The 72,089-nt window shown below is 43.4% G+C and overlaps 3 protein-coding genes across 5 annotated transcripts; all 3 read right to left on the reverse strand.

The window, feature by feature from the left end:
* Positions 1 to 4,495: 4,495 nt before the first annotated feature.
* Positions 4,496 to 12,904, reverse strand: LOC101526962 (interferon-induced protein with tetratricopeptide repeats 1B). Its single transcript, XM_036495694.2, has 2 exons — positions 12,811 to 12,904; positions 4,496 to 6,526 (listed from the first exon to the last, which is right to left on the reverse strand). The coding sequence occupies exons 1-2, from the start codon at positions 12,813 to 12,815 to the stop codon at positions 5,107 to 5,109; spliced, it is 1,425 nt and encodes a 474-aa protein (XP_036351587.2). The 5' UTR covers positions 12,816 to 12,904; the 3' UTR covers positions 4,496 to 5,106.
* A 9,872-nt stretch (positions 12,905 to 22,776) lies between these two features.
* Positions 22,777 to 43,546, reverse strand: LOC101527209 (interferon-induced protein with tetratricopeptide repeats 1-like). 2 transcript variants are annotated; one of them, XM_058671104.1, is made up of 2 exons: positions 43,462 to 43,546; positions 22,777 to 24,217 (listed from the first exon to the last, which is right to left on the reverse strand). In XM_058671104.1, exons 1-2 carry the CDS (start codon positions 43,464 to 43,466, stop codon positions 22,792 to 22,794), a joined length of 1,431 nt encoding a protein of 476 aa, XP_058527087.1. In that variant the 5' UTR covers positions 43,467 to 43,546; the 3' UTR covers positions 22,777 to 22,791. The 2 variants fall into 2 exon arrangements, with proteins under 2 accessions (XP_058527087.1, XP_058527086.1); XM_058671103.1 differs by lacking the exon at positions 43,462 to 43,546 and adding an exon at positions 29,675 to 29,804.
* On the reverse strand, positions 37,640 to 43,548 carry LOC101527457 (interferon-induced protein with tetratricopeptide repeats 1B-like). Of its 2 annotated transcripts, none has more exons than XM_058671106.1 (2): positions 43,462 to 43,548; positions 37,640 to 39,847 (listed from the first exon to the last, which is right to left on the reverse strand). In XM_058671106.1, exons 1-2 carry the CDS (start codon positions 43,464 to 43,466, stop codon positions 38,431 to 38,433), a joined length of 1,422 nt encoding a protein of 473 aa, XP_058527089.1. In that variant the 5' UTR covers positions 43,467 to 43,548; the 3' UTR covers positions 37,640 to 38,430. The 2 variants fall into 2 exon arrangements, with proteins under 2 accessions (XP_058527089.1, XP_058527088.1); XM_058671105.1 differs by lacking the exon at positions 43,462 to 43,548 and adding an exon at positions 42,841 to 42,866.
* Between the last annotated feature and the right edge of the window lie 28,541 nt (positions 43,549 to 72,089).

Consider the following 72,089-nt stretch of genomic DNA (forward strand, 5'->3'; position numbering starts at 1 on the left):
TGTTTCACATGCTGGCCAGCAGGTGTTGTAGCCCTGCCCGGCCTAGTCTGTTGTGGGGTATCCTCCACAGATTCCTCTAGTACCCCGTTGTTGCAGGGGGTAAGCCTGTTGCCTACCATTGAACCTCCCAGCATGTGAGAGACACACAGATGTGACAGGGATTCCATCTAAACAGTTCTTCTTTATTTGGGAATTACAAATTCTTACAAAGAGTAGTGAATAGCCTCAGGCCAGGAATTCCAGGAGGGAAGAAACTAGGAGCCAGTTGTCATCAGCAGGACTGCAGAAGCCACCTCCCACAGGCCAGGGGCAGGTGAACAAAATGGCCCTGGATAATTAGTTTTTCTTTGAAATAACTTGACCCCCACCCTGATTCTCACCAAGGGCTCCTTCCTTGGCTGCCTTGCCTTGTCACGTGTAACCCAGTGACCTTGAGTGTTAGTCACCATCTTGTTGACTTAGTGACCTCTTCGTCCTTTGAGCCCCACAGTCTGCCCCTGATCCCAGCTCTCACACTCCCCAGCAGGAGTAGTGATCCAGCAGGGGAGTCCCCACAGCTCCCCTAATGAGCTTGCACTGCCACCCCATCTGCTCATGTCATGTGTATACAAGTGGGTGCTGTGGCCCAGTCTGGTATGGCCCAGCCTGCCCTGGCTTGGTCTGCCCCCAGGTCCAGCTCATGCTGGTGGGTGCTGCTGCCCAATCTGGCCTAGTCAGCCCCCAGTCCTAGCCCTAATATGAACTAGCTGGTACTGTGGTTTGACTCAGCCTGTCCTGTGGTCTGTCCTTGTTCTCAGGTCTTCCAGTGGGTGTTATGAACTGGCCTAGCCTGGCCTGCCCCCAGACCTGAGCCACAAGTATGCTGGTGGGTACTGTAACCTGACCTGGTTCTTCTTTTTGTGCTAACCTGCAGGGATTGCATCCTGGCAAAGTAGTTCCTCAGGCTCCTCTATTAGGCAAAGAACAACACTTTCAAGGATGCATGTGGAGATGGCTTCTTCAAGTCTGATTTTGGCTTTAGAATTAGGGAAAATACTACTTGGTGCCTATACAAGCAGGACTCCAGCTTCTGCTGTCCCATTCTTTTTCATAGATTTGTTGTCATTTTAAGTTAAGCAGGTCAATGTGCATTTTATGTACTTTCTGATTTTCCTCTGTATTCCTGTGATCCCTGTGCTGTATGTAGGAACCACGCACAGGATCAGTACTTCCCAGACATTCAGCAACCACCCTGGGATTTCTATAATCCCTCTTGAGTTTGCAGGGTGAGGAGAGTTGTGGTTTGAAATTGCTTGTTTAGGACTTCGCTTGTGCTCACTCACCAATGCAGACTTGCACACTGATATGCACACTCACACAGAAGCTCCTACACTCAAGGAACTAGACCTATAAGGAGAAAGCACTTTTGTTCCAGTACCTGGAGTACTGGAAGTGTTTACATAGTCATCTAATTTTCCTTAAAATGAAACTGAATTTCCTGACAATTTACCACCTGAGATACCTAGTTGCATTTGTCATGATTCCAGTCGGGAGTCAATAATTGTGTTTGCCAAGAGCATCTGTGTCTGCATTTTACCAACAGTCACTGTGAGCTCTTTTCGGCATTCTCTTTTTGGTGTTAGCTCTTTTCAGTTTGTTGCCACAAACCCGAATACTAGACCTGGGAGTCCCTCAGGAGGTTTTTGTTGTTGTTGTTTGTTTGTAAAAGATTTATTTATTATTTTTATCGGAAATGCAGATATATAGAGGAGAAGAAACAGGAAGATGTTCCGTCTGCTGATTTACTCCCTAAGCAGCACAACGGCTGGAACTGAACCAATCCGAAGCCAGGAGCCCGGAGTCTCTTCTGGGTCTCCCACATGGATGCAGGGTCCCAAGGCTTTGGGCCGTCCTCGACTGCTTTCCCAGGCCACAGGCAGGAGCTGGACTGGAAGCAGGGCCGCCCCAAATAGAACCAGTGCCCATATGGGATTCCAGTGTGTTTAAGGCAAGCACTTTAGAAATTACACTGTTGGGACGCCACCCCCAGCACCCCACCCACTGCCTCCCCTCCCCCCTATATTTTAATCCAGCAGGGAAGATGGCTGCAGGGACAGAAGCAGAGGTAGAGAGAGCACACCCAGGAACCTATGCTTATGAACAGAGGGCGGTATTGGGAGCAGGCTGCCCTGAGTGATTGGTGGATAGGGCCATTGGCAGGCCATGAGGGATTGGTCCATAGAACTGTTGGCGCTTCAGAGGATTGGCAGGTGCACTGGTAGACAAGGACTAGGGGGAGGGGCCCCAAGAGATTGGTGGATAGGGCCATCAGGTATGGTGACACAAGGTTACAGTGGATTGGTGGGAACATGGTTACCAGATTACAGCAGATTGGTGGGCAACTAATTTTGAACCTAATGGGCATGAAGTTTGCAGACTTGAACAGTGGAAGGCAGATGAGATGTAGAGGAAGAGGTATTCAAAATGGTGCTAGGTCCAAAATGGCTGGTTTTGTCAGTCTTTGGGCTGATAATTCAAGTCGCTCCTCACCGTTACAATATTAAGCCATACCAAAAGCTTCCAGTTGTGTTGCATGAGAACTGGAAGAATGTTGTGTGTCTTCCTGTTAGCAGAGCTGTATTCTGAGATTGCTCCCTTCACTTTCTACCATGAGAGGAGGCAAACATTCCCCGACAAGGGGTCTGTTGTAATCATAGGTGGGGAAGGTATTCAAGGAGTGGTAGGTAAACCTCAAGTCACACATTTTCAAAGGACAAAGACAACATTCTTATAGTAGTATTTCTCTTCATTCCAAGTTAATAATACTCCACTCTTAATATCTGCAAAATTGGAAATTCCTGTTCTCAGGGATCAAGGTGACAAGAATCAATCTTCCTTGGCTTGTAGAAATAAATCATTACCTACCAGATACTTTTTGAAATTCTATGTAGGCTTTGAAATGTCATAGTCTTCTGTTTATTCTCTTCCCTAGGACCACATACATTGTTTAAGGCTTTTGCTATTTCCATCCAAACATAGAATGTGGATGATCCCTCTGAGGAGACTAGGACCCGAGGTGTGGCAAATGTGCCTAGAAAGATTGGGACATAGGGGATACAAGGGGAGTGAAGCAATGCATACTTCATTGAACTCAACAGGGTATATTTATATACTAGGCAGGTTATTTAGGCAACCACAGAAAGCCCCTCTAATAATAGCTAATACCGAAATGGCATAACAATCACTATAGCTAAGGAAGTAAACATGTTTTTCAGGAATCAAACCAATTAACTGAGGAAGGGGATACGCTGGGCTACAAGCAACTATTGGGGAAGGAGGCATATGGAGGCAATGCTCTTTCCCAGTGATGATTGGCCATTGAGGCAGCCACAGTCCATTGCAGAAAGTCTGCTTCTTGCTAGCACTCTCAGTCTTAAATCTCACCCCAAAATGCACTCATGCTGGGTATATTTGTGTAGATAGAAAAAAGAGGCCTATCCCTCGTCACCCTGCAAAAGCAGCTAGTGTTGAGCTGTGAATATATCATTTTCAGCTTGCACATCCAAAATGTTTTCCCTTATACATTGCCTTTCCTTATATTGAGGAAACCTAGATGAACACAAATGTCTGGATCGTGAAGCATGCTGGTGACTGCCCGCAGCTGAAATGACAAAAGGTAATGTTACTGGCTTGGCTCACTCATCAGCAAGTGGAAGCTTCTATAGATGCTTGTCAAGGGCAACTCTAGGCTAGGGTGCTGTAGTGGACTCCTCAAATCTTCTGTAACTGTAATCTTTGCTGAATTTTTTGCTCTTTGTACTGACCTTGCTGCAGTTCAGGGCCCCTGGCCACATGAAAAACAAGCTCTGCTTGGTTAAGTCTCCTCTGTGTGGATTATGACCTAATGTGTAGATGGAAGGTCTTCATTCCTTGGGCAGAACCAGATGGCACATATTTCTTGTTGATCTGAAATGACTGGTGCCACAAACCACATTAACCCTCTTGGCCAAAGAATGTAAGAGTGCAAAGTAGAAAAATAGATGGAATAGACGCCTCCATCAGAGGCACATGGAGTGAGGGTAAAGAAAGAGCAACAGAAAAAATGCCCAAAACATGTATTTACTTATTTATTTGGTGGTGGTGGGGGGGAGGTAGAAGAGACAGAGGCAGGCAGACAGACGAACATTCCCACTGCTTCATGCTCAAATGCCTGTAACATCCAGTTCTGGCCCAGAAGCCAGGACTTCAAATCAAGTCTCTCATAGGGATGGTGGAGACACAAGCTTTTGCAGTCAGCTCTGGCCCTGAGGCTGTGACATAGCAAGAAGCTGGTGTTGGGAATGCAGCTGGGATTTCAGCACAGCACCTGTTGAAGAATGCAGTCTTACTAAGTGTCATGTTCTCAGGAGTTATTGATCATCAGGCCCCTGCAACCACTAAGGGGGTGAGGCAACTGTGGTCTTCAGCAGAAAAAACCACTGGAGACAGTCTGATTGAACATGACTGTTTATTGTAATGCAAACACAAACTTATATAGACTAAGAAAGGAGGAAGGCAGAAGGTAGTCTCCTGACAGTCCTCACCCAACAATGACACTGTAATTGGCTAGAAGTCATGCCTATTTCTCTGAACTCTCCAATCTCATAACAGGTCACATACAACATGCATAGCTGGCAGACAGACATATGCCACAGGTCAAGTTCACCATGTGTGGCTGCAGGTCAGCTGAAGGTCACGCACACCACATGTGGCTATTAGGCAACATGGGACCACAGCTACTTCTCAGAGTTGCTTGTCAGGGAAATCCCAGCATAGCTCATCCAAGGACAAAGAAGAGAAACTGGGGTGCAATCTACCGCTCTCACCTGTATAGCCAATGAACAGGCTAGGATGAGGTCTTTGTTAGTTAAAACAATAGTTTGGGGTTCCTCCAGGGACACATTGTGCTGTGTGCCTATGACCTCCCACATAGGTCAAGCAATCAGAGATCTAGTAGAAATCTCTCACATCATGTCAAGTGCTACACCAAAAGCCCATCTCAGTTCTACCCTTCAGATGGCAGAGATTAGGAAAAATTACTTTATGATTTGTTAGGAATACATTAATTAGAAAGTGGTGATCCCCATTTCAGAACATGGCATTGAGGTCAGTAGCCAGTCTCAGAGCCTCCTCATAACACAGCAAGGCCTCCTTCAGCTCCCCTCTCAATTTGTGAATGAGCCCAAGGAGGCTTTTGGCTTCCACAACTCGTATCTCCTGGCAATCCCATCTTTCTGCCACTCTCTGTAAAGCCTTGAGGAGTTTTTCCCTGGCATAGGACATCTTTTCTATTTTTAAGCCTGTTAAATACTGAGTGATTGCTTTGTCTTCAGATTTCCTATGATACTGTTGGAATTGGCCATAGTGGTAATGAATGTCTTGCAGGATTTGATCCTCGATGTTTCTGATGCTTAGTGCTTTGTGAAAATGTTTCTCAGCCTCTCCGCACTGCCCTATTTCTGCATACATCTGAGCGAGGTCAACATAAGCCATTTCAAATGTGGGTTTTAGTGTTGTAGCCTTTTGAAATTTGTCTATAGCTAGCTTAATCAATCTGTCCACTTCTCTTTTACTCTGACCTCGAGGCTGCCAGTTGGTAGACTTCTTTATTTGCATCATTTGCTTCCTGTAACAAAGTCCCATCTGGTGATGAAGAGAAGCAGACTTGGGTGTTGCCTTCAAGGCCTCTTCTAAATACCCCAGAGCCTTATCTGGATGACCCTGTCTGCGGTAAAACTTGGCTGCGTACCAGAACACGTAGGTCTGTGAGGACCCATGGCTCAGAGCTTCTTCAAGGTGCTTTTCTCCTTCTGCTTCCTCTCCCACATTCTGCAGCTTCAGAGCAAGGAGAGCTTTCAGGTACCCATCTTGTGGGTTGAGGCTGATGGCCTTTCTGAGGGGAGGAAGAGAGAAGGCTTCGCTGATATCGTTTAGCCCTTTGGCTGAGTAGTCCAGGCGGTAGGTGACAATTGCATAGCCGGTGTTGAATTCCGGGTTTTCAGGGTTCACTTCCAGAGCCTTTTCAAAGCAGGCCTTGGCCCGTTCATTGTGCTTTCCTCCACACTTCAGCAAGGCCCATCCTTCCTCACAGTCCATCTCAGGACACTCCACTCTATAGCAGGAAGAATCTTCAAACTTCTTGCAAATCTCCTGCACCTTGTCCAGGTACTTCTGTGTGTCTTCCCATCTGCCCATGTGGTAATACACCCAGGCATAGTTGCCCCAGGTCACCAGGCTTCTCACATCCAATTGGTTAATGTGCTCTCTTTGGTGTGACTCTCTAGCCTTGTTCAAACTATCCAGGGCATCATCATTCTTGCCCTGTAGATGTTGCATGTAGCCCAGTAGGTTGTGTAGTCCCACACTGTATTTGTCTTGCAATTCAGCTTCTTCTGTGATGCTGCTTTCTAACTCAGATATTTCAGCATCATCAATGAACAGCCCCCATGTAAAGTGACATCTCAGCTGCTCCAGGGCATCTTTGATCAGATGATCATCAGCATTCTTACTGCAAGAACAAGAGTGGAATGTGGTTGTTTGGGGAGGAAGATAGCCCAAAGCAAACTGATTGATAAAGCACCATACAAAATTTTAGTGCCTGTCCTGGAAAAGAGCATAATTGTACAGAATTATTGTTTCGAGTGCAGCTATTTTTCAGATATGCTTGTGCTGTGAATAGATCTTGCTCTTCTCTGTTTGCTGGCTGCAGTATCTTTAAGCCTTGCCACTCTGTGTTTCAGGCTCTATTTGTCCATGTACAGTGGGGATAACAATAAAGCTGATTTAATTGGGTTTGAGAATTATAAAGCAAATTTATGCAAAGCATTAATAGAATCTAATATTCTAAATGAGTTTCCTATCTTGTGGTGGACAGAATTAGGGTACACTCCAGCCACACATGCTAAACCTTCGGAAACATAACTGACTTTAATATCTTAGTCTGAATATAAGAACTCCAAAAAGAGATGCTATACTAAGATATGTTTTTTTTCGATTCTTAGAAATAAGTATAGCTTCCTTCGGGGTGAGTTCACCGAGGGGGAGGTCTCCGTGACTGGGTAGGTCTGGGGCCCACCCACTGCCCTCATTGGGCAATGAACAGGATTGGGGAGGGGCACGACCTTGGGACTGAGGGTTTAAACTTCCAGCAGCTTCCCAGCTGCTGGTGGGCCTCAGGATGGGGCGTCTCATGCCTGGATCCCGACTCCAGCCACCATGTGCACGTGAGCTGTCCCTGGGCAGCCAGGGTGCCATTTGGTGCCAGGCTCTGCCTGCTGGCCGCCCAGCCAGGGAGCTCTGGGATTTTGGTTCTTTGAATCACTGCTTAGGTCGCTCCAGGTTGATCCCACTGTGATTCTGGGATGTGAATCAATCCTAAAGATTCCCAATGACAGTAACTCTTCCTTTGAAGAACTTGTAATCACTTAATACTGCTGAGCACTGAACACCAGTTCATGCAAAAGCTAAGGCTTGGGACTTGTCCAGCAGGATACCCTATTACCTGACATGATGATGGATCAGCAGACAGGTCACATTAGGCAGGGCCATAACATTAACTAGCACTCAAGAACCATATCCGGGGGTAGATACTGTGGGGGATGTGTGGGCCAAACCCTGTGGAAATTCTAGCCCCACTGGTTAATTCAAGAGTTGGGGTGGTGATGGACTAAGCTAGGTGTGACCAAGGAGCTTGAAATGAACCACAGGTAAAGGAAACTGCAACAGTCCGGACTGATCAAGGCAGCAGTACCCAAATGTGCATCCTGAATAGGGTGTGGGGTGGGCCGGGTTGCAACATTCACCAGCTCATATATGGCCAAATGGAAGGCCAGACTGCGCTGGGCACTGGCCTAAAACCCATTGGCATGTATGAGAACTGGGTCTGGGAGTGGATCAAGTGGAGGAACTTGGGAAACTCCCCTGGTGAGTCATAGCTCCTGCTGGTGAACATGTGGTCCAGACCTGGGGGTCAGACAAGCTGGGCAAAGTAGCTCCAACAGTTGGCTAATGTGTAAATTGGTAATGGAACAGGATGTACTGGGCAGGACTGAGTAAACCTTAGCCCACAAGCAAAACTACAAACCAGGATGGAGCACAGATCATGCTGAGTTAAGCTCTTGCACCTACTGGCCTGTGTAAGTCAAGGATGCTAAGCCACAATGTCTAAGACAGAGGCCAGGACAAGTGAGGGGCTGAGCCAAGCTGAGTCAGAGCAACCACTGGCATGTGCGTGATCTATGGCTGGGAACAAGCCTGGTTGGGAGCTCAGGGGACACCCTAACTGTGTTGAGGTTCCTGCCAAGGGGTGCGTGGGCTGGAATGGGGGCTGTGTTCTAACCAGGAAACAGTTGTAGTCTCCCTTGGCACAAGTGTGGCCTGGGACTGGATGCACCAAGCCAGGCCAGATCCGAACACCCTCTGGTGTCCTGGAGGACCAGGGTAGATGTGGGATGGACTAGGCTAGGTCTCAACTCCTACTGAGCCATGTGTGAGCTGTATGTGGGTATGGATGAGCCATGACTGGGCTGAAACATCCAACAGCAAGAACCAGAATGGGGTGAAAGCCAGCCAAGAAAAGCCACTGTTCCTGCTAGGACAGGAGGTGAACTGAGTAGGGCTGGCTCATGGACCCCCTGGTATGTGCAAAATCTGACACTGGGAGGGGTTCTGATGGAGGAGCCTGGGCAACTCCTCTGGCAGGACACAGACCCAGCAGGTAAGCGCAAGAAGCATGATAGGAAACAGCCCAGAACAGGCCATGGAGTTTCCCACAGGCATACATTTGGCATGGGTCGGGGGCAGACCAGGCTGAATCAGTTCATGTCATCCACTGGCAAATCCAAGCACCAGAACAGAATGTGGGTTGAGCCAGGTTCGGTTGCAACAAAAACCAGTGCACAATATGGAATGCCAGGGTGAGGTTGCCTGTACTGGATGTGACTTCAGCACCCCACCAGCACACGTGAGAACCAGGAAGGAAGGGGGCAGAGCCGGCAGGGGGACTAAGGTGGTGGTCTCCTCGCTGGACAGCTACTCCCACTGGAGAGTGTGAGCTGGGATGGGGACAGACCAGACTAAGCAGGGCTACAACACCTGTGCACCTCATGTGGACTAGTTCAGGGAAAAGCCAGGCTGGGCTGATTATTCCTACTGGTGCAAGTGCAAATTAGAGTGGGTGAGGGTTGTTTGTGCTTAGCTGCAGCATCAGCTGGTAGAAGCTGGCACTGGGGGCTAATTCTGTTAAGTCAAACCACAGAACCACCCGAAGAGTGCATAAACCGGGATTGAGAGAGACCTGGGAGGGAAATAGTGGCCTCCTCCCTCTGGGGTTACCACTCCCACAGGAGGGCATGAAAACTAGGACGGGGGCTGGGGTGGCTAGACAGAGAGGCACTCAACAGCATCCGTGAGGGCTGGATAGTTGGGCTGGTTAGAGGGAACAAAGCTTAAATACCCATTGACATGTATGAGAGCCAAATGGGATGTGGGACAGACTGGACTAGTTTGCTACATATATTGGCAAACCAGGGTAGGGGGTGGGGCTGGCGGGGGTTATTGTGGGTCACTCCAACTAGGCTGCAGCTCCCACTGGTTTATGTGAGGGCTGAGCATGTGCTGGGCAGAAGCAGGCTGGACTGCAACACCCATTGGTTCCAGTGGAAGTCGGGACTGAAAACAGAACCAACCCAGCAATTGCAACCACCAGCTGATCGTGGTGATGCTCTGTGCCGGGTCCTGTGCTTGCTAGAACATACAAGAATCTGGTCTGGGGATAACTCAAAGTTTCTTTGGGGATCTCCCCAATCAAAATGGCGGACTCAGAACCCTAACCAAGAAAAGAAAGATGAAAGAACAAGTTAATCAACCACCTCAGCTATATGTTGGCAGCGAAACACTGGGCAAAGACTCTATGATGGACTGTGTCCGTCAGTGGATTCTTCAACGACCTCATCGTGCTTGGAGTGGTGAGACTGGCAGCAATTCATAACTGGTGAACTATCAAAACCACTTGAGCAAGTATCTCAGAGCATGCCCCACATCCTGGACTTGGGGTGGGTGGGAAACTGGGTGGGGCCTCTCCCTCAATAACCCCTTTTACCTCAGATACATGAAGGAAACAATATGGAAATAATAGTGTTACCCACTTCCCTATAGCCCTTGAACCTTTTTACCGTAATTAACTATATAAAGATTGTAAAAAATATAATAATCAAAACAATAAATAAAAAAGAACTAAGCATAATAGGAAAAAATGAGAGACAATGCAGAGAGTTAGTCTTTCCTTCACTGTTTTCTCTTGAAGATTATAACTTACACACCTATCCTAAGATGTCAACATAGGTAACAGACATTAGTAGAGTAATGTGTCTTTGTGATTCCTTGTTTTTTTTCATACAAATTAACTGATTGAGTTCCTACTTCAATTGATACACAAACTACCTCATCACCATATCTCCTTTGGTGTACCCTTTCATGGTTAACCCATATGATTTCCTCCCCTTCCACTCCCACTGTCATCTAGTGTTTAGAAATCACTGATATATTCTTCATCTGTTTCATTTTATCATTTCAAGATTTTCATGTGAATGGAAAATTCATCCAAAAGGATTGGTCCTGTGTCTGAAAACTCCATGTAATATATCAGACGCAGAAGGTAAGGAAAACTACTGTGATCACATGTGCTCATATGGTCAAGTGTTTGACAGAATTTAACATCCTTTCATGATTTGGGGAAAAGGTTTAATCAAATTACAGTAACTAAAGGTGGGGGACTGGTAGGTATTGTTTGGTTGCATTAGGCTGGTTGGTAGAGCCTCATGAGCCAAGCATGATGGCTTTTTATGGAGAAAGCACATGGAGATAAGCTTAGGTTTTTGTGTTTCTCTGCTTCCTGGTTGGTCAAGTGACCGCTCCTCCACCTTCTCTGGAATCTGACTTTGCTGGCAGCGTTCCCAGAACCTACTGCATTTTGACTCAAGCTAGTCACCATATGTCTCGGATTAGTGGCAGACCTTGACCTTGTCTCTGATGCTGGTTTTGGCAGCATTAAGAATGTGGGTTGCAGTGTCATGGCAGCTTGTGTTGAGATTCCAGAGCAAAGTACTCGGAAGGCCAGGCAAATTGATGTTACAGGTTTGGAACTGTTATAGCGCGTTGTGAAATCAGGAGGCTTTAAACCTCACTAAGTGCCAGGGCTGTGCAGCCTAGTGATGATACAAGCAAGTCATTTCTGTGCTGTCAGGACAGAGATCTGCCTTGGATGTGAGGATGATCTAGATACCCTGTCTGTGGGCCCTCAGCTGATAGGAAAAGTCTCTGGGTTTTATCAGTCTCATAGTGGCAGGCCTATCTCTAAATTTCAAAGTTCTAGACTGACTTTCCCACTTGACTCCCATGTGGGTGAAGTCTTGTTCCACTGTGCACTGGCAGAGGCATGAGAGTAATGGTGGTTGCCATCCCTTGGCATCTTGACTAAGGAGAGTTTAAAGTCTCAGTTGTCATGTATTGATCTGTGGGGTGGGCCTGAGATGGTCCTGTGAGCCTGGGTTGTACACTCGCAGGTCTGTTCCTTAGTTCCTTTTTCCTCTGCTGTTAGTTGAGGTGTCTGTCTTCCCATGGCTGTGCCTGGGATGGAGTTGGGGCTGATGTGGGTGATGCTATCCTCCTTCAACATATCCTTTCTTACTCTAGTACCTCAGATTAAAGCTCTGCTCTCCTGTTGGACTTCCTTGACTCTTGTCAAAGCTTGGTTCATGCATAGCTGTTGTAATCACAGTCTCAGGGAAGAAAATGTCAGGAGGATGCCAAACAGTACCCAAGCTGCTGTTTCCTGAGAGAGTGCTTGCCTTGCTTTGCTGAATCTTCGAGAATCAAGGCTGGCATTTGATAAGCATTCAGGAAATGACAGTTAATTTTTATAACAGTTGATTGCTTTCATCACCAGTGAGTGCTCTAGGTATGGAGCTGAGCTGGTCCAGGTTGGTAATCAGCTGAACACTTACCAAAACATGTGCTTCTTCCCAGTGTCTGTCACTGGCACACTGGAGGGAATTGTCAAATGAATCCCGCCTACTGTTTTTTAAGCTCCTTGACAGCAAGACTGAATAGAGTCAAGCTCAGTTGGGAACAGATAGAAATTCTCACACCCAGCTCCCTAGAGTCAAAAAGATGCACGTGTTCCCAAGCACAGAACTCCAACTAAGAATCGTGCTGAGCAGGATGTCAATGGTCCCAGATGGCCTGAGGTGCCCTGGGAAGAAATACCTGGGAATCTAGAAGGCATTCACAGTGACCCAGGGTCCCAGTTGGGCACCAAGTGAGAGCAGACGCCTGCCATGCCTGGGGACATTCACACAGCACTTCCCACAGTGTATATCCCACAGCCCCAAGGGTTCTGTGCTTCCTCCTTGGTGGGAAACCAGCAGAAAGAATGTGTCCTCACACGAGCTGCCCAGCCCTCCACAGAGAGGACACAAAACACGTAGAACAGAATCCCTGAGCCTGGGATCATTTGCTACTCTCTTGCAAAACTTCCTTGGCCGTTTCCCTCCCCTCTTGGTAGCTCCAGTATGAGCTAAACTTCAAATGCACGTGTGTGAAGAAAATCCTTTGTATTTATGACAGTGTCTCCTGAGGTCCACACACATGCCAACATATTCAGCCTGTAAACAAGTTTTTGAAAAGAGTCTTGAGCAAACTTGACCTTATGGAGACCGACTGGTAAGACAGCATTTGCTAACATTTCCTTGAATGCCCCTGTGTACCTTCTGCAGAGAAGCTGAAGCTCCTTACCTCATGGCTGCTGTGAGAGGGTGCAGGGGTTCTGCAGGGATCCCAGGGCTGGATGGCGACCTCAGAGATCTGACTCGTGTGCGCTGTGGATCTGTCGGAGCTGAACCCCGACAGGCCTATAAATGGAGAGAGAAGCCAGAGCTCAGCACATGTTTTAAGGTGTGGCTGTGCTCTTGCCATTGCAACTTGGACCTGAACCTCGGAAACGAAACTACAACATGTAGTTTTCCTGATTCTGGAAACTGAAACTTAACTTGAGACTGCTTTTCTATTTTCTTGTGCAAAGTCGAGAGTGTGAAGCAGCTGTACTGATGTACCATTGCTTCTGTCTTGTCCTTGCAGAGGATGGGAGCTGGCAGATGTAGGTTTGGGCAGAGGTCATGAAGTCTGGGGCCTGGCAAACTTGAAAAAGAGTTCCCTGTCTGCTTTTGTTGGCTTATTGGATATAAGATGTTTATGTTCTACCATACAAGATGGCATGAATGTCTACATGGAAGTCTTCACACACATTTGTAACCGCTTTGAGAGATCACGTAATAGTGATTATACAAGGACTTTGTGTATCAAGCAATGAGTGCTTTTTCTCATTGTTATCGGAACCGAGTGAATGTGTATAGCAGCAGTTTAGTCAAAACATGTTAGGCCTGGGACTGGAGGGGTGGCATAGTAGGCTAAGCTTCTGCCTGTGGGGGATGGTATTCCATCTGGGTGCCCATTTGTGTCACGGCTACATTACATCTGATCCAGCTCCCTTCTTGTGATCTGGGAAGGCAGTGAAGGATGGTCCAAGTCCTTGGGACCTTGCACCCATGTGGACCATATGGAAGAAGCTCCAAGCTCCTGGCTTCAATTCAGCTCAGCTCCGACCATTGTGGCCATTTTGGGAGTGAATTAGTAGATGGAAGTTCTTCCTCTCTGTCTTACCTTCTTCCTCTAATTGTACCATTTGGATAAAAATAAAAATAAAAAAAATCTTAAACATTTTAGGCCTTAATGAGTTTCTTTTTTGTTCTCAGTGAAGAGAGCACTTTGTCGCTGTGTAAGTAGACCAGACTCCTCAGAAATGACTCTCATGGCTGTGCCCGATGGCACCGCTATGCCCTGGCACCTGGCTTGGCTCACCCCAACCTGTCCCATGTAGTCTTCCGTGTTCATGAGAGGTTGGGGAGAAGAAGCCTATGAGAGATTGGGAGCCTGGGTGGGGGCTTGGCTCTTTTCAAAACGAAATATGGTTTTTTGTTTCAAAAATTTAATTGGATTTTAATAGATGCAGTGTAGTTTATAGGTACAATTCTAAAATATATTATTTATTTATTCATTTCTGTCGGTGTCCCTCTAACTCCCACAACCTCACTTTCTTTGGTGTGTTATTTTTTGACTTTCTTCATTCCTTCCTTTCTTTTCTTTGCTTGCTTGCTTGCTTTCCTTCCTTCCTTCCTTATCTTTATTATTTTATGATAGAGTTCCATAATCTCTGGGATTTCCCTTCCCCTCTACTGCCACTGATTTCCCCTATACTATCACAACAGTACATTCCTTCATCAACAGTCATACGTCCATCCTTCTCTTATTTAAGTGAACCCTGACCTTGTAGGTACAGACAATGGCAGAGAGTCCAACATCCTATTATCAAGATATACTTAGTAGTTTCATTAGGAGTCCTTCTTTGATCTGGAAGTAGAGATGTGTACTGCATTGTATCTTCACATCTGCATATGATAGTTACTGAACAGTTTCTATATAGCCCCTTAAATGAAAAGTCATACAACAAAATCAGTAACAGGAAGAAAAATAATTGACAGTAACATGAAGTTAAATGACATGCTACTGAATGACCAGTGTGTCACTGGAGCAATGAAAAAAATCAAAAACCTTTTTAAAAAAATGATCCTACTGTATGACCTATGTATCACTGAATAAATTAATAAGAAAGGGCCCGGCGGCGTGGCCTAGTGGCTAAAGTCCTCGCCTTGAACGCCCCAGGACCCCATATGGGTGCCAGTTCTAATCCTGGCAGCTCTACTTCCCATCCAGCTCCCTGCTTGTGGCCTGGGAAAGCAGTCGAGGATGGCCCAAAAAAGCTTTGGGACCCTGCACCCGCGTGGGAGACCACTAAGAGGTTCCTGGTTCCCAGCTTCGGATCGGCGCGTACTGGCCCGTTGCGGCTCACTTGGGGAGTGAATCATCGGAATGGAAGATCTTCCTCTCTGTCTCTCCTCCTCTCTGTATATCTGGCTTTCCAATAATAATAAAATCTTTAAAAAAAAAAGAAATTAATAAGAAAAAAGCTTTTTGGAAGCAAGAAAATACAAGCAAAAATATGAAAATCTATGTGATGTAGCAAATACAATATTGAAAGTGACATTTATAACAGGTGCTTATAAGCAATCAATTTCTGGAATAAATGATCTAATCATGCATCTGCAGGACTTATTAAAGTAAAATGAAAAGAAAGCAAGAAATGATAAATTCACAGCAAAAATGGAATTGAAACTAAAAAATTAAAAATTGCAACCTGAAGAATCCATTTTTTAAAGATTTATTTATTTCTTATTGGAAAGTCAGGTTTATACAAAGAATGAAAGACAGAGAGAAAGATCTTCCATCTATTGGTTTATTCCCTTAAGTGGCCAAAACAAGCCAGAGCTCAGCAGATCTGAAACCAGGAGCCAGGAGCTGCTTTTGGGTTTCCCATGCACATTCAGGGTCCCAATGCTTTGGGCTGTCTACAGCTTTCCCAGGCCACAACAGGGAGCTGGAAAGGAAGTGGAGCCACATGGATACAAACCGGCACCCTTATGGGAGCCTGTAACATAAAAGGCACGGACTGTAGCCATTTGGCCTCCATGCTGGGCCCAAGAAAGAGCCATTTTTAAGAAGATGAGCAAAACAAACTTTTAGCCTGACCAGTAAAGAAAAGCACAAGAAAAATCAAGCAAAATTATAGATGAAAAAGAAAACATCCTAGGAAACTAGTAAGGTGATCTCTTCTCTCTGAATGGATTTATTGATTGCTCTTTGGTGTCAGCTTTCATTGCTTTTGATATTTTTCACATCAATGTTTATATTATCTGATACAAAAATGGCTTCTCCAGCTTGTCTTTCTTTTTCATTCATCTGGAATATCTTTTTCTATTCTTTTACTTTCAGCTTCCATGTATCTTTATTGGTGAGATGTGTCTTGTAGGCAACAGATAGATGGGTTTTGTGTCTGTATCACATCCACTAACATGACACTTGATTGATGAGTTTAGGCCATTTACATTCAGGGTTGATATCGAGAGGCAGTAATTTTTTCCTGTCCTTTTAGCAATGGATTGTTTCTTGTTTGATTTAATCGTCTTTTGTTGTTTTATTGGGATGGTCTTCAGGTTTGCCTTTGGTTTTGGTAGATGCTCTACCTTTTCTCTGTTGATAGAACATCTTTAAGTATGATTTGTGGGGCAGGTCTGGAAGAGGCAAATTTGTGGAGCTTTTCTTTACTCTGGAGAATTTTCTTTCGTTTTCGAAGACAAAGGAAAGATTTGCTGGGTAAGTTATTCTGGGCTGACAATTTTTTTCCTTTTAGAATCTGGGATATGTGACTCCATTCTCTTCTGGCCTGTAGAGTTTCCTCTAAGAGGTCAGAAGTAAGTCTGATTAGGATCATTCTGTATGTTAATCGATTTTTTTTAAAGATTTATTCATTTTATTACAGCCAGATATACACAGAGGAGGAGAGACAGAGAGGAAGATCTTCCGTCCAATGTTTCACTCCCCAAGTGAGCCGCAACGGGCCGATGCTGCGCCGATCCGATGCCGAGAACCAGGAACCTCTTAGTGGTCTCCCACGCGGGTGCAGGGTCCCAAAGCTTTTTTGGGCCATCCTCGACTGCTTTCCCAGGCCACAAGCAGGGAGCTGGATGGGAAGTGGAGCTGCCGGGATTAGAACTGGCGCCCATACGGGATCCCGGGGCTTTCAAGGTGAGGACTTTAGCTGTTAGGCCACGCCGCTGGGCCCGTTAATCGATTTTTTCATATGCATTTTTAAGGATCTTTTCCCTTTGTTTAACTGAAGAGCACCTGATTATGATGTGTTGTGGCAAAGATCTATTTGGCCAGCCCTATTGGAAGGTCTGGCCTTTTCCTGTATTTTGTTTTCTAATTCTTTCTCCAAATCAGGGATGTTTTCCTTTGTTATTTCATTGAATAACACTTTTTTTAAGGATAGGGCACACCCACTGATTGGAGTGGAGTTTTTTTTTTTTTTTTTGGAAAGTCAGACATACAGAGAGGAGGAGAGACAGAGAGGAAGGTCTTCCATCCGCTGGATCACTTCCCAAGTGGCCACAATGTCTGGAGCTGAGCCAATCTGAAGCCAGGAGCTAGGAGCTTCTTCTTTCCCATGAGGGTGCAGGGTCCCAAGGCTTTGGGCCGTCCTCAACTGCTTTCCCAGGCCAAAAGCAGGGAGCTGAATGAAAAGCAGGGCCACAGGAGTAGAACTGGTGCCCATTTGGTATCCTGGCACATTCAAGGTGAGGACTTAAACATCTACGCTACTGCGCTGGGCCCTCATTGAATACATTTTAAATCCCAGCTTTCTTTTCTGTGCCTTAGGGAACTCACATAACTGTTATATTTGTCCTTTTCAGTTGCACTTCCAGCTTTTTGAATTTCTACCCATTATTGAACTAAATGTCTTTCAATTCTGAGATTCTTCTGCCTCCCTCATTCTATTATTGAGACTTCTCACGGAATTATTAATTTACTCCATTGTGTTTTTCCTTTCTAATATTTTGGCTTAGTTTGGTTTCAGTGCTTTTATTTCCTGTGCAACATATTCCTACAGCAAGTTTTTTTTTTTTTTTCCCAATTCCTTATCTGCCATTTCCTTGATGTCTTCCTCAGTGAACTCTGAAGTTGGCAATGGTCTTTGCTTATTTGTGCGAGAAACATCAGTACTATTCATTGCTGCTAGGTGCCTTCTTTTGCTCTTCGTCATTGTACTTCTGGTTAGCAGATTCTTCTCCTTGGGGCAGGTTTCTAAGCTGTGTCACCCACAGGTCTACAGTTTGATTTTTCCTTATTGCAGTTGCTACATGGTTCTTTATTTGCAGTCACTTGTACCACTCTCTGCAGCTAGTTCCAGTTCTGGTTTCTTATGTTAGAGTTCCACCATGGTCTCCGTAACCCCAGGTCCTGGCTTGCCACTTTCCACCTCCTATGATACCGTGCTGAGTCTGTACCTTTCTCCCATTTCAGGTTCAAGCAGTTTGCAAGATTAGAGAGACACCAGATGTCCTATACAGCTAGGTTGTTGATGGTGCTGATCTTGCTGGAACCTGTTGGCAGTTAGGTCTGGGACCACACAAGCCTATTTTTATCCATATGATGCCATAGTCAGTATTATTTTCCCTATGGGACCAATTCAGTGCACTGAGCTCAGTGAGTTCACTCCCAGCTCAGCGCCTGAGCAGCTCACTTGTCCCTGCATTCTTTCAGTGTTGGTTTCTTGTACTAGGCTTCCACTGTGGTCTCCATAGCCCCAGCTCCTGACTCGCCACTTTCCACACTCTGTGATACTGTGCTGTGGCCACACCATTCCTGCACTGCCTTTCTCCCACTCCCAGTTTGAGCACTGCCCAAACTGGGAGACTAGGGAGATATCAGCTGACCCCAAAATCACTGGCTGCTGGCTTTATTGGAGCCTGCTGGCCATTAGGTCTGAAGGTCACTCAGGCCTATTTTGGATGGAACCTTGAGATGCCAAGTCAGTACTATTTTCCCAGCACAATACATTGATCCAGAAGTGGATTTTCTCCTGGCTATTGTGAACAGTGCTGTTACAAACATGGGGTTGGGGGTTTGGTGCAGGTATCTCTTTGATATGATGCAGTTGGCTCTATGAATGTGGACTAATTTCTAGACTCTCCTATTCCGTTAGTTTGCGTAGTAGTGTTTAAGAACCATGCTGTTTCTAATTACTATAGGTTTGTATTTAGCTTTAAAGTCAGGCCATAAGAGTTTTCTTAGGAAGGATTGCTCTGGATTTTATGGATCTTCTGTGAATCTATGTGAATTTTTGGATTTTTTGGTAACTCTGTAAAGAATGGTATTTGCATTTTGATACAAATTGCATTGAATGTGTAGATGGGTCTATGTGTGGAGTGACTCTGGTAGTTGTGGCAGTAATTGCTGTGGTTTTAGGACAGGGTGCTGTGGCTGGGCCCTTCTTCAGGTCCTGCTGAGAGTCCAGCTGGTGCTGTGGCTGCCAATACCTATAGTCCTAATCTTCAGGTGGGGGATGTGAACTGAACCCTGATTCAGTTGCCTAGAATGACTATGAGCTATTAATAATTTTTTTTTCTATAGGCATGAGTCCGGACAGATGAGTGGAATGTAGGTCATTTCTTTCCTAGGGCTACCAGGTAAATTATGGTCAGACTGAAAAATTTAGAAGTGTTATAGCCCTGGTATTGCAGGGTTCAGTGGGGGTACTACTGAGATTTTCCAGGCTGTGGATGAATTTTTTTAAAGATTTATTTATTTTTATTGGAAAGTCAGATATACAGAGAGGAGGAGAAATAGGAAGATCCTCTGTCTGCTGATTTACTCTCCAAGTGGCCGCAATGCCTGGAGCTGAGCTGATCTGAAGTCAGGAGCTTCCTCTGGGTCTTCCATGCAGCTGAAGGGGCACAAAGCTTTGGGCCACCCTCAACTGCTTTCCCAGGCCACAAGCAGGAAACTGGATGGGAAGTGGGGTCACCAAGGTATGAACGGGAACTCTTATAAGGTCCCACCATGTGCAAGATGAGGACTTTAGCCACTAGGTTACTATACCGGGCCTGTGGATGAATTTTCTATTGGACTCTACAGGGGAAATTTCCCAGGCTGCTTTGGAGTGTTTTAGTATTGTTCTGGGGCTAACACCCCCACACAGCCACAGTGGCAGTATACAAGGAATCTGTGATTTACCCCACAGATTTTTGTAGCTGTGACTGGTACTGGTAGCAGTGGGACAGAGTGCTATTGCACAGGTTTCTGCAACTCTGGGGTGGGGCAGGGGAAGTGAGGCTCTGCGACTTTCCTTAAGCAAGCCTAAAAGTTGCGCATCCCCAAGTTAGCTCCCCAGGGTGAGGCAAAGATCAGTGCATGTCTGGTCTTCTCTCTTAGCTGAATTTGTGATTGCAGAGCACAGTGCTTTCCTACCATGACCTGGGAAGACAGGAAACCACAGACAGCAGCTGTGTTGTGTTGTGCTGTCTCCTCTCTGCTTGTCTTGTGGCATTTTGGTTGATTTTGTACTTGTGTGCTGAAATTTCACACAAAAACCTGGACATTTGACCTGCGCTTAGACCTATCTGTATTCCAGGCTGTGGAAGTTAGCTTGGCTATACTGTGTTCAGCCAACTTGGATCTCTTCAAGATTTGATTCTTATTAATGGTATCTGCCCAAGCTCTGCTTCTTCCTCCTTGCTGCTATGAGCTACCCACTGTCAAGAAGCATGTGGCAAAGTGCAGATTCTCCCTCTGCTAATGCAAAGCAAGCTTGCCTGCAGGACGATGTCTTCATCATGAAAAAGCTCCTTATTGGGAGCAGACAATAAGACTGAATATGAAAGTGTTGCTCCTGTCATGTACGCATTTAATGACAGTGTCAGTGAGGTTATTCTGTGTGTGCTGAAACTATGCATATTAGAAAAATGTAATTCAGGAAAAAAAAATGTAGACTTGAGCTAAGAGAAATGGAGAGTCAGATGGAGATAAGAGATGGAAAACCGTACAGGTGGCTTTTCACCATGGCTGTCGCATCAAGAATCAGAGAGCCAAGTGTGGGTGTCGCATGGTGTGGGCTGAGCTGTGTGAATGCAGATTATCCCTGGCTGGGGGCCTTGGGCGATGCTATGTCTGGTGCTGTAGCATCCCAGTGAGTGACTAACATTTGGAACCTCGTATGCCTGCTATTCTAATGGGGAGAGTGTTAGCCTATTGTCACCTGTCATAGAAGCCAGTGGCTGAACACTGGGTGGATACAGGAAAAAAGGGGCCAGTGGAGGGAAACAACTGTATTTTTACTTGGCCTTCTAAGTGTAGAAGGAATCTGCTCATGCATAAAAATATTTGACTGTGACTTCAGAATTATGCCTCCTTTTAGAAGCAACTCCATTTTGTCCTCTAAAATGAGAAGCAGAGGAAGAGCACCTACAGGAATATCTTCCAGTTAAACAGATATTGGCTGTACTGCCAGGCCGAAACAGGTTCTTTTGAACAATTCCTCTCCCAAAAGCTGTAAACTTCCACAAAGACCTCCTGCACTTACCAGAAAATTCTTCACAAAGAACAATTTTGGAGTTACTGTGCTTATTAGGATTTATTATGTTATAGCATGAAGAGGAGTGATCTTTTTACTGTGTTAATCCATTGCAGTGCAGGTGCTGTGAGGCTTGGGGTTGGGTAACAGTTAATCTGGATGCCATACTGGATATAATCAGTTTCTCCTGGTGACTTCTATGCTAGCACCTATATAAGACCTTGTTTTGCTGTGTGGCTCTTATCAGGTGGGTCGTGGGGCCGCCACATCCTTTTCTCTTTGTGGTACCTTCATTGAAGGCCTTGCTTGGTTGTGTGGCTCCTGCTGGGAGGGACTAAGGCCTGCCACCTGTCTCACTATGGTGTAGTCTTGGCAAGATCATGTTGACTGTCTTGTTCCTGGCAAGTTGGGGTTCTGGATTGCAACATGCCATCCTAAAATTCTTCAGATAATAAAACTAGAGATTTTGAATGGATTAGCAGATCTCAGTGTGCACTGCACATTAGATTGATCAAGGGAAGTTTTTAAACAGAGTAGGAAAGTGATCCCACACCAGTCCAGTCTGCACAAATCTAGAATGGGCAGCCCGCGTCACATGCAAAGGACCTGGGTTGGTCCAAGGTCAGAGTGACCCCTGGCATCTTGAGGATATCTGAAATCCTCTGATGGGGTGTCTGGGATTTCATCCCCACACATGAGTTCTTGGTGGCCACTTTGCAGGACCTTTATTATTCTGTGTCTTGCATGCCCATGCGCACAGGGCCCCCAATAAACTCCTCAGTTTCTGTGGAACAATTCAACAGTGAATTAAAATGAAAACATCATTATACAAATTGACCTTTGGTTGATTTTTGTACCTGATTTTGGCCTGTCTCTCTCACAGAAATTGCTCTCTGCTTGAGATCAGAAAAATATGTTTGCCTGTTTATCAGTAGTTTTGGTATCTATTTCTGTAAACTATTTGATGAAATAAATGAAACATTTAGTACAATCACTACCAATGTTTGTTGCAAAAATAGTTGACAAACTATTTCTTTTTTTTTTTTAAAGATTTATTTTATTTTTATTACAAAGTCAGATATACTGAGAGGAGGAGAGATAGAGAGGAAGTGGAGCTGCCAGGATTAGAACCAGCAGCCATATGGGATCAAGGCGAGGACCTTAGCCACTAGGCTACGCTGCCAAGCCCGACAAACTATTTCTATTACAAACATTTACACATGTGATTTCTCTGTTATATACAAACATAGATGCACACAGGGATTCTTTTCAGTTTTGGAGTTTGGAGAGGGAGGTTGCTCCCATCTGGTGTTTCATTCCTCAATTGCTCATACAATTGGGAGGACCCATGCTGAGTCGTGGGAATGCAATTCAGATCTCTTAGATGAATGACAGGCACCCAAATACATGCACATCACTCTACCTTGCAGGGTCCACATTAGCAGGAAGCTGCAATCAAACTGGAGTTGGGACACAAACCCAGGCACTTCAAGGTGAGGTGTGGGTGAGGTGGACTTGGCCCACTTCACTCCTTTGTGAATGCAACTCATTTCAATAGACTAGAGTCATTGTTTAGAAAAGTATACCAAGATTATGAATAATGTAATGAGTTTCTAAAGCTAGCAAAATAACCATGCATGTTAATCTAAAATCAAGTGCAATAGAGAAATGGCCATTGAGTAGTTGAGTACCTAGAGGCCAAAATCCATATCATTGTCATAATCATTATCTGCTGCCAGAGCTTGCTCATTGCACCCCAGGTTTTTTTTTACTTCTTCCCACTTGTTCATCAACTCACGGAGCTTCAAACCTACTGGGTCTGATGCATTTCTCTCTGGTCTCTCAGAAAACAATTGATTAAGAGCATCTATACTTCTACCACTGATAAATGATTTCTTTCCTACATCTATTACCTTTAAATAATGCTCAATTGCATCAACTTCAGATTGCTTCTGAACTTGTAGAAACTGAGCATAGTAGAAATGTATACTTTGCAGTATGCTTTTTTGGGCTGGTGTCATGTGTAGCACTTTTTGGAAAATGTCTTCTGCTTTTTCATTATCACCTGCCTTTATATATGTGCGTGCCAGGTGTACATAAGCAATTTCAAACATGGGCTTTAGTGTTGTAGCCGTTTGAAATTTGTCTATAGCTAATCGAATCAGTCTGTCCACATCTCTTCTACTCTGATCTCGAGGCTGCCTGTTGGAAGACTTCTTTATTTGGATCATTTGATCCCTGTAGCAAAGTCCCATCTGGTGATGAAGAAAGGCAGACTTGGGTGTTGCCTTCAAGGCCTTTTTTAAATACATCAGAGCTTCATCTATACGGCCCTGTCTGCGGTAAAACTTGGCTGCGTACCGGAACACGTATGTCTGTGAGGACCCATGGCTCAGAGCTTCTTCAAGGTACTTTTCTCCTTCTGCTTCCTCTCCCATATCCTGCAGCTTCAGAGCAAGGAGAGCTTTCAGGTACCCATCTTGTGGGTTGAGGCTGATGGCCTTTCTGAGGGGAGGAAGGGACAAGCCATCACAGATATCGCATCTGGCTGAGTAGTCCAGGCGGTAGGTGACAATTGCATAGCCGGTGTTGAATTCCGGGTTTTCAGGGTCCACTTCCAGAGCCTTTTGAAAGCAGGCCTTGGCCCGTTCATAGTGCTTTATTCCACACTTCAGCAAGGCCCATCCTTCCACACAGTCCATCTCAGGACACTCCACTCTATAGCAGGAAGAATCGTCAAACCTCTTGCAAATCTCCTGCACCTTGTCCAGGTACTTCTGTGTGTCTTCCCATCTGCCCATGTGGTAATACACCCAGGCATAGTTGCCCCAGGTCACCAGACTTCTCACATCTGGTTCATCAGCTTGGTCTGTCCTGCACAAATTTTCACCTTCTTTCAGGCACTCCAGGGCATCCTCATTCTTGCCTTGTAGGTGTTTCACATAGGCCAATAGGTTGTGAATTCCCACATTGTAGCTGGTCTCTAGAAACAGAATCTCTTCTGAGATCCTCTCTTCTAAGTCAGACACCTCGGAGTCTTCAATTAACAGCTGCCATGTGAAGTGACATCTCAGTTGCCCCAGCTTTTCCTTGACCTGATGCTCATCTGCACACTTACTATGAAAACAAGAGCAGAATCTGTTAAGTGAAGAGGAAGCAACAGCAAGAAGACAGATAAGACACTTTGAGCATCTATTTATAGTACAATTTGAACATCTATTGATAGTCTCCCAGTTAATTTCCTTTATAATGCGTATATTTTTGAGATACCTATTGACTATGAATGTCATACAGTTGTCTATCTGCTGGCTCAACTTTCTGCCAGCCAAACAATAATATTTTTTGAATATTTAGTTACTTTTTTGGAAAGTCAGATTTATAGGCATAAAACTCTTCTGTCTACTCATTCATTCTCCAAATGGCCACAATGCCTGAAGCTGAACTGATCCAAAGCCAGGAGCCAGGAACTTCCCCCAGGTGCCAAACATGGGTGCAGGGTCCTAAGGCTTTGGGCCATCCTCTTCTGCTTTCCCAAATCACAAGCAGGGAGCTTGATGGGAAGTGCAGCAGCCAAGGCACAAGCTGGCACCATATGGGATTCTGGCAGTTGCAACGTGAGTATTTAGCCAGTGAGCCAACGTGCCCGGCCCTCAGAGTCATTTTTGCAAATGAGAATAACAATAGAACATCTCATCCTGAGCTTGAGGAGGATTAATATACCTATTTTTTCTGAAATTCTTAGAATATACGGTGTATGAAAGTTTCCTATTTTGCCGTTAGTGTAATTGAATCAAGAGTGGTTAGAAATGTAGATATTTAGGAAACACTGATTTTAGCAGTTTAATTTCATATAAGGGACCAAATTTAGTTGAACAAAAAAAGAATACACCAAGTGTTTTTTTGTTTATCGAAATAACTGGAATCACAGAAAGGAGCAAATGTAGGGCAGAGAGCCAATGTCTCCCTCACTCAGTTTCTCTCTGTGATTTATACAATTATCATCCAGTAGCTACATAGGAAGTTGACACTAGTGTAACAGCACGTGTGAGTGTGTGCGTGCAGTTCTGTGACTTTGTTTTTTGCCTAAAATATTGTCCCATAAATGGAGAATGTTATATATAGTATGTAAATAGCAATTAATGTCACAGATCAAATGAACAGAATATTAGGAGAAAATCATGAATCCTTCAATGCAGAGAAAGCATGTGACAAAATTTAACATTCTTTCCCAACACTCAGAAGACAAGCAGAAGGAAATAACTGCCACATGATAAAGGCCACACATGAAAAACCAACAGCCACCATCACATTCAATGACAGAAGACTAAATCTCATCCTCTACAATTAGGAACATAAGTAAGAATGCCTACTTCAATGATTTCTATATATATGTGTGTGTGTGTATGTGTGTATGTATATACATGTATATATAGAAAATTTTGATTCTGTGCAAATCCTGTTGAACTAATCTAAACATTCAGCGACATTTTAGGACATAAAACTAACCTGGAAAAAAAAGGCACTGTTTCTGGACACTAGCAATAAAAAATTTGAAAGGAAAATTAAGGGAGAAAATCACATATACTGTGAAAAAGAATAATCTTAACCAAAGAAGCAGAATATTTGTATGCTGAAAAATACAAAACATTTGTTGAAAGATTTAAAAGAAGACACATATTGAATCCTGTGATCAAGGATTAGCAGAATTAATATTGTTAAGATGTTAATACAATCACAGCAATCTACAGATTTAAGTCATCTATCAAAACCCCATAATTTTTTTTCAGAATTACATAAAATTACCTTTGCCTCTTTCTGTGTTCTACAATTATTTTGATAAACATACTTAAAAAAAACCTTGGTATAATCTTTCTCTAATTCATATTTGTGAGATCCCAAATACCAAAATCAGCTTGGATAGCTCATACTTTGTATTTTTAAAACATTCTGCAAAGCTACAGTAATCAAAACATTTTGATCTATATATAAATAAACCTATAAATAAACCCCGGAATACAGGAATTCAGGTAGGGACTCAGTTTGGGTGTTCCCATGTGGTCAGCCAGTTGTCCCATCACCCAGGGTTACAAAGTCATTTTGTCTTCACACTCTCTCTAGTCACCAGAATGGAGCCCATATGAGTGGCCTTTCCCTAGACCTACCAGAATCCCAGTAAGGCCTCCATTCTCACATAGCAGAGAATGTGAACATTCAGCAGTAAGGACACCACTGCTCTGCTATTCGGCAGGGAACAATAGTCTCCCAGTCCAGGAAGAGAAGTGGGACACACATCTGGTCCTTCCCTTAGAAGAAGAGAAAATTCTAAAGGGAGAGGAGAGGATCCACACTATATACAGAGTAGTTAGCCAGCAGCTTTGTAGCCCTGAACACACAAGCGCGCACGCACACACGCACACACACAAGCACACACATTAGCCCTCCATGTCCATGATTTAACCCAACTGATGGAAAATACAGCATACAAAAAAGAAGTCAACCAGAGGCCTTTTTGTTTTGTTTTCTCCAGTTTGATCTCCAGATACCTGTTATGAGAGAGATTACAAAGACCATTCCTGCCAGAAGTCTTGCCCTGCTCAAGGTCATTTGGTGTGCAAATTAATACCTAACTTTCCTAGGGTACCTCTTTTTGCAGATGGGTGGCCTAATGCCTTAATGTCTGACTCATGATAAAGTGTCCCTCTCATGGGACACTGGTTTAGGTTAGCAGACACCATTGTAGCCCTTGTTTGACATTGTTCAATCTATTCCTGTCAGGGTACACCCTTCATAGGATAGCCTAGACCTGAAAGGAAGTTAGGTTCAGGTGAGATTCAGAGGAAACCACACAAAGAAACACACAAACAAGCAGAAGCAGCTGACAATTTATGGAAACCACAGAGAATAGTGCAAACACCTTGGCAGGTCAATTGGAATAGCAAAACCATTGAGGACATGTACATTCTACCACAGCGTGGCTGGAAGACAGATGCACCTCTGGTTCCAGAGCTTTGTTGGAGTGCAGGGTATTAGGTAGGAGGGTCTCCTGTAGTCTTCCAGTCATCCAATCAGCGGCTTTAGAGCAAATGGCTGTGGGTTCCACAGCGTCATGCTGTCACTCACATAGGGTTCCCAGAGCAAGCCAGCTCTGGGACAGTCCTTCAGGTGAGGCAGGGAGATACTGTGTTTAACTGTCCATAGACAGCAAGTTATCAGGAGGTGACTGAGCACTGAGGTGACAAGCAGACTGAGCAAGTGGGAGCATTCCGAGAGCTGTAACTAATGTCAAGGCTGAGACAGCTCTGCTTGTGAAATGAGCAAGTCCAACTTACATTGAAAAGGGTCTCTGAGTCAAAATCAAATGTGAAGAATTTGGTGCAGCCACATACACATGCCTCTATTCATCTGAAACAAATCCATTGAGACAGAAAGTAGATTCCTCGTTTATGGTGCCCTGAGACAGGGTTAAATGAGGAATGGCAATGGGTATTAAATTTTGTCTTTCTGATGGTAAAAATGCCCTTGAACTCGGTAATGGCAATGGTCATACAACATCATGAATGTACTAACAGCTATTGCATTATGTAGCTTAAAATGTTTGCAGTAATAAATTTCAGCTTTTCTGTATTTACCACAATAAAAATCCATGCTGTTACACTCAACCATTTATAAATTTTATATATATAACAAATACATTCTTATGTAATGTGTCATATACAATATTTGATATATATGTTTATATTCTTGGTATATGTTGATATAAATACAAGACAACATTTAGCTGAATTAGTATCTCATCTGAAATTATCTCTTGACCCCAAGAATGTGCTTTGAGAAACATTAAGGTTTTAATAAATCATTATTAAATTCAGAAATTCTTGTTCATGTATCAGTTCTACCACCTTGCTCTCTTTGATCTCAGCATGTCAAAAGATTTTTTTTTTTATTGTTAAGTGAGAGTATAAGAAGCTACCTCATGGATTTCTTTTGAGGACTAAATGTATTAATGTGCGTAGTATTTTAAGAAGTCAGACTGCCACTTATTAGCCATTTAGCTGATGATAGCTACTTTAAAAACATGTTTTGGATAATCTTTGAATTATCAGTGACAGCCCTGTTTATGGATAAGGATTGATTATAGAACTATAATTAGCATTTTCTGGAATTTTTTGCCACTTCAAGTTTTGCCCACTGAAGCAAGTAGAGGAAGAATGCAAGGAGATAGGAATTTTTAAATCTATCCATGCCAGAATTATGATTTGCAGTTATTTTTCCCAGTACATTTTGAAAGAAATGTAAAGTATCATTATAGCATCAAAGCTAATTGGCAGTCTAAAGGAAGAGTGAACAAGAAATGAAGCTAATCATAAAAGGTCCAGTGATCAAGATTTAGTTGGGATCATATAGAAATGTCCACATATCAGCTCATTAGGGGAAAGCGTATGTACATATTGCCAAGCACAGAAACCCACCCAAGATTCACGGCCAGGGGGATATTATCTATGGATGGCCTGAGTTCTTCAGGGATATAGTACCTTCTAGTCTAAATTCACAGTATGGAGAACTTCTCCACCAGAGAAAAATTAAATCCTGCCTTATGCAATATGATGGATACAACTACAAAGCATTATGCTTTGTGAAATAAGCCAGACTCAAAGACAAACAACACGCAGCTTTTCTCATTTGTGGCAGCTAATACAGAACACAAAGTACAGGAATGAAATGGACATTTTGTGATATGTCATTTTTAGTCCTTGTTTATAGTTTTATGGAGCTATGTTATTCCTAATTTTTATGATAACTTGTGATTAGTGGTGGATTAAGTCTATGAATATACAGTAAGTTAAAATTACGTCTTTTCAAAAACTGATTATGAAGGGGAGGAAGGGTGAGGGATTCAAGAAGTAGGAAGTGTAGTATCTTCTTGAAACTGTTCCTATGGAATGCACAATATCCGTTCTCTTTAGTAATAGAAAGATTAAACACAAAAATAAAATAGAGTCAGTCTGACACAGGTGCCCCTCTGGCCAGAAAGTGAGAGCTAAAGCCTGTGGCAGAGGGCCTTGAGCTTCTCCTGCCACATCCTCACAGTGTTTCCCCCAGGGAAGAGGCCTCAGGGCATGACTGTGGGGGACACTGCCTTCGGGGACCTGGGCTTTCCCATGGTGAGGAGCTAGCAGTAAACAATGTCTACAGGAGTTGCCCAGCCCTCCACAGATAGGACAAAGTCCATTTGTTAGGACAGAATCTGAGATTGGGGCTGTGTTTTCCCTTCCTGCAATAATCCCATTTCTCTTGCTGAAGATTATATATCATAAGGTAAGCTTCCTTAGGTCAAAGCTAACAAAATAAACATGCCTACATGAGTTAAGTTGTTTCTGTGTTTTATGAATGTGCACACCACGCATACATACACACGCACACTATTTATTCAAACTCAAACATATTAGAACCATAAACAAGTACTCTGAGTCTTTAATAAACTTGACCTTGTTGAGATCAAACCTGTTGCAATAGTACTGACAACATTTTCTCAAAATCTACAGATCACCTTTAGAGAAGCTGAGAGCTCCTTACCTCATGGTGGCTGTGAAGGGAGCAGAGCTGCTGCAGGTGTCCTAGTGCTGGACCAGGTCCTTGGTGATGTGGCCAGTCCTTGTGGATTTCCAGAGAAGCTGAAAGTCCCAGACAGGACAATAGGGAGTGGTAATTTGCAGTAAATGTTGCAACTTGTGGTGTGTCCTTATAATTGGTGGTAGGAAACTGAGAGTAACAAATGAAATTGAAACTACTAACTTCCCTGTTCTTGGAAGAAGAAACTTAAGCAAAGTACTTTATTGTTAGGCTCTAATGACCATTTATTTCATATTCTTAAGGAATAGAGTCTCTTGTTGCTGTGCAAGTTGCTTGGAATCCATCCCCAGAAATGATTGCTGTGGCTCTGCCATAATAGCCATAGCTGCGTCAAGTCCTCTGGTGACATGCTAACCTGCATTGGCCCTGTTCAACCTGCACATGTGGCCTTGTGTGTTCATAGTCGGTTTGGGAGAATAGGCCTGCAAGAGATTGGGCTCCTGGGCAGAGATTTGCTTCGTATTACTGGTGTCTGCCCAAGTAATAAAAAAAAAAAGAAAGAAAAGGATAGAGGAGAGAAAGAAAAGAAAAGGAAACAGACAAATCTCTGCCCAGGAGCCCAATCTCTTGCTTTGAGCTAGCCACTGCCATGAAATGGAGCAAAGTGATGGATCTCCAGCAGGTTCTGACAGCAGACTTACCCTGAGGATTGTAACTTAATCACTTGTAGCCTCTTAGTGAGAGGAGATGCTCAGATGTGCTTCCCCAGGAAGCTGCAGGTGTTGCTCCTGTCACACGCACATTGAATGCCAGTGTCCGTGGGATTGTTCTGTTTGTGCTATAACTAAGCAGATCAGTAAATGCTAATTCAGAAAAAAAGAATATCACAGAGCTGAGTGCTTTCAGTACTTGACTACAGGTCCAATGCCAGGAATGCAGAAATTACCCTGACAGACCCACCTGAGAAGCTAGTTCCCCTTTGTGAATCTCGGCTCACTGCGGAACAGCAGCATGTACAGGGTCCCTGGTAGTCTTGTGGGGACCACCTCCTATTTAAGATTGGTTTTTAGCTTCAGAGGAAAGTGGAAATGAGTCATGAGCCAGAAAAGTGAAAACAAGATAATTTTCTTAACACAAAACACAAAAGCAGCAAAGAGCAGGTCACTCCCTAATCAGGGCTGCCTCATGGGTTATTTCAGTTTCTCCTTCTTGGGCTTGGAAAATGTCTGGTTAATATTTGGGCTGAATGTGTGTATCCTGTGAATGGGACTGTGATTTCCAGGAACCAGGAATCCACCTCTTTGCTTTGCCTCTAGAGTTAATGCTGCAGGTTTCCTTGGCAATTGTAAGCTATGAAAACATGAGAGGGCGTGATTTTTTTTCAGATTTATTTTCATTGGCAAGTCTAATCTACAGAAGGAGAGATAGAAAAAGATCCTCTATCCTCTGGTTTCTTCCCCAACTGGCCCCAATATGGATCTGTACTGGTTCACTCCCTATTGGCTGCAATAGCTGGAACTGAACTATTCTGAAGCGGGGTGCTTATTCTGGGTGCCCCATGCAGGTGGAGGGTTCCAAAGCTATGGTCAGTCCTCTACTGCCTTCCTGGGCCACAAGCAGGGAGTTGGATGGGAAGTGGAATAGCCAGGATATGATCCAGTGACCATATGGGATTCTGGAGTTTGCAACACAAGGACTTAGCTATTGCACCAGGCCTCAGAGGGGGTGATTTTTACTATGCTAATGCCTTACCATATTCATATAATGAGGTGGAGGTTTGGTAGTAGTTAGCCTGGATTACACCAGTCTCTGGTCTGCCTGTACTATGTTGGTATTCTCATAAGAAACTGTTAGGCTAGTGGGTGGGCCTTCGGCCTGCCACATACTATCACTGTGGTGGTTTCTGGGTTGTCAAGGCAAGTTATTGTGATTTGCTATCCCAAGATTCCTCAGATGATGAACTAGAGATCTTGAATAAACTAGCCATGGATCTCAATCCTCACTACAGACAGTAGATCCACCAAACTGTTTGAACATGGTGCATCCCCAATCCACACAAGTCTAGCAATGGGCACCCAGCCCCAGCACAAGGAAGGTGGTCTCCAGATGGGACCTTGATGATCCCTGATGCCTTCTGCCTGTCTGATACCCTCTCACAGAGTATTTGGGGCATCATGGGATATCACATCCTTTCTTGGAGGCCAAAGTTCAGGACCTTTTTGACTTTGTGTCTTGTATCCCCATGAACACAGGAGATAATGAACTTTACAGTGGATTATGAACTTCCCAGTCTGTTCTAGAGCCACAAAACCTCATGGGTAAGAATTCTAGTTTGCTCTGGTGTGTTGAAGAGCCCTAGCATAAAGAGCCTTAGCATAAGTTTTGTCATTTCAGCTACAGATACCATCTTAGTAGTTAAGTTTTGTTCCCGGTCTTATAGGAAATGTCATAAGTAGATAGCAAGTTAACCACTAACCTATAGAATAGGACTATAACAGGATATTTGCCAAGTTCCTCTTGTGATAAGACTTGTTTGCTTCATTACCCACCAATAGAAGAATGCCAACTTTCCTTTTTGAGATGTTAACCAATTACCAGTGTGCTGAGTTAGAAGCCCCCTAAACTGTAATAAAAACCTTGTGTCGTTCTGCCTTTCTCTCCTACCAGGTAATTTTAACACATTTGGTTTGCCTACTATACACGCTGTCAAGGATGTTGTTCTTCAACTCCGTACGGGACACCCAGATCAGGCACCCTGCATAGTTGGTCTGGGAATACTTAGTAAAGAACCCGCCTGCCTGGATAAAATCATTTCTACCTCCAGAGACACAGCTGAAGACTGTGCTGGTGGTCAATGAACATTCAGACTGGCATGCAATGTTTTGCCAGTCCCATGCCCCCAGTCTCTACCCATACACATGGACAAGCTCGCAGCCAGTCATCTACCTCTGAGGCTGGAGAGGCCAGTAGTTGATGCAAACAGTATTCATCTAGCCACAGAGGTAGAGGACTGACTATGAGCTTGTCCAGCCCTTGTGGAACTAAAGCGAGGAGCTGATCCAGTGCGGGTTCACCAATACCCCAGGTCTATGAAGGCCCAGACAGGAATAATTCCCCACATCAGACAGCTGCTAAGCCTCGGAATTCTGAGGCGCCTTGCCAGTCTATCTGGAATACCCTCTTGCTGCCTGTCCGAAAGCCTCACTTGACTGATTACAGGCCCATCCATGATCTCTGGGAAGTCAACAGACAGGTGATGGACATACATTCCACTGTTCCCAGCCCCTATACTCTGCTTAGTTCTCTGCCCCCCTGATCACCATTGGTATACTGTTGTGGATTTAAAAGATGCTTTTTTTTAGCCTTTCCCTAGCCCCAAAGAGCCAAGAATTGTTTGCCTTCAAGTGAACTGATTACAAAAAAAGCCTTAGTGGACAATTAATCTGGACCCAACTGCCCCAGGTTTTCAAAAATTGGCCTACGATCTTTGATGAGGCCCTTCATGAAGAACTGGGTGAGTTTCATGCGATGCACCCACAGGTAAAACTTTTGTAGTATGTTGATGACCTCCTAGCAGCTGCCCAGGACTACAAGACTTGACTGAGTAGGACACAAGATCTTCTCCAGACCCTGGGCGATCTGGGATATGGGGCCACTGCAAAGAAGGCACATACTTAAGGTAAATTATCTGGGATATATATTACAAGGAGGCCAAAGGTGGCTATCCAATGCCAGAAAGGGGACAGTTTCAAGAATTCCAAGACCTACCACCCCGTGCTAGGTACAGGAGTTTCTAGGGTCTGCCACCTTCTGTAGAATATGGATGCTAGGGTTTGCAGAACTGGAAAAACTTCTGTATGAAGCCACTAGGGAGAGGTCAGAATCTGGGCATAACGTGTGTGTGTGTGAGAGAGAGAGAGAGAGAGAGAGAGGTTTCAATTGGAGGAGACTTTGTTATTTCTGCTGAAATTCTCTGCTTTCCATTCAGTTTATTAAGAAATATGTACCATACAAAATTTCCTTCTCCTTTCTCAGGCCATCATGTGTAGTCTCAGTCCATTATCACCTTGTCATAAGCCATATGAAATAATATCTAGTGAGGACTTAACTGTTGACAAATTGGTCAACCCACAGATGCTGCTGCTTTCCACGTTTTGTCATTTCTATCTCCTCAGGCATCAGCCTCAAATCAGAGTGTGCTGTGGAAATTATTAAGGTATTCATGGTTGATAATCAGAGTTAAAAGCAGTCAAGTTTGGAGGGGACAAGTACAGGATGGTCTCCTCTTAATAAAACGGTAGCCTGACTGAAGCCATTTACTTGCAGGTCGGCATGAATCACATGGGTTATTGAACTTAGATTTGTGTATTGTTCCTCCTAAACTGAACTTCTGTAAGTAACCTTCCATTTTTTTTTTATTAATGTGGCATCTCCTAGCCTGTACCACAACAGTCTCAGAATAATGAAACCAACTAGACAACTTCTGGATGAATGCTGAGTACGATTTGAGAATGTTTCCTCTGTTACTTTTTTGTGATGTTGCCTAAAAAAGATGTAGTATCCAATTATAGTGTATTCAGAAATTATGTGGAATTCATCCTCTCTACATGACTTCAACTTCAATCCCAGTTATGTTTTGTATCATTTGATCCAGTTTGTTTTACTTTCTATTTACTGTTATTTTCTATTTTTTTAAATTTTTTTATTAAATTTATTCATTAATTACATTGTGTTGTAATTTTGTAGGAACTGGGATTCTCCCCACACCTCCCCACACCCTCCCCCCCATGGTGGGTTCCTCCACCTTGTTGCTTAACCATAGTTCAAGTTCAGTTGAGATTCCCTCTTTGCAAGCATATGCCGAGTATTCACACATTTTCTGAAGTATACTATTTGAGAGGAAATATGAGAAAATTTTAGAAGGAATACTTATGTATCCATATTTCATAATTTGCATTTTGCTACATCTATTTACTCATTCAAGTTTCTTAAAATCCATCCATAAGTTCATTTTGTGCTGCATAAAAATGCCAACACTTCAATGGATGCATATAGGGATTAGTTTTTTTAATTGTGAATTTTATGTTAGAGTCAGGTAAACATTTACGTGGTGCCAAAAACAAATACAAAGTCCAACCTCTTTTCATCTCCTCCCCATGCAAGTAGCTGTTCAGCAGTCGTAGGTAAGGAATTCAAAGAGCCCAGGTGAACCCAAGACTTTTTAAAAAAAAATAGCTTGTTTTGGTTAAATTTAAGCAGTTTTGTGGGCAGGTATTTGACAAATGGTTGAGGTGTACTGCTTTAAATCCCCTCTTCCCATATTGATTTTCCTAGATTTGAGTCCTGACTTTATTCCAGTTCCAACTGTTAGTGCATACTCTGGGAGGAAAGAGTTGGTGACCCAAGTGCTTGAATCTCTACCCCCTATTTGGAATACCTGGATTAAGTTTCTGTCTTTTGCCCTTGCTCTGCTTACATGAAAGCCAACAGGTGTTGGGGCCCTGCCCAGACTAGTCAGCTCCCAATCTCAGCTCTCACACTCACCAGTGGGAATAGTGGCCCAGTAGGGGAGCTCCCTGCAGCCCTCCCTGCCAGGTTTGCTCACTCTCCCCTTGGTCTCCTGTGTGCTGGTTGGGTGCTGGAGCCCATTCTGACATGGCCTGCCTTACCTCAGCATTTGTCAGTATGTGCAGTAGGCTGGCCTGGCCTGCTCTGAGTTCCAGCTCACAATGTTCAGGACTACAGCCTAGCCAACCCAGCCAGCCCCCAGTCCTGGCCCTAGTGTGAACTGGCTGGTATTGAGTCCTGACATGGCATAACCCACACCCTGATCAGGCTCTCAGATTCACCAGTGGGTGATATGAACTGGTTCAGCTGACTTGCCCCAAACCTGAGCCAAAGGTAAGCCCGTGGGTACCGTAACCTGGCCTGGTCTGGACTGATCCCTTTCTTGGTTCTTGCACTCACCTGCAAGCCTTGTGTCCCAAGACATGAGTTGCCAAGCTCCTCCATCAGAACCTCTCCCAATACCAGATCTCACACACACTGGTGGGTCCATGGCCCAGACCTACTAATCTACCTCCTGTCCCAGCTGGATCAGTGGCTTTTCCTGACTAGCCCTCACCCATTCCAGTTGAACAGTCAAGCCTGTTCAATCCCCAGACACAGCTCACATATGGTTCAGTAGGAACAGAGATCTAGCCAAGTCCATTCTGGTTCTCACAAGCTCCAAAGGTGCTGGAGTCTAGCCTAGTCTAGTGTACTCCAGACCTAGTCCACATCCATGCCAAGGGAGACTGCATCCATGTCCAGACCAGACCATATCCTCCACTGGCCCCCATGCTCAACAGTGGGACTCACAACCCAGTCAGGGCATCCCATTTGCTCCCCAACCAGGCCTGATCCCAGCCACAGATCTTGTGTGTGCTAGTGGTTGCTCTGACCAACTTGGCATAACCCCTCCCCTGTCTTGGCCTTTGCCTTGGGATGCTGCAGCCTGGCTTGGCCCCAGTCCCAACTTTTGCTGGCAGGTGCTGGCACTCAGCCCTGCTCAATCTGCTCTCATCTCTGGCTCATGCAAGCCAGTAGGTGTGGCAGCCTAGCCCAGCCTAGCCTCCTTCCATAACCAACTTACACACTTGCCGACAGATGGAGCTACCCTGCCCAGCCTGCCCAACACCTAGACTTGGACCATAGGCTCATCAGCGGTAGCTATGACCCACTAGGGGAGTTTCCAAGTTTCTCCTGCTCGGGCAACTCCCAGACTCAGATCTCAAGCATGCCAGTGGGTGCTTACCCAACATGGCCTGTCCCATCTCTCCCAACCTTTGTAATGAAGTAGTGCAGCCCAGCCTGCCCCACACCCTGTTTTAGGATGCTCATGTGAGTGCTGCTGCCTGAACCTGCCCTGATATTCCCAGCCCCAGTACCAGTGAGCATTGGGGAGTTATATGGTCGCATGTGCTCAACCCATCTCTATCCCAACTCTTAAGCTAACCAGTAGGACTTGTAGTTCCATAGGGTTGGCACAGAATCCAACCCTGGATTTGGTTCTCTTACTGGTTGGTGTCATGACCCAGTCTAATGTGACCCATCTCTTGATCTGACACTCAATGTCAGGTACTGAGATCTAGCCCTACCAGATAGGCTCCAAGCCATAGCTTGCATGTATACTGACATGTGGTGGTCAGCCATGTTCCAAGCTAACGAGCCCAACCCAGGACTCCCATGTGGGCTGGTGCATCAGTCTGACCCACAAAGATCTTCAGGTCTCTCCCCTCCAAACCACCAGGTCAGTCCCCCCACTTACCTGCAAGTGCGATTGCCCTGTCATTAGGTGCCCCTCAGGATTCGTTCCTCACCTACATGCACAGTGGCTTTAGTCCTTAGGCAGTAATTCCATACCCCCAAGACCTCAGAACTCCAGAGCTTGCCACCAGGCAGCCACCAGGCAGAGCCCACAAGGCCAGAACCCCGACCCTGCCCGCCTAGTAGTTGTATATGGGGAGCTAGGATCCCCAGCAGTAAGCCTGGGTTGGCACAGGTACCCCCACCCACAGCCATGTGGCTAGAGTATCCAGACACCTGTGCCACTGCTCAGAGTTATCTGGACTCCACTCACTAGCATGGCAATGGCAGATGGAGCCATGGTCCAGGGCATGCCCAAAGCTGTCTGAGATCCGTACCCAGCATGGTCACTGTGGATGGAGGAAATTCTCAGACCTTGGGCTTGGACAAGTCCTGGAGCATCCCCCTGCCTAGCAATGGTGGACGGGAAGCTAGGATCAACAGCAGTAATCCTGGGCTGGGATGAGTACCCCCAGCCATAACGACATGGCTGGGAGATCCTGACACCTGTGCTGCTGCTCAGACTTACCTGGACTTCCAAAAGTTTTCTTTTTTTTTTTTTTTTTTGTTTAAGGGAATTGAAGATTATTTTTGTGTGGAAATGTTTTAAAAGCATGTGCATTTCATAAGCTTTTCCAGTGAAATTTATTAACACTCCTCAAACAACATTTTTAGAAAGTTTCATCAACAAAATACAAAGATTTGTGACCTCAAAAATTTTTACCTGTTGTTTTTAAAATCATTATATATCATACCACCCAGCAAATGCTTAAAAACTGCATTAAGCAATGGATTGTGTCATTTTCAACTGCCCAAGTCCTATGTATTCTGAGCTCTGAAGAAGAAAGAAGTCTGGCAAGGTGTTTGGATCATGTTGACCCCTTGCGATTGACAGCAGCTGGGCTGATAGAATCAGAAGGCTGAGGTTATTGTAAGTATTTGGATTCAGTAGGTCCTTAGAAAATGGAAATCCAGGCTGGAATGCTGCAGTGAATTCCTGGAGTTCCTTTCTTCATTGGAACTCTTCTTGCTATTATTCATTTGTATGCCTAGCATTTCTTGTGGCAGGACAGTGCCCTAGCTGCATGAAAAGTCTCCTGTGTTTGGGAGAATAATAAGTCTGTTCATGAAACCCAAAGGCAAATTCAGAAGCACAATGAATCTTCTTGTTCCTGAATATGACAATGGCCCTGAATATGATTAAGCATCCTTGAAGATGAATAAAGTGATGTGTTACAGAAGAACGAATTCCCTTGTCACAGACAAATGGAGGGAAGGGGTAAGGTACAAGCAGTAGGGTAGGCAGTAGAAATTTGAATCTCATCAGGTTGTGTATTTTAGATGGCCTCCCTAGGAAAGATGACATGATAGGTCGTTTTGAGTGCTTTCATTGGATAGTGGTGATCCCCATTTCAGAACATGGCATTGAGGTCAGCAGCCAGCCTCAGAGCCTCCTCATAACACAGCAAGGCCTCCTTCAGCTCCCCTCTCAATTTGTGAATGAGCCCAAGGAGGCTTTTGGCTTCTACAACTCGTATCTCCTGGCAATCCCATCTTTCTGCCACTCTCTGTAAAGCCTTGAGGAGTTTTTCCCTGGCATAGGACATCTTTTCTATTTTTAAGCCTTTTAAATACTGAGTGATTGCTTTGTCTTCAGATTTCCTACAATACTGTTGGAATCGGCCATAGTGGTAATGAATGTCTTGCAGGATGTGATCCTCGATGTTTCTGATGCTTAGTGCTTTCTGAAAATGTTCCTCAGCCTCTCCGCACTGGCCTATTTCTGCATGCATCTGAGCGAGGTCAACATAGGCCATTTCAAATGTGGGTTTTAGTGTTGTAGCCTTTTGAAATTTGTCTATAGCTAATCGAATCAGTCTGTCCACATCTCTTCTACTCTGATCTTGAGGCTGCCTGTTGGTAGAATTCTTTATTTGCATCATTTGTTTCCTGTAGCAAAGTCCCATCTGGTGATGAAGAGAAGCAGACTTGGGTGTTGCCTTCAAGGCCTCTTCTAAATACCCCAGAGCCTTATCTGGATGACCCTGTCTGCGGTAAAACTTGGCTGCGTGTCGGAACACATAGGTCTGTGAGGACCCATGGCTCAGAGCTTCTTCAAGGTACTTTTCTCCTTCTGCTTCCTCTCCCACATTCTGCAGCTTCAGAGCAAGGAGAGCTTTCAGGTACCCATCTTGTGGGTTGAGGCTGATGGCCTTTCTGAGGGGAGGAAGGGACAAGCCATCACAGATATCGCATCTGGCTGAGTAATCCAGGCGGTAGGTGACAATTGCATAGCCGGTGTTGAATTCTGGGTTCTCAGGGTCCACTTCCAGAGCCTTTTGAAAGCAGGCCTTGGCCCGTTCATAGTGCTTTATTCCACACTTCAGCAAGGCCCATCCTTCCACACAGTCCATCTCAGGACACTCCACTCTATAGCAGGAAGAATCTTCAAACCTCTTGCAAATCTCCTGCACCTTGTCCAGGTACTTCTGTGTGTCTTCCCATCTGCCCATGTGGTAATACACCCAGGCATAGTTGCCCCAGGTCACCAGGCTTCTCACATCTGGTTCATCAGCTTGGTCTCTCTGACACAAATTTTCACCTTCTTCCAGGCACTCCAGGGCATCCTCATTCTTGCCTTGTAGGTGTTTCACATAGGCCAATAAGTTGTGAATTCCCGCATTGTAGTTGGTGTCTAAAAATTGAATCTCTTCCAAGATCCGATTTTCTAACTCTGGCACTTCAATGTCTTCAATGAGCAGTTCCCAAGTAAAGTGACATCTCAACTGAATCAGTCTCTCTTTAATCAGATTTCCATGGGATTCCTCACTGAAAGAATAATTAATTTTTTTTTCTGAGTATTTAGTCTATTGGAAATGAAGTCAACCACTCACATAATTAATCCCTACACTAACTTCCTAACTACTATTCCTATGTTTGCTCTCTGTGTTCTGCAGAGGTTGACAGGCAAAAAAAAAAAAAAAAAAAAAAAAAAAAAAAAAAACCCTCAGGATGTGGGTGTACATTGTAGACTATCAGGTTAAGCTACCGCCTGTAGTCCTCCTATCTCCTACAGACACTGGTTCATGTTTTGGCTGCTTTACTTCAAGTCCTGCTCTGTGCTATTGGCCTGAGAATGCAGAGAAAGAGGGTGACAGCAGTCTGTTGTTTTTTTAAATGACAGGCATATATAATCAACTGCTGAGGGAGAAGCTTCCTTTATACCAGCAAACCGCAGGTATGAGAATCATCCAGTGTGTGTGTGTGTTTGTGTACATGTGTGTGAGTGTGTGTGTAGTGGAGTTGGGTGATTAGAAGTGAGTAAAATTGATACTGTGCCTAAGAATTCCCACTGAAATTAGTCACCTCCCCTAAAGGAATTGGGACTCTGTAGGACTTTTTGATTAAGCTGCTCCATTCTTGCGCATTAGAGTTCATGGTATCATGAGGGCTGTGCAGGGGGAAATCATCCACATAGACTGACTTTACTCTAGATACCTGGAATATACATGTGGGAATAAAGCATTTTATGCTTCCTGAAGGTATACCCCCACCTCAAGCACCTTGGCTGCTGGCTCAGCAAGTTCATTTGTGATGAGTAGAAACAAACTTTTATTTTTCTAAGTGATGTAGTAAGAACAGAGTGCTCTGCATTGGGAAGTGCAAAATTTGCCAGTTATAGCCCTCAGCAGGATTGTAGAACTTATTTAGGCAACATGAAGGACTGCCTGGCAGAAGTTAGTTCTCTGGGGAAGTTGTTTGAGGACATGTATAAATTTTTTAAGATTTATTTATTTTTATTACAAAGTCAGATATACAAAGAGGAGAAGAGACAGAGAGGAAGATATACCATCCAAAGGTTCACTCCCCAAGCGACCACAACGGCCGGTGCTGTGCCGACCCTAAGCCAAGGACCAGGAACTTCCTCCAGGTCTCCCACATGGGTGCAGGGTCCCAAGGTTTTGGGCCGTCCTCTCCTCGACTGCTTTCCCAGACCACAAGCAGGGACCTGGATGGGAATGGGAGCTGTTAGGATTAGAACCGGTGCCTATAAGGGATCTTGGCGCATTCAAGGTGAGGACTTTAGCTGCTAGGCCACCGAGCTGGGCCCGAGGACAAGTATAATTTCTTACCTTCTTGTGTACCATGGCTCTAGAAGGACCATGGAGTAGAACACATCAATGTGGAGATGCCCTTACTTTCTGAAATATGGATGCTAAGAATTTAACATCTTCCTGGTACCCAATGAGCATGCTGACTACTGCTGTTGGTAACATCTTTAGTTATCATAATGCAAGTACATATGGTGACCTAATGGCTTTGTGGCAGACAGGGATCTGACACCATACATTGTCCAGCATTTCTATGGGTCCTTTCTCCTAAAGTTACTTTCATCAGTGGGCACCAATGGAAAACACTGAGCCAACTTTTCTGTGCCTGTAACATTGGGATCAGGGATATTTTGATGCAGTCTTTATTCAGTCTGGATAGTCCAGTGACCCCTTTAACCATCTCAGGGCAAGGTTCCAAAAACATAAGTGACAGGCATTGCAAAACCTCTCAATTAGCCTAGCTACCAATACTACGGGAGAAGGAGGGTTTGCTTTCTGTCAACTCCCAGATGCAGACGGTTAGGGTCAGCTTATGACTAAGAGCCCGTTACATTAAAAATCAATACTTAGCAGTAGACATCTTACGTAGTTGTTAAGATGCTGGTTGGAAGTGCATGAGTTTGAGTCCCAGCTTTCCTCCCAAATCTAGCGTTTTGCTAATCCCACCCAGGGGAATGCTGGGTCAGCAGCTATGTCTCTGCTATTCATGTGGAAGACGTAAATTGTGTTACTAGTTGCTGGGAGCCCAGTCTACTCTTACAGTGAATTCTTTTTTAATCTCTCATGTCTAATTTCTCTTCAGGACAGGTATTGAAAATAATAATAGTTTTAGAAGTAGTCCTAATGTTAGATAGCCCTTAGGGTAACTTGAGTGTCTACAACAATTTATGCATTTCAAAGGATTCCAACATATAGAAATAACATTTGAAGGAATGGAGATGTTAATTAGTGAAATTTGTTATAATTTTAATAATATTCCTCATTAATATATGAATACTATGTGTCACTTTTAAACATAGACAAATAAAGACAAGTATTGATGTTTTCTATAAAACAGATCCTAAAGGAGGATCCCCTTACTGTAAGCTCTGTTACCTACTGATGACAACATTGAGTGTAGTAACATGTCAGACAGACTGCTTTTGAACAGAATATATTTTCTGCTCACTAGTAATAACCAAGTCAGGAGATGAGAAAGGCAGTTTCCTGGAACAAATATGTCACAACTCTACTAAGTGGTCTCTCAAATCTGAATGTGTAACTAGATCACCTGGAAGGCGCTTTTCCTGAAAGATGCCTGGGCCCTCAATGGAGTTTTTGAGTTGGCAGATCCCGGGAAGGTCTCAGACTCTGCATTTCTGACAGGTTCCCAGGTCATGATAATGCTACTGGGCAGCAGATTCCACTTAAACAAAACTTGGGTCAGTGAAAACGCAAACTCATAGTTATCACAGAGTCTCGTTGCATGGTAAGCACAAAACCATATAGCCATCTTTGAAAATTGTTTCTTCTTCCCACCTGGTTTTCATCAGATTATCAGATTTAAAAAAAAATAGCTTGTTTCTCTGTTGGATGCCTGAAATGATCTAAAGGTTCCTGCCCAGATGGGTCACCATTGCCTGTCTGTCTGCTTTGAGCTCATGCCTCTGTCCTCCACTGAACAGTCTGTGTGTGTTCCCTGGGATATTGTTGCATCACTTAAAAACTTACCTAGATGCCATCTGATAATCTCTTTCAATTTAAGAAGGGTATTTCATTCATTCACTGAAGACCACTGCTGCTCTCACTGAGCAAGTTCCATAATGGCACAGTATGAGCACCTCTGTATATCCCTTCTTATCTTACCCTTAGATCCATTCTTCATCATGCCATCTGCTTACAGAGGCTGACTCCTTGGGCTTTGCACTGCATCTGTTTCATTTTTAACTTGCTGTGCTGTTTGATAGCAGTCAGAAATTAGAGTGCATTAGGAAGGCACTGTGCTTGACTAAAGTTGTCAGCATCAAAGACCACTTGATGAGGCTCTCTCCTGGAATTACAGCTAACCATCTCTCCAAGGTCTAGTGATGCCCTAGGCCTGCCACTCTATTCTTGTTAGTCGCCATCCTCATCCAGCACCACTTCCTGGTGGCTTTCCTGAATCTTACCCACATAATCTTACAGAGCCTCTTTAATATCCCCTGGGTTACCAGATTGAGCAGGCCTGTCAGTGTTAGAACTGTGAATGCAACTGCTCTTTTAGAAGGAGACCTGCCCAACCCCTGGTACCTAAGGAAACATTTTAAATTCCTAAGTGCACAGAAATAAGGTCAACAGAAAAAATATCTTTACCTCATGGTGCTGCAAGACAACAGGTATTTTGAGGTTTGATTCAGGCTGGGAGGCTGCTTCTCCAAGGTGTGTCCCCAGAGCCCTAGGGCTTCTCAGACAACCACAGGCTTATATATGGGAGGTATCTCCAGGCACATTTTTATGCTCTTCGTAAGTCCCAGTGAAACTGGCAGGGCTCCACAAGGGTGAAAATGCAACCCTGCTTCTGCTTTGATTGTAAACAAACGCATGCTCTGCTTTGGCCCCCATCCCACCCAAGAGGATGTCTGCAGGAAGCAGTTTTGATGTGCAGATTGTTGGAGTCAAGGTGGCCTTGGAGATAGGGAGCAACCAGGTCTCAACATGACATTCAGTGCTGCAGAAAGACAACACAGGGGACAGGGATGTGTGCTTTTACAGAAAATGTCAGACTCAGCAAGTAAATTTATAGCTGCCATATGCACCTAGCCAGATAACTCCAGGAGCCACCTCTGAACTAGGATCACATGTTTACATCTGGAGTCATGCTGTAGAAAGCCATTGCCAATTTATGGAAGAATGAAATTGCAAATGGTTAGGACTTCTTCCACAAGGCTGTGTTCTGCAAAGTGACTCCTTCTTGATTTTGTTCTGTAGGAAAAGTCTCACGTTGTTTACAATCTCTGGCAGCATTTGCAATGCTACAGCTAACTTCTAGTCCTGTTGGTTATTTTGATGTTGCTTACTGCTCAACCATGTTCGGGTTGGCCAGTAGAGGAAGACGTGTGTATAGTCAGAGGCTGCAATGAGGCCACCGAAGCCTACGATCCGCTATCATGTGTGTATGTTAACATCTGATTCACGTTCTTTGGAGTTGGCCTCGTGTTCTTCTGCTTTCATTCGTTTTCAAAGCAGCAACTACCAGAGTGTCAGCATGCTCATATTTAATGAAAAATTTCTGAGACCAAAGCTGGAGTAACTAATTGTAACCCACAGAAGGAAAGGAAAATTTGGAAACTTGCTTGTTGCACTTGTCTTATGAGGTGGTACTGAATAATCTTATTTCTAGATATTGATTATGAAGTGGGTAATGCACCAATATGAGACAATAGGCAAAATCTGAAAACAATTTTCTTTTTAGTGATTATTTCAAGCTTCTTCCGAGTTTACTCATACTGTTAAGTGGCATTGTGACTTGGATGTGCTCATATTTCCCAGGCTCCCTTCTCATGGCCAAGCACCTGAATTGAATGGAAATTAGGCAAATGTGGTTATGTCATTTGCAGACCTAACCCATAAAATAACCATTCAGGGCCTTCCATGTGGGTTCCTCTTCTGTGGGAACATCTGGAAGTCACATGTTAGAGGGGATGGGGCCAACAGGACAGACCTTCAGCTTTGTAATTAAGATACCAGTGTTCCACATCAGAGTACCTGGGTTTGATTCCCAGCTCTAGCTCCTGACTTAAGTTTCCTGCCAGTGCACACTCAGGAGACAATGGTCATGGGTCAAGTAATTGGGTTCCTACCATCCAAACAGGAGACACAGATGACATTCTAAGCCACACGTACTTCCTTAAGAAATCCTCATAGGAGCCTGGAGAGATGAGAGGGGACGTTGCCTGAAGCCATTGCAGAGTGTAGCTGTGAGTGTTGCTAACATAGCAGGAAACAAGCCCCTTCACCTCTGTATTCTGAGACGCTCCTCAGGCAAAGTCCTTCCCCACTGCAATTTTCCCCAGTGGACATTGAGAGATGTGTCTCATGTCTCCATCCCTGCAGCTCCTAAGAGAAGGTTGTTTTCTTGTGAGCAGCAGGCCATGGCAATGCAGATATGCATATCCTGAGGCTCAGCTCAGGGAAGCCTGGACATGCCCAAGCGCAAAGCTGGGCACCAGCTCATGGGAAGCTGCCACCTTCGCCCTTTCTGGTAAAGGAGAAGAAATATTGGAAGGGGAATGGCTTTCTCTCCCTCCAGTTTTGTGTCAGAGATACCTAGAAACATGTGTTTTCAGGTATAAACATGTTCTTCAGGGCACTGGCGCTATCCTATTCTGAGAAGAAAAAGGATTGAAGCATAAATGAAAACTGAAACAAAGGTTAGGAGAGCTGCTCATGCTCAGAGTGGCATGACTTTGGAATTTTTGTGCATAAAATTATTGCTTAGTAATAGTAGACCAGAGAAACAGGATAGGTGTTTATCATATGATCGTTATGAACTTGGCAGCAAGCCTGGTTCTTTCACTCTCTGGCTCAGCTGATTAGGTATTCAGACTCTTATCTGTTGTATCCATAGCATAAAAAGACTCATGAACTACATAGGGGAGAGAGAGGCATTAAGGAGAGAAAATAACTGTGTGTGTGTGTGTGTGTGTGTGTGTGTGTGTGTGTGTGTATGCATGCATGCATGCAAATAGGAAAGGCAATAGAAATTTTGGAGAAAACTAATTTTGAACGGAATTCCTACTGGTAGAAATGAAATTGAAGGCCAGAATCATGAGTCCAGGATGAGCTCTGTGTTTCACTTGCTGAGGAAACTTGATTTCACCAAATTCCTGCCTCATTGTTTTTGATAAAATAATTAGCCTTAAACAGCGGTTTATGACTTTGTTCACAAATTAGAGAATCCCCTGGAAAAAAATTCTGAAGATTTTATTTTTATTTGAAAGGTAGATTTACAAAGAAGGACAGACAGAGTTCTGCCCTTTACTGATTCATTCCCCAAATGGCCACAATGGCTGAAGCTGAGCCATTCTGAAGTCGGGCCAGAAGCCTCCTCCAGGTCTTCCACATGGGTACAGAGGCCCAACCACTTGAGCCATCCTCCACTGCTTTCCTAGGCTATGGGCAGAGAGCTGGATCAGAAGTGGAGCAACCAGGATACAAACCAGTGTTCATATGGGATGCTGGCAACACTGGTGAGGAATTAGCCTATTGAGCCACCAAGCCAGCCCCAGAAAAAAAATTTAAATATTGTATTAGAAGCATTCAGAATGGCATCAGAATACCCAGTTTGTTTTGCAGCTATAGCATGGTATTCAGCTAACAAAACATTATATTGCAACAGAGACAACTGAAGATGAAAAAAAAAATACCATTCCCATATTTCCCTAATTTGGTTTGGATACCAACAATGGCTACTTTAAATTACCATTCCACTTACAACCACCACATTCTAACATGCAAAATTAGTGACTATTGAAAATACCACCAGGACAGCTCTCTAAAGAACATTCTTTATTCTGCTTACTACACACGCACAGATAAAAAATATAGCCTCACATTTCAATTTTTTTTTAATCATTCAACCGAGTCCACTGGGCACAGAGGTGGGAAAATGTTTCATAAACAAGAAAAAAATCATATTAACACTTATTTTTCATCATTTTTTGAATTGTAAGGTCACATCAACAGAGAGGAGGGATAGAGAGAAAGGTTTTCTGTCAGTTTACTCCCCAGGTGGCCACAATGGCCAGTGCTGAGCTGATCTGAAGCCAGGAGCCTGGAGCTTCTTCCAGGTCTCCCACATGGGTGCAGGGTCCCAAGGCTTTGGCCCATCCTTGACTGCTTTCCCAGGCCAAAGGCAGGGAGCTGGATGGGAAATGGAGCATCCGGGACACAAACTAGTGCCTATATGGGATCCAGGCACATGCAAGGCAAGGACTTTAGTCTCTAGGCTACTGTGCTGGGCTCTCATCATTTTCTTGATCTTCAGCCTTGATAGTTCCCTTTTTGCTACATCAGGCTTTCCTTAGCTCAGTGCACAGCGCTGTGCTTTTCCTATTTTTCCTTTAGCTCAGTCGCCTTTTCATCAGGCTGTTTGTCATCTACAGCAGTGTTATTCCTCCCGTTCCTTTGTGATGTCGGCCATGCAGAGGCCAGGGCGTTCTTTGATTTTCGTATGATACTCAGAACAAGAACAAGGCCAAAGCAAGCTCTCTTGGGGGCGTGGGAAATCTTGAACTTCTCTTTGTCCTCTCTTTGGGAGGGAGAGAAATTTTCTTTTCTTTTTTTTTTATTATTTTTTCTCCATTAATTACAACGTATTACGTGACACAATTCATAGGTACTGGGATTCTCCCCCCTTCACCCCAAACCCTCCCCCCCCCCGGTGGATTCTTCCATCCTGTTGCATAGCCACAGCTCAAGTTGTTCTGGGATTCCCTCATTGCAAGCATACACCATACATAGAGTCCAGCGTCCCATTGACCAAATTCAACGACCTCTTAGGGAGGCCCTCTCAGGTCCGAGGGCAGAGCCAGCAGAGCATCACCTCGATCAATTAGAAGCTCCAACATATCATCAGCAACAATCCAGGTACGATGAGGCTGGTGCAGAGTCCACTGATTGACATAGTCCATCTTAGAGTTTCCCCTTGTCCAGTTTTCCGCTGCAAACATATAGCTGAGGTGGTTGATTAATCTACTCCATTTTCCATCTTTTCTTGGTTAATGTTTTGATTCCTCCATTTTGTTCAGGGGAATCCCCAAAGAAACTCTGAGGTGTTCCCAGTACAGGCTCCTACATGCACTACTAGTAAGCACAGTGCCCACCACAGTCCATCACCCCGATCGGCTGGTGGTTGCAACTGCTGGGTTGATTCTATTCTCAGCCCCGACCTCCACTAGAACCAATGAGTACTGCAGCCCATCCTGGTTCTGGCCATCACACACTCATGCTTCACTTAAACCAGTGGGAGGTGTGCTGGTTGGGTGCTGCATTCTTGACCGGCACAGGCAGCCTTGCCTTGGCATTTTGTATTGTATACCTTTTTTTTTTTATTTTTTATTTATTTTTTTATTTTTTTTAATCGCAACCGAACCTGGCCAGACCCCCGCACAGCTCCAGCGCACAGACTTGCCAGTGGATAACGCAAGCTAACTCAGCCCGGTTCACCCCCACCCTGAGCCAATATATGTAAGTGGGTTACTTTCCAACGCCTCTTCTGGGTTGTTAACCTCCTTGCTTCCTGCGTTTATTTGTAGGGTCAGTGTCCTGTCAGAGAAACTTTTCAGATTCCTCCACCAGACCCGTGAGGGAGAGAAATTATCGTTTCTTTTATGCAATAAGCTAGTCTTTGACAGACATTGCCATACATACGCCCAGTTGTTTCTGTGGTGCTTCATGTATGGCAATGTCTGTGAATGACAGCCTGATGCTTGGGATCTTTGTGTAACTATTGATCTCCAGTCCGATAAATTAGAGTCTCTGAAAGTGAGGACTAAACCTCAGTATTATAATTCATAAATCCCTAAGTGATTTTTGTGCATTACTTAAAATGATGCAGTTAAATGTTTTTTTAGAGTATGGTTTGTGGACAAGCAGGATCCACTGCTACTGTTTAAGTACTGATAAAAGTTTACAAATGCAAAAATCAGGGCCCCCTCCCCCAACCACCAAGGCTACTGAATTAGAATACACCGATTAACATGTCCAGGTGATTTGTAGGCACATTACTGTTTGAGATATACTTTCACCACTGTTCCCCAAATCCCTTTGAAGTCTAAATGATATGGATGAGGAATTCTTTGCTAGTCGTTATCCTGTCTTCCCATGAGGCTTTGTGGTAGCAGCTTCATTCCTCTGCTGTAAGTTCCTCCGCCTACACCTTGGTAATCCACACGGTGTTCATAAAGGAAGGTAGGTCAGAGTCTTGACCTCTACAGAAAGCGTTTGAGGTTTGCAAACATGTGCTGATCATACCCAGAGAGAAAGCACTCAGCTCCCAAGAACTTGTCTGCTCTGACACCACCTTAGGGGTCTTGACAGCTGTCCTTGGCTCAACATTATCCTCTTCTCACGTATCCAAATTCTAGCTGAATTTTCATTGTCCTGCTTTTACAAAAATGTTCATTCAGCTGGAATTTTCAACGTAAATGTAAATTTGTCAAAGTACAAGATCTGGCATAGATGCTATGCAAGGGAAATGAGAAGAGGTGCAGATATTTTTCCATTGTGTTTGGATTTTAGGATTCACAAGTACGTTGAAGAATACAATTTGCAGTACTCATGTCATTCATAGGTAGTTTAGAAATCTGTGGTCTGAATGCATCATTGGCAAATTCAAGGCAGTCTTTGTGGCCATGAGAATTTTATTCATTAAAAAAAAAAAAACATGCAAGCAGGCCCAGCACAGAAGCCTAGTGGCTGAAGTCCTCGCTTTGAATGCACCAGAATTCCATATGGGCGCTGGTTCTAATCCTGGCAGCTCCAATTTCCATCCAGCTTTCTGCTTGTGGCCTGGAAAAGCAGTCAAGGACAGCCCAAAGCCTTGGGACCCTGCACCCATGTGGGAGACCTGGAAGAGGTTTCAGGCTCCTGGCTTTGGATTGGCTTAGCACTGGCCATTGTGACCACTTGGGGAGTGAATCATCGGATGGAAGATCTTCCTCTCTGTCTCTCCTCCTCTCTGTATATCTGACTTTGCAATAAAAATAAAATAAATCTTTTCTAAAAAAAGACATGCAAGCTAGGAGTGATCCATGGGTTGTATGCCAGCTGCTTTGTTGGAGCCTGAAAGTGAAATAATGGCATATTTCCTCTTCTCAGATGTCTTCCTGTTGAACAGGACAGATTCACAAGTACTAAGTTTGATCTTTATATAATTGTTCTTTTGAAACCACAAGAGGAAGCAATATTTATCTTTTTCTGAGATTAAAAACTTTAAACTGAAGTCTTTAGCAGAACAGTAATTTCATTGGCTCCCTTATGCAGAGAATACTCTGAACACTGCTCAGTGGGTAGACCTGGCCCTGGGCCTCTGGTTATTTATATAGCGTTCAGTGATGCTGTCTGCCCCCAGCAGACTTTGACCAGGACCTCTAAGTGAGTTCCTGGATATCATGTTATAGTCATCCCCCCAAAAGCAGGAAGGAGAGTATGTGTGATTCTGAAACAGCAATCTCACTGCCAAACTAGTACTTGGGGGAGGGAAAGTTTTATGTAAAAGGGATATGTAGTAGACTCACTAGGATCTACTCAAGTGTGAGCTTGTTTCAGGCTTTTTGGTCATTATGTTTTCAGGATCTTCAGTTATTGACTGATCTGTGAATGTAGCCCCTTGCTTTCCTAAGAACAAAAGGCTGCAGGGGACAGCTCTGACTCAGAGAATGGCAGATAGTGCTGGATCATATCCCTTTCCCTCTGTGTGAGTTGGCTGATCAGGTTCTTGTGTTGGTACATATACATGTCTACGGAGCTTCGATGTCAATACTGTAAATGGTAGTACAGTCACATTCTCACAGTATGTATCTATTTAAAGGAAAAGGAAAGTTCCAGAAACTCCCTGTTTTAAAAGTCTTTTTTGGGCTTGGTTTGATAGCGTAGTGGCTAAATCCTTGCTTTCCATGCTCCAGGATCCTATACAGGCACCAGTTCATGTCCCAGCTGCTCCACTTTTCATCCAGATCTCTGCTTGTGATGTGGAAAAACAGTAGAGGATGGCCTGAAGCCTTGTACCCATGTGGCAGACCCAGGGGAAGCACTTAGCTTCTGGCTTCGAGTCGACATAGCTCTGGCCATTATGACCACTTGGGAAGTAAATCAGCAAATGGAAGATCTTTCTTTCCTTCTATGCATCTGTCTTTAATTAAAGGTAGGTAAATCTTTAAGTTTCTTGTGATGTAGACAAGGCTTTTATTGAGTTCCTAATTCCATTGATAAGTGATATTAGGTAGCTAGTATCTTGTGTAACAAACACCTCATTTCCAGTTCGCCTAGGTTCTCTGCCTTGGATGTCCTTGCAAGTGTCCCCACAAAGGACCTGGTCTGCCCTTCTAGAATTAATCTCATGGGATCTTGTTCTTGTTGCAATACATGTCTTTCATATAAGCAGATTATGGCACACAGGTAAAGCAGTGCTAGGAAAGGAAATAGTTGATGAAGCATATACAGATTTATAAATGTGGCAAACAATGGAAAACTGGACAAGGGAGTTTATTAGAAAACAGTGTTCCTACTTAAATCAGATTGTGGGATTAGCTCTGAAACTGGCAGATCAGCTGGTATTCTTGGTGAGACTGTAGCTTCCATGAGCTCCCACTCCCTGAGGCATGAAGAAGGGCATTTGTCTAGGTTGATCCTCAGTTTTCCATATCAAACATGATTTCCCCATAGAAGCATCTATGCATATTTTAGAATTTCTTTTCCTGAGCTACCTCTAGGATAGGGCATAATCAACTATCTTAATGCTGAAATACATGGCATACAGGAGCAATTTGGCCACCCCAAGAGGTGAAGAGGAATAAAACTATTCTGCACAACCAGGAAAACATTAGGATCCTAAACATCTTGTTATTCTCATATACTGAGAATTTCAAGGATAATAAGGTTTCCTGTGGTTTAAAAAAAGTTGTCAGATGGTTCAAGATCTCTGCAAGTTCTACCCTTAAGTCTCTGAGACAGCATTCTTTGTTCGGAGCTTCTCATCAATCCAGATACTTGGAAAACCAGTAATGCTCACCTGAGGTACATCAGGTATCAGGGTGGCATGTGGTAGGACAATGATAGAAGAGACAGCCATCCCCTCTTCTCCAGTGGACTATTCTTGGAGTTAGGCCTGCCGCCAGGGCCCGAGGGTGAGGCAGATGGTGTCCTTTGGCTGAAAGAACCACCAAGACAAACTGGTGAGGAATGTCTGATTATTCAGAACAAATTCCAGGGTTATAAAGGTTCAGGAAGGAGAAGACAGGAGGGCATCTTCCAGCCCCTGCCCACCAAAGACACTGTCATTGGCTGTATGGCACGTCTATCTCCCTTGACCTTCTGGTTATGTTCCATGTGTATTGCCCTTGACCTTCTAGCCATGTGGGAGGTCACACCTCATGTGCAGGCCTGGGAGTTTTGCCTCGGGCCATGGGCAGGGAAGCTCTGAGCCACTCCCACCAGGTAGCAGGGCAGGGGTCTGGGGCGATTGCCCACAGATTACTGTATGTGCAGGACAGAAAGAGGTAAGTATGTGCTTGATTTTGTTATATCAAGATGGGTATAGATGCCTTGTAAGCACAGAGGAAGAAGGCACTTCAGATCCACATAGAAGACTTCTTGGGTCACCCTGATTTCTACACCAAAGGTAAACAAAAAGCCACAGTGCTTATGTAAGCACAATTCTGAGACTAGTCATGACATTTTCAGATTGCTAAACAGTAAGCAGGTCAAGGGTTCAGACTTGGCTGTGATCCTCACATGGCAGCGGTGGCTGTTGTCTCCTTATATGTAGCCCAGCCAACCTCTTGACATCGAGGTCTGTAGATATTATCCTGGAGGGCAGGGAGACTAATCACTATTGGCCATAGATATTGTTTTAAATGAGTGATTCTCAACTGGGGGCAGCTTTGCCCTCAAGAGGGCATTTCTTATAACCTGGAGATGTTGAGATTGTTGCTACTAGAGATGGGAATGATATTGGCCACTGGCAAGTAATTGGGTGTTGAGGGCTCAGCCCTCATGACTGAGTTTGTGCCTTGATGTACTAATAGGTAATGGAAGGACAGAGTTGATTATCAGGAGAGGCTGTCTCAGGGAGTCCACTCACCAGGTGAGGCTCTTGGGACTTCACAGATTCCCTACCCATCAAATGTTTCTCAGTAGATGCTAATATAGTATTGAACTTTCAAATCCTGGATTAGATATACTTCAATATAACTTTTTTTTTGGTACCTTGAAAATGAAAGTTTTTAACATTTTGCCACATTTATTCCATCTTTAGGCATTGTGTGTGTCTCCTTTTTTGTCTCTCCTTTTTTTTTTTAAAGATTTATTTATTTTATTACAAAGTCAGATATACAGAGAGGAGGAGAGACAGAGAGGAAGATCTTCCGTCTGATGTTTCACTCCCCAAGTGAGCCACAACGGGCTGGTGCGCGCCAATCCGATGCCGGGACCAGGAACCTCTTCCGGGTCTCCCACGCGGGTGCAGGGTCCCAATGCAGTGGGCCATCCTCAACTGCTTTCCCAGGCCACAAGCAGGGAGCTGGATGGGAAGTGGAGCTGCTGGGATTAGAACCGGCACCCATATGGGATCCCGGGGAGTTTAAGGCGGGGACTTTGGCTGCTAGGCCACGCCACCGAGCCCTTGTCTCTCCTTTTTAAAAAAATTTATTTTTATTGGAAAGGCAGAGAAGGAGAAGAGACAGAGAGGAAGATCTTCCCTCTGATGGTTCATTCTCCAAGGTGCCACAATGGTTGGAGCTGAGCCAATCTGAAGCCAGGAACTTCCTCCAGGTCTCCCACACGGGTGCAGGGTCCCAAGGCCTTGGGCTGTCTTTGACTGCTTTTCCAGGCCACAAACAGGGAGCTGGATGGGAATTGGGGCTGCAGGGATTAGAACCGGCACCCATATAGGATCCCAGCACATTCAAGGAGAGGACTTTAACCACTACGCTATTGTGCCAGACCCAATACGTTGTCTCTTAAAAAACAGATATAGTAATATCACAGAGTGATGGATTCATGACCAGGATCATAACATGGGGAAGGAAGGGTATATTGTCATGTATATGGTATAATTCAATGAAAGTGTTTATATACCAGGTGCTATAATATCTACATAATTTTACATTTTGTATTAATGTCCACAGCCAAGAGAAGCTTTCTGGGTCTGGCTTATTTCACTTAGCATAATGATCTTAAATTTTTGATTTTTGCTGAATTTCTTGAGGTCCTCAAATATTGTTTTATCGAGATGGGCAGTTTGAAAAAAATTGTTCCCCATTCTGTCAGTTGCCTCTTCAGTTGTTTCCTTACCTTGGTATAATACCATTTGCCCCTGATAAGCTGGTACAGATCACTGAAACTCTGAGTCAGAGACCCCAGCAATCTGCATTTTTACACAGTACTGAGAGCCCACTTGTAAGTTCCTGTGGGTAAGGTGTTGCTGAACTTGGTGCAATGTAGAAGGATTAAGCCAGACTCCAGGGGCATTTGAAGGGTGAGGCTAGGAGCTCCAGTCCCTGTTGGTGGCTAGGGCAAGAGTTCAGAACTTCAAGTTATTCTCAGGCTAGGGAGGAGATCATATTGGAGCCCCATGGTGTGCCATATTGCCAACTCTTCACTGCAGCACAGTGACCAATTGGTTGACTGCTGGGGGTAAGGGCACTGTGCTAGTACACTCCAGCAGCCTAGCCATGAGCAGAGTCCAGAGTACCAAGGTACTCCCTAATGTGTCCTCAGTAGGCAGAGAACTCGGTCTCTCTTGGCATAATGGGCAGGAACCCAGTACTAATACGCAGTTTCTTTCTTTTTTTTTTTAAAGATTTATTCATTTTATTACAGCCAGATATACAGAGAGGAGGAGAGACAGAGAGGAAGATCTTTCGTCCGATGATTCACTCCCCAAGTGAGCCGCAACGGGCCGGTGCACGCCGATCCGAAGCCGGGAACCACGATCCTCTTCCGGGTCTCCCACGCAGGTGCAGGGTCCCAATGCATTGGGCCGTCCTTGACTGCTTTCCCAGGCCACAAGCAGGGAGCTGGATGGGAAGTGGAGCTGCCGGGATTAGAACCGGCACCCATATGGGATCCCGGGGCTTTCAAGGCAAGGACTTTAGCCGCTAGGCCACGCCGCCGGGCCCTAATATGCAGTTTCTTAGGTGGTGGGAAGAGAGAAGGTTCTGGGAAGAGGGCCTTGCCCAGTTCTGACAGGGTGAGATACTTTATTTCTAACCCAGTATCCTGCCCCCACTATCTCCTGCCCCCACTGTCTCCTGCAGCACTGAACACTCTGCAGTCCTGGCTCCCGGGGCTGCATCTGCCCTGCTGGCAACGGCTGGACCTGGGATCCTCAGTGGGCTTGCCGGAACACAGAAATCTCTGGGACAACGACAGGCAAGGTCCTCTGTTTCCTCACTCTGTATGTCGCTACAGTGACTCCAGGCCAGTTGTTTCCATTCTTTCTCTCTCTTCACTCTCTGTACTTCTCTTTGCTGTCTTCAGTCTGTTCTCTCACGCTTTCTTCTGTCTCCTGTTGTTTTCTTCTCTTTTGCTCTCCTGTGGCTCACTCTATTCTCTCTCCTTTCCTATCTCTCTTCTCTTGCTTTGTTCATGCTGTTTCCCCTCCAGCTCTCATCTCCCTCACTCTACTCTTCTTATCTCTCTAGGTCTCTTTTCTCTGTGCCTTCTCTTTACTCTCTCTCTCTTCTCCCACTCCTTGTCTCTCTCTCACTGCCTTTGCTCTTTATTTTTCCTGTCTCCTTTCTATGGTTTCTTTCACTTTCTTCATGCTCATCTCTGCCTTCTTTCTTCTCTTAGCTCTTTATCCCGTCTTCTCTAGCTCTCTTCTATTCTCTCTCCTCACTCTATCTCTATGCATGCCTCTGCTCTGCTCTGCTCTCTAGCTCTCTTGTCCATCTCTGTCCTCTAGCGCTCTGTCTTTTCTCTTGCTCTCAATCCTCTTACTGACCTTCACTCTTTTTTCTCTTCTATGTCTTTTTGTTTGCTATCTCTGCTCCCACTCTCCTGTATTCTCTCCTGTCTACCGTAATTCCTTTCCCTCTCTCCGTTCTCTATCCTCTTTGTTCCCTTACGATTTTCTCCCAGACCTCTCTCCTCTCCTTCTTTTATTTTCTCTCTGCTCTCTCACTCTTTTTTGCTCTTTGTTCTGCTAAGCTCTCCTCTGTCACCACTCTTTGTTCCCTCTTCTCTGTGCACGCTCCTCTCTGTCTTCACGCTCTTTAGACTCTCTGCTCTCTCCCCCTCCTTTCTTCCAGTCATGTGCATCAAGTCCATGGAGTGTTCCTCACTGCATTGCTCATCAGTGGTGGTTGGATTCCTGTCAGGGAAAAAATACAAGGGTGAGTGGTCTTTGCAGATGGGCTCTGCCTACCCTCTTCTGCTCACCATTTCCCCTCAACAGGGAAGCTGTTGGCCTCGGGGCTTCAGGCACTGCTGGCTTGACTTTGTTCCTTTCTCCTCTCTATAGTTCTATGGATATTTTTGACTACCCACTGTCTTTGCATTTACATGAACATGCAGCTGCTCTGGGCTTCATCAGTAGAATAGAAAGTGAACACTGGATTTCTCTATATAGTGATACTGGACCTGTTATTATGACCTATCGTGGTTTTGGCCATCTTGGCAAAACAGTGGGGTAGGCCACAGCTTGCAATGCCAGCAGTAGTGAAGGGAATGACAACTCTACCACATTTGGATTCTATATGGAAAACATAGCCAGAGCTGGTGTGACTGGGCACCATTTTTTTGGAGTTAGTGCCATATCAGTGGAATATGAATTCATATACCTGCCCTTCTTATCTCCATGGGCCTCATGTATGTATCTGGTGTTAAGATATTCAACCAACAGTTTTCTTTTCTGAAAAAAAAAAAAGATGCTGTATTGAAATGTTTTTCTCAGCACTAGGCACACAGAGACTTACACTCCTAGTTCTCTCATACAAAGTAACTTCTGGTCCCTAGGATAACCAGATTTGGCTTCTAACACAAGTGGTGTGAGATAATGCAATATACTTTAAGTAAACTTACTTTTGACCAAGAAGGAACAACGTATCCTTACATTTCCATATACCCTATCCAACCAATGCTTGGAACAAGTCATTTTGAATAGGAGTAATAGAGAAATGATAGTAAGACTGAGAAACAAGTAAGGAGCTTAGAATTATCTGGTGGGTTGGAACATAAACTTTTCCACTCTGTAATCATAAGATCTGTTCTTCAATTTCCTATTTAGACAAATATGTCCCCTGCAAAAGAGGCTGTAGTAGAAGCAGATGGAAATTCAAAGAAATAAATGCATGCAGTGCCAGATTCCAAAAGTTAGTGAACAGCCTGCTTCCCTGGGAGATCTCCTTTCATTAAAGCCTAGAGAGGAATGATGTTCCTCTGATCAATTGCAGCTTAAATGACAGACACCCTACAGATGTTCCTGTGTTCTCCTACCTCAGCAAAATAACAGGGCATGGTAAGCTGGGGATGTTAAGCTTTCAGTTCTACCTCTTCAGTCTTCACAAATGCACACAGAAGTCGAGTTGTTTTCTCTTGTGTACCCGAGAATCCAGCTATTTCTTCAAAAAGACAAAAGGTAAGTGAATCCTTTGCTTAGGTTATACCCAGACTATTGCACTTCATAAAAAATGTTTATCTACCTCTATTCTCTCAGGAAGATGTTTTTGGCAGGGAAACTGTTTAGTGAGTTCTTTAATGTAAATTACAATGTCCTATGATGCCCTAAGAAGACAGGTTCAAAAAATCTCAAGGCCAGAATTGTGGAATAGCAGGTAAAGTTGCCACCTGCACTGCCAGTATTTACTATGGGTGCTGGTTCATGTCCCAGCTGCTCCACTTCCCAATTCAGCTCTTCCTTTATTGGCCTGGAAAAGGAGTGGAGGATGGCCCAAGTCCTTCGGCTCCTATACCTATGAGAGACCCAGAGGCAGCTCCCGGCTTTGGATTGGCTCTGTTCTGGCCATTGTGGACATTTGAGGAATGAGCGAGTGGATGGAAGATCTCTTTCTGTCTCTCCCTCTCTCTTTGTAACTTCATCTTTAAATAAGTAAAGGTTCTTGTTTGTTTTGCTTTTAAAAGCTCATTTATTTTACTTAAAAGTCAGGGTTAGAAAAAGACAGAAAGATGGTGAGTTTCCATCCACTGGTTCACGTTCCAAAGAACAATGACTGGAGCTGAGTCAGTCTGAAGCCAGGAGCTTCTTCTGGATCTCCCCCCACAAACTCCCCCATGGGTGCAGGCTTACAAAGACTTGATACATCCTTCACTGCTTTCCAGGGCACTAAACAAGGGATGTGGAACAGCAGGACACTGTTCCTGGGTGCCTATGAGAGGGTGGTGCCAAAAAACAGAGGAGTATCCCAATATGCCTCCATGGTGGCCCTAACAAAGTTTAAAAAAAAATAAAAATTAGAAATATATTTCTATTACCCTGGGCAACCTGGCCTAAAATACAGGATAACTTTTACAAAAAGCACTAAAGTTTGTAAAGGTTTCACATCAGTAATGGACAACCAACTAGCTGTAAAACATACTGGCAGAACAAAGAGTACCATGTCCAGTCACTAATAAAAGCTTGCATTTGTCATAAATACAGTACATTCACTCAAGGAGATATTGCAAAGTTTTTTCCCCAGTCTAACTGGTTCTATGGTTCTATTCTTTCAATACCCACCATCTGGGAAGCAACTGAATACACTCTCCTTACAGGGGATTCCACCAGCAATGTATCTTTTTCTAACTATGCTCATACTGATTGATGAAATTGTTTGTTCCAGAATTCAACAGTTTCTCAAAATAATAATGGACCTTCATACGCCATAGCCATCGACAGTAACCAATGAGACTTCTCTGGCACATGAGATACAACTCTAACACGATAGGAAGATGTTTCCGAACTCACAATAAGCAGTGATACACCAAAAAATGTGCATTCAGAAAATGCGATGGACCAGCATCCTTCAACGCCTCTGTGAGAATTAGGATCAGAAATCTCTGGGGTGGAGTGGGGAGAGGAATGACATGGGATACAGAGGTCAAAAACCACAAGACTTTGTCTCATGTTATTAAATCCCATTTGTCAAGATACTCCCTTTGTGGGGATGCTTTATTTTCACCCAGGACATGCAGAAAAGTCTCCATGTAAACATGTATAATAAACTCCACAGGGAATTTTGTGGATGTATCATAAAATTTCCAGCTAATTACATCTCCTCATAAAAGAAGGTGGTGGAGGTGCTTGCCTCTCTTTCAGCACCAGAAAAAGAGGAGGTTTTTCATCTTTCCTTCCTTCCTCCACCCCTTGTCTCTTCCTGGTCTACTCTACTCTCTAACTATAGCCACGTGTGTATGTGTGTTTTGTTTTCTTACCTTTAAAATAAACTTTATCACTTTGTGCACCATGGATGTGCCTGTACTTCAAAAGCATTTTTAAGTCAAAGGTGAAGACCTGGAAGAGAAACATAGAGCGCATGTCTTTCACATTAAACACAGGAGCCAGAGACACTAAAGAGGCCACAAATGTATAGAGACAGGAGCTGGAGTGACAACAAGGCTGGGAACAGCGATGCAGGGGGAAAGAGTAAAAGACCCAAAGTGAGAGCAAGACATGGGACAGGTTAGCAGGGTACACTGAGAGAAAGAACAATCACAAGAGGTGAGTCAGCAACAGCCGAAGAGAGATAGGACACAGAGGTAAGTAGAGACCAAGTGGCAGGGTGCAGGGTGAGACAAAGGGGGTATTGGGAGAGACAGGTGGTCAGAGTATTGACAGACATGGCACTGCAGCTCAAAGAGGGGGAATGAGATACGAATATGGAGACAGGGGAGAGGATGAAAGATTCAGGCTGCAAGGGCTGGGGTGCACAAGAGGTTAGAGCACAGGCCCATAAATGGGAGAAGTGCAGGTAAGAGAAGTGCCCAGTTAACCTCACAGAGTGAGGCCAACGGGGAGAGGGGCAGCGGGGAGAGAAGGAGAGAGATGAGAAAGGTGGAGACACAGGCCAGAGAGCAAGCAAACAATAAGGTAAACGAGGCAGAGACACAAGGGCAAGGATATATATCATTTATCAAAATCGAACTCAAGTTCTAGAAAGCCTCAACAGATCAACAAACATTGATGCTGGATGAAGGTTAAATTCAAGGCTCCCAAACCAGATCTCTTCAATGCTAATTTCTACTAAACTTTTAGGGAATGATCTCCAATTCTTAATTCTGTTCCAAAAGATTAACAGTGGGAATCCTTTCAAATCCTAGGACATTGCCTTAATTCTAAAACAGGACACATTAAGATAAAAAAAAACCTTAGCTCAATATTCCCAGTGATCATTAATGCAAAAATTCTCAAAAAAATACTAGGAAACCAAATCCAATCACACATTAAATAAGTCAATCACAGGACCAATGATGTGGTACATCAAGTTAAGCTGATGCATATGATATCAGCACCCATATGAGCAAAAGTCCTCAGCTACTCTATTTCCAATCCTTCTGCCTGGGACCCTGCCATTCTTGCGAGACCCAGACCAAGCTTTTGTCTCTCCAGCCTGACACTGCCCCAGTCAATGTCACCATTTGGTAGAATGGAAGTATACTTGTCTTTCTCGGTAACCATAATTATAGAAAAAGATCACTCACCTTTCTCAATTGGGGTTCATGGTAGAGGAGCAGGGATGATCTAACACACAAATCTATAAATCAGTATGTCATATCAATAGCATGAAGGATAATTATCTCAACATAAAAAATATTCATGTTCAAGACCTGCTCGTGATAAACACCCTTAAGAAATTTGTCACAGAAGGAACCTACCTCAGCATGGAAAAGCTATATAGGCCAAATCCACTGTCAACAACATGTGAAGGGAAAAAGGTAAGAGCATTTGTTTTCCAAAATCAAGAGCCACACAGGATGTACTCTCATTCCTCTTGTTAACTATGGTGCTGGAAGTTTTGGCCAGAGAAATTAGGCAAGAGAAATTTTTAAAATTTCTGCAAATAGGAATGGAACAAGTATAATTATTCTTGTTTGTAGTTCATTTCATTGCATATAGGAAAACCTAAAGATTCTACCAAATGCCTATTTTGAATTGATACATTCAGTAACATCATAGAATGTAAGAATAAACAAAAAAATTGATAGTAAGCAGGTGTTTTACTTAACTGTTAAGACATCATCAGTGTCCTATGCTAGGGTGTTAAATTTTTTTTAAAGATTTATTTATTTTGTTACCAAGTCAGATATACAGAGAGGAGGAGAGACAGGAAGATCTTCCGTCCGATGATTCACTCCCCAAGTGACTGCAAAGGCCGGTGCTGCGCCGATCTGAAGCCGTGAACCTGGAACCTCTTCTGGGTCTCTCACGCAGGTGCAGGGTCCCAAAGCCTTGGGCGGTCCTTGACTGCTTTCCCAGGCCACAAGCAGAGAGCTGGATGGGAAGTGGAGCTGCCGGGATTAGAACCGGCGCCCATATGGGATCCTGGTGAGTTCAAGACGAGGACTTTTAGCCACTAGGCTTCTGTGCCACTGGGCCCAGAGTGCTGAAATTTGAAACCCGTCTGTGACACCTGACTCCAGCTTCCTGCTGAAGCAAAGCCTGGATGGCAGCAGTGATGGTCAGGCCATTAAGTTCCTGCCGACCACAATAGACCCCTTGGCCTGCATTCCTGGCTTCCAGCTTCAACCTCTGTCAACCTTTGGTTATCATAGGCAGTGAAGCAATGAGAGAACTGTCTTATTCTTTTTTGCTCTCTTGCCACAATAAAAATTTTAAAAATCAGTATCATCCTTACACACCAACAGTGAACTCACCAAGAAAAAGATTTAAGAGCAATCCTACCTACTTCAGTGACAAACACTCACCTTGGAATAAATGTAACCAAGAATATTAAATTAGACCTCTGAAACAAAAATTGCAAAACACTAAGAAAGCAAATTTATTTCTACACTCACCAATACAACTTACAGATTCAAGGGAATGCTCTCAAATTCCCACATCATTTATATGATTAAGAAAACCAGACCTAAAATGCTTAGTTATTGTTTAGCTTTTCATTACTAACACTTGGATCTCCATGTCAGTCCCCCATGTGGATTCAGGGACCTCAGGACTTCAGCCATCTTCTGTTGCTTTCTCAGGCACATTGCAAGGAACTGGTTTGGAAACACAGCAGCCAGGTCTTCATTCATTATTCTGACATAAAATGTTGGTGTCACAGGCAGTAGCTTACCTCATTGACATGGATGCCCACTTCACAGACCAAGCTTATGACTTGAATTCATTGTTAGTTGGTTTAAAAATATGATAGAATAACTAGGAGTCTAATTTCATTCTGCAGAGGAAAATTGCATTTTCTCAGCACCATTTTCAGGAGACAGTCATTTCTGCATGAAGCCTTAGAATGTTTTGTGGAAAATCAGTTGAGTGCCAATGCATGGATTTTTCTGGGCTCCCAGTATTGTTCTATTCATTTATGTCTACTTGTTTGCAGTATCATGCTGTTTTGACTGCTGTATCTTTGTAGTATGTTATGGAGTCCAGTAGTTGGGAACTTAGGTATATTCTACATTGATCACTACCTCCTGTGAGGACAAAAGAGGCAGTGGACCACTCCCAACCTGGGTGTCACCCAGGACTCTTACCCCACACTTGAGCATTGACTGAAGTACCTGGCTCACTCCTAGCATCTACCCTGATTCCCAATAAAGATCAGTTATTCTACCAAGCAGTAGAGGCACAGCTCAAAGATAGCAATCATCAGAGGAAAAAGCCAATGAATCCATATTAAAGTACCCAATAGTAAAAGAAGTTATATGAGCAACATAAACAAAGACAATAGGACTCTCCTAAAGGAAAACAAAATGTTTCAATCATAGAATGTAAAGATAAAGAGACTGAGGATTTGCCTGACAAATAATTTAAAAGATGATCACAAGGCTACTCAAAAACAATAGAAACAAATGTAGGATTCAGAAAATCTATACACAACCTGAATGTTCCCAAAAGACTAAACCTTTGTAGAGCAATCAAATTGAACCACTAGAAATGAAAAATTCAATATGCTGAAGCAAAAACACAAAGGAAAACCTTAACAATGGACTTGGAGAGGCAGAAGAAAGAATCCCTGAACAGTAAGACCAATTTTTTGAAGACTCTCATTCAGATAAAAAGAAATAATAAGGAAAGACAAAACAGTGTCCAAAATTTATGAGCTACCAAATGGCCAACGTATGAATATTGGAAGTTCCTCAGGTGTGGAAAGGGAGAATGGACTAGGAGGCCTATTTAGTGAAGTAACAATGGAAATTGTCCTTAATATGGAGAAATAAAGGGATATCCAAGTATAGGAAGCACATGCAATTTCTGATCGGCATGAAAATCAATACCACAACATATCATAGTCCAGCTTTCCACAGTAAAAGTGCTAATAAAAATGAGATATAAGAAGATACCTTTATAGAATCTCTAATTATCTTTATAACTGATTTCCCATTGAAACTCCAACAGGCCAAAAGAGAATGACAAGACGTAGTCCTGGTTCTAAAAGAAACTGGCAACTCACAATATAATATCCAGCAAATTTTCATTTACACATGAAGGCAAAGTAAAGAGCTTCCAAAACAAAAAGAAATGGAAAGAATCTGCTACCACACAACCAGCCTTACAAATGATGCTTAAGGATGTGCGACACACAGAAACAGACAATTACCATAATCAAAGAACACAAAAGTTCTTAATTTCCTAGTAAAGCTACAAAGGAAATCTAAAGCAAACAACGAGAAAATTTATGTTAAAATAATAGGACTATGTTTCAGTAATAACCCTGAATATGGATAGCCTAAACTCACCAATCAAAAGGGATAGCACGCTGACTGGATTACGAAACAAGACCCATTATTGGCAGTCTACAAGAAACACCTCACCAACAAAATACACACAGTCAGAGTGAAAACATGGCAAAAATATAAATGCCAATGGGGAGAAAAAACAAGGAGGTATAGTCATTTCTAATATCAGACAAAATAGACTTTAACCAAAACAAATGGCCAAAGAGATAAGAAACTTACACAATGATCAAGAGATCAATTCAATAAGGCATCACCATAGTAAATGCACAGACACACGATGTCAGGGCACATGATTATTTAAGATAACTGTTAATGAATTTAAGAGATATAAAAACTTAAACACAATAATAATAGGGGACTTTAATATCCCACTTTTATCAATAGACATATCGAATAGAAAGAAAATCAACAGGGTCTGGCCTGATGGTTCAGTGGCTAAATCCTCACCTTGCAAGCTCCTGGATCTAATATGGATGCCTGTTCATGTCATGGCTGCTCCACTTCCCATCCAGCTCCCTGAGGTGGCCTGGGAAAGCAGTCGGGGATGACCCAAAGGCTTGGCACTGTGCACCCATGTGGAAGAACCAGAAGCTCCTTCTCCTGACCTTGGATTGGTTCAGTTCCATTTTGGCCACTTAGAAAATGAACCAGTGGATGGAAAATATTTATATATCTTCTTGCTATAAAATTTGTCTTTCCAATTAAAATAATAAATCTTTTTTAGAAATCTAAAAACCATAAAAATCTAAACATTAAAAAAAAATCAGCAAAGAAATAACAGGGCTAATCTATACTATGGGCCAAATCATATCTGCAGAGCATTTCATCCCCTGGTTGTGCAATACATATTTTCATCAGTGCCATATAACAGACCATAAACAGGCCTCAGTGAAATTTTAAAAAAAGTTGAAATCACGCCATGCATATTTATTTTTTCTGACCTAAAAGGAACGATTCCAGAAATCAACAACTTAAGAAATGCTAGAAAATGTGCCAGCATGTGGACACAGAAAACATGATCCTGAAGGACTGGGTTATAACAGTAGTCAGAAAGGAAGAAATGAAATTATCTCTGTTTACAAATGGCATGATACATTGATCAAAAGACTCCATTATGAAGTTATTGGAACTCACAACAAAGCTTGGCAAAGTTGGTGGATATGAAATGAATACACAAAAATCAACAGCCTTTGGCATCCCAACCCTGAAGACTCCCAGATCCTCACCACGGACTATCAACACGAGCAACAAAGACTATATCCCAACTGCCAAGGAGGCCACGGGGAATTGGAGTGCCCTCAGAGGCCGAGAACTCTGAGGTCACCCACTCCCAGCTGGAGCTTTCGCAGGGGATGGAAGAAGTCCAAACACTACCGCGCAGAAACCAATGTCATCGGAACGACAACCAAGAGCCCTGAGTGGTCCACAGAAACAGAAGAATAAACTTCCTTCGGGACCAGGGAGGGGAGCTTTCTCTGGTCCTGGCCTAGTTCCGGCTCTGAACCCCCACCCTGTCTGGCAATGACCATCGGGATCGCTCCGGAAACCCCTCAAAACAAACAAACATACAAACTAAAAAAACCTAGAATAGACAAACAACAACAAGTAAAGCTTAGAATCAGACAGGAAGGGGCTAGTGTGCATTTACTCATACCTCACTAGGTGGGACACAAAGATTAGTTACTCCTCACTATGGTATTGAAGATTTCTCTGCACACCCCTCCTAAAACTGTTCTGCTCCTTAATTGTTGACAAATGTCTTGTTAGAGTTATAAGCCAGTTTAGACTATCCTAAAATCTGCCAAGTTCAGCAAAATTATGCTTCAACACTATAAACTGCTAAATACTAAAATGAAAATAGACACGAGACAGCTGAATAGTAACCTATAGCCATTTTAAGGGGTATAGCAGCCGGTTCTGTATATAAACTAAAATTGAAGTATCAATGAGCTAATCACAGGATGTGGTTAAGAGCTTGCATTTTTTTCTTTAACATATTGGTTACTCAAAACCATGTCAATTCCACAATGTTGTAAATTGTTGTTGATGTTATGTTGGGGCTCTTAATTGATTGGGATGATATTCTGCCAGCTCTACCTTCAGACCAGAGATGTTCTCCCCAAGAAACTGTTGAATTTATCTGGACAATAAGATGCTGGACTCTATGCTTGGTATATGTTTGCAAAGAAAGAATCTTTATTGAGTTTGAACTGCAATACTGCAACAAGGTGGAAGAATCCACCATAGGGGAAGGGCATGGGGAGGGTTGGAGGAATCCCTAAGCCTATGAAACTGTCACATAATGCAATGTAATTAATAAAAAAAATAATTGATACAACTGAAAACTGTAAAAAAAATCAAATAAAGTCCATGTTCCCACAAAAATGTCTTTTCTAGTGCTAAATAAATAAATAAACAAACAGCCTTTGGATATATATAAACTGAGGGAAAAATTAAGATCAATAGCATTCATAATAGCTGCAAAAACTAGTGTAGCCATTATTAAAGACAGTATGGTGATTCCTTTGAATGTATGAAGATATCTGAAAACAGATCTAATATGACTGAGCCTTCCCATGCATGGTAAGTTTCCCAAATAAAACAAAATCAGGATGGGAGAGAGGTATTTGTACTCCCATGTTGATAGAAACTCAGTTCACAATAGCCAAGATATACAATCAACCCAGATACCCATCCACAGATGACTGGATAAAGAAAATGTATAGACACACTATGGAATACTACTCAGCCATAAAAAGAATGAACTCTTGTCTTTTGCAACGCAATAGATACAATTGGAATCCATTACACTTAGTGAAAGAGCCCAATCCAAAAAAGACAAAGATCACATTTTCCGTGATCTGTGATAATAATTAGAGCACAAAAAGAGAAGCAATCTATTGGAGCAAGTGTGACATTCTGGCTATTGACTGTTGCATACAGCCTTTGCTTATGCTCCTGAGGAATAGTAGGGTTTTTTCCTTATTATGATTTTTTTAAACATGTATTTATTTTTATTACAGAAGAGGAACAGAGAAATCTTCCATCACAGTTTCACTCCCTAAATGGCCTCAACAGCCAAAGGTGAACTGATTTGAAGCAATGAGCACTGCACCAGCCCTATTATTATTTTCTACCTTCAGTCTGTTCATAACTTTACCTAAAGGAGTGTGGTTGTGAAGTAAAATGGAAGTATATTATTGAAAACAAAGGACTAAAAGAAATGAGGAAGGAAAAGATTTAGGTGGGGTATATGGACAATTTGGAGGACAAATGCAAAGTATCACTGAACTCCTAACTTTGTATTGTGACAAATTTGAAATTTGTTTGCATCATACAAATAAAGTAAAAAAGAATAAATCAAAAATAGAAAAAGATTCCATGTTTGTAGATTGTTAGTATCATCAAAATGTCTATTCTACCTGAAGCAATTAATAGATTCACTGTGATCCTAATCAGTAACTACAATATTATTTCCAAAACTAGAAAAAAAATGAAGCTAAAACTTATGTGGACACATAAGAAACCCCAAATAGCTGAAGTAATCTTAACCAACATAAACAAAGCTGGAGTCATCAGAATACCAGACTTCAAGACATATTGTAGGACAGTTATAAATGAACATCCTGGTGCTAGCACAAAAATAGACATAGATCAATGGAACAGAATGGAAATCCCATACATTAATTTACACATGCACAAGTAACTTCTGATAAGCAACCTGAAACCAGTCCAGGGAGAAAGGGCATTCCCTTCAATAAATAGCGCTGGGAAAATTTAATCTACATGTTCAGAAGTATGAAAGAATATCCTGTTACTTTACACCTTATACAACAACCAACTCAAAATGAATCAAGAATCTATGACCTGATACCATCAAATCACCAGAGGAAAACATGGAGCAAACCCCAGGATGACAGGCAATCAAAACAAAAATAAACAAATGGGATCATATCAAACTAAGAAGCTTCTACACTGCAAAGGAAATCATCCACCAAGCAGAGCGGCAACCAACAAAATGGAATGGGACAAAACATTTTCAAATTATAACTGATAGAGGATTAATATCTAGGATCTATAAAGAACTAAGCAACTCAACAGCAAAATAAACATTCCAGTTAAGAAATTGGCAAAGAAAATTAGCAGGCTATTATCAAATGATGAACTACAAATGGCCAAGACTCGTGAAAGAAAATGCTCAATCACTAGCCATCACAGGAATGCAAATAAAAATCACAACAAGGTTTCACCTTACCTTAGAATGGTCATCATCCAAAATTCAGAAAATAATAAAGTCTGATGGGCCTGGTGTGATAGCCTAGTAGCTAAATCCTCAGTTTGCATGTGCCAGGATCCCATATGGGCACTCATTCATGTTCCAGCTGCTCCATTTCCCATCCAGCTCTCTGCTTGTGGCCTTGGGAAACAGTCAAGGACAGCCCAAAGTCACGGAAACCAGCATGTATTGGGAGACACGAAAGAAGCTCCTGGCTTTGGATCACCTCAACTCTGTCTGGCCATTGTGGCCACTTGGGGAGTGAACTAGTGAATGGAAGATGTTTCTGTTTCCATAAATCTACCTGTCCACTAACAATAAATATTTTTTAAAAAATTTAAAACAATAATAAAGTCTGATGAGGCTATAGGGAAAAAGTGCCCTGCTCTACTGTTGGTTGGAAATGTAAAAGTTCAACCTCTTCTAGGCAATATGGAGATTCCTCAAAGAAGTGAAAATAGAGATACTTTATGAACCAGCCATCTCTCTCCTGACAAGTTACCCAAATAAAAAAATCAGGATGTGAGAGAGGTATTTGTACTCCCATGGTTATAGAAGCTCAATTCACAATAGCTATATATAGGATCAATCCCAATCCTGTCAATGGATGACTAGATAAAGTAATTGTGGAATGATATATAGTATGGAATGTGACTTTGCCACACAAAAGAAAATCCTGTCTTTGACAACTAAAGGGATGCAAATGGAGATCATTGTGCTGAGTAAAATGAGCCAGTTCCAAAAAGACAAATATCATGTTTTCTTTGATTTATGGCAGCTAACACAGATCACACACACAGAAAAAACAGCAGTGATAGCAAATGTTCACCCCAGGATATGACTGTTCATTTTTGCTCATGTTTATACTCTAAAGGAAACATGATCTTGTGGTCTTACCTTTTATTTGTTGAATATATTAGCAAATTATGCTCATTATATTTGTGCAAATAAGGTTGAAGAGAAGGAAGTGGGGGGAGGGATCCTAAGGCAGAGTGAGCAGGACAGTGAGGGAAATTGGATTGGCTTCTTGGAACCATATTTGTGGAATGTATAACATCTGTTCTCTTTATATTAGTACATCTTAAAAAAAAAGAAACCCATTAATTTCATAGCATGTTAACTGAAAGAATCCAGGCGCAGAGTGGCAAAAATTCCATGATCTTATTTGTGGAAACTAAAAATGTTGAATTCATGGCAGAGTAAAGTTGAATGGTCATTGCGGAGTTCCAGTAAATATGAGATGGGGGTTGGGAGAGGTGTTGCCCAAAGGTTACAAAGCTTCAATTCCATGGGGGAAACAAATTTAAGAGGCTCAATTGTACAAAACAGTTAATAACAAGGTCTTGAAAAATTTGTAAATGTTCTCCCTACAAAAAATGATAAAGATGTAAGGTAATACACATTAACCCACCTTAGGCATTCCATAATATATACATATTTTAAAACATATTGGGAACTAGCACAGTGGCACAATGAGCTATACTGGTGCCTACAGCATCCAATGTTGGTATCCATTGTGGGCCCAAGTAGTTCAAGTTCTGGCTGCTCTGTTCTCTAATGTGCCTGAGAAGGCAAAATATGGTCCCTGCCATCCCAAATGGACTTCCAGGCTCCTGGCTCCCACTAGGACACACCCTAGCCATTGGGCTGTCTGTGGGAGTGAATCTGCAGACAGAAGACCTATCACTTTACCTTTTAAGTGTTTCTTAAAAATAAATAAAACATGTAGACAACATGCGATTTCTTGTCATTTAGAACAATGAGTACTGGATACTACTTAATGCATAATGATCACAAAATGTTGGAGGCCAAGGTCCAAAGGAAGTACTTGTGATCTGATGGGTCAGATCTAAAATACCAAGTGATCTCTAGGGGCTTTCTGTTTCAGGAGACTGAGGGCCAATGAGATAATTCAGAGGGAACTGGCCCAAAAGAAGGAAAGGCTGATCCTGGGGGAAATTTACTTGGGCAGAGACTAATTGAGCCTGCAGAAGAGCAGCCGCCCATCTAGAACAAGAAATTGAAGAAATATATTATTGGTAAAAAGGAGGTTATTGACATGGAAGCAAGCTTGTGAAATTTTTAGTTTTCTTAAATTTAAAAAATATTTAATATAAAGAGAACAGATGTAATGTGTTTCATCAATACAACTTTGAGAAGATAATCACTTTCCTTACTTCTACTCTCCTTCAATCCCCCACTCCAAAAAAAAAATTATAGTGGGTATACTTTTGGTTTATTTTATAATCACAGCTTTAATACATCACTAATCATATTGTCCAACCAGTAAAAAGGGAAAAGAGGCTTCCTTGGCCACTGCTTCTGAATACGAGGTCTCCAGGCTAGGACACCTCCTCTATCATGTAGGAGCTTTCAGAAACGTCAGCCCCAGGCCTCTGAATGAAAGTCTGTTTTAACAGGATCCCAAGGTGATTTGTGCATTAAAGTTTGAAAAACATTTATCCAGGTAATTTTTACATTCCCCTCCCCCCCCCCCCCCCCCATGGTTTGGCTTTACGATTTAGTTGGAAAACTATACCCTACAATACTAGCATCCCGATATGGTGCCAGTTCAAGTCCCAGTTGCTGCATTTCTCACCCAGCTCTCTGCTAATGCCCTGGGATAAGCAGCAGTACATGATCTGCTGCTTTGGGGCTCTATTACCTGCGTGGAGACCCAGATGAAGCTCCAGGCTTCTGGCTTGGGCTTGGCTCAGCCCTGTTCATTGTGGCCATCAGCTGAATGAAGCAGAGGATGTAAAAGGATGTGTCTCCCTCTCTGTAACAGACTTTCACAACAAATAAATAAAAATTTAAAGGTAAGAAAAAATGTTTCTAAAATTTGAGAGATGGGAAGAAAACATACTCCATCCAATAATTCTCCACCCAAATGATAGGACCACAATGACTGGGGATGATAGTTCTATCCAAACGTCATAAAAGAGTGTTAGAAACCCAATTACTTGAGCTATCACCACTGCTTTCCAGGGTCACATTAGTGGCATCAGGAGCCAGAAACAGCTATCAAACCCAAGTGTTCTGATGTGGGACACAGGCATGGTAACCAGGGACTTAACCACTAGGCTCAATGTTCACCTGGCCTTTTAAAAATGTAATGAACTTTTAACTATAAGAGACATGGGAGTCACAAATCAAGGAAGAAGAGGGTGTTAGCTATTCCAAACACAATAAAAAGAAATATTATTGGGAAAAATTTGCAAATTTGATTTTCTTGTTCATTTTCCTTTCTTTTTCCTCCTTTCTGTCCAGGGGTAGCTCTTGAGTTGTACCTTCTTCTGTTAGTCATGGAACAGGGGTAGAGGGGGGAAGTTACGGTTTGTAACAAGTGGATTTCTGGACCCCCTTCTCAAAATTTGCAAAATCAAACATGATGATGCCTGCAAAATTTCTGTGAAGTATGAGTTGAATGTTTATAGTTTCCCTAAGGATTGGGTTTTATGTCACCCTGTCCTAACTATGAAGCTGGAGACTGTTTCCATGAGTCTTATTTGAGGGTCAGGATGACAAACAGGCTCTAGAACACAGTTGTGTTCTACCAAAGTGTATTTCACTTGCAGAATCTTACACCTGTCAAAATGAATATTTGCTTAAGTTCATTTGAACAGAGACAAACAAGTAAAATAAATTCAGTGCCCATGGGCCAGCTTCCAGTGTCCAACTGCTGATATCTGCAACAAATGATGTAATCTCACAGCATTTACAGAAAAACTGAAGTGAGACATTGAATCCAATTTAATTGGCTGCAGGTTAGCTCACCAGGCAATTGGGCCCCACTTCACTTGATTAATTGGATTGGAGCCTGGTTATTATTAGAGTTTCCCTCCACCATCCAATAATCAGACACTATTATTGAATTCTACTGATTTTCTCTATTGTCGCCAAGGGCAGGTGCCCAGTCCAAACCCATAGAATTACACAATTTTTACTCAATACATGTAAGGACCAAGGAACTTCAAGATTCCAGGACAAAGCCAAGAGGGCAGAATTCAACTCAGACCTCCCATGCTGACGGCAGACTCCCAAGCACTTGACCCATCACTGCTGCCTGCCAAGGCATACATTAGCAGACAAC

The sequence above is a fragment of the Ochotona princeps genome, chromosome 13 (assembly GCF_030435755.1).
Source record: "Ochotona princeps isolate mOchPri1 chromosome 13, mOchPri1.hap1, whole genome shotgun sequence".
NCBI lineage: Eukaryota > Metazoa > Chordata > Mammalia > Lagomorpha > Ochotonidae > Ochotona > Ochotona princeps.